The 72,089-nt window shown below is 22.8% G+C and overlaps 2 long non-coding RNA genes across 2 annotated transcripts; one reads left to right on the forward strand and one right to left on the reverse strand.

Annotated features, from left to right (window-relative positions):
* Window positions 1-13,233: 13,233 nt before the first annotated feature.
* On the reverse strand, window positions 13,234-15,209 carry LOC131176976 (uncharacterized). The gene is made up of 3 exons (XR_009146755.1): window positions 14,595-15,209; window positions 14,090-14,147; window positions 13,234-13,517 (listed from the first exon to the last, which is right to left on the reverse strand). It is a non-coding gene; the product is annotated as an uncharacterized LOC131176976 (long non-coding RNA).
* Window positions 15,210-27,156: 11,947 nt separating this feature from the next.
* LOC131176977 (uncharacterized) lies at window positions 27,157-29,410 on the forward strand. Its single transcript, XR_009146756.1, has 3 exons — window positions 27,157-27,729; window positions 28,475-28,531; window positions 29,089-29,410. It is a non-coding gene; the product is annotated as an uncharacterized LOC131176977 (long non-coding RNA).
* The last annotated feature ends 42,679 nt before the right edge of the window (window positions 29,411-72,089 follow it).

Here is a 72,089-nt window from a genome sequence, read left to right on the forward strand (position 1 = left end):
CAAAAAAAATTGTCGTCAATAAATTCAATTAAAATTATCACTTAGTATAAATGTGATAGATTTAAAATCATATCTTCTCTTGAATTTGTTTTACAAAAATCTAGACCACCTCTTTATCAAGAAGCAAAAATAGAATACATATAAAATTAGTATATGTGCTTATTGGATATAATTAACTCTTAGTTTTTTCCTTTCTCTAATGAAATTAAACTTTCCAAATAATAATAATAATTACTTATTATATTATTAAAGTGTAATAATTAAATAATTTGTAATTTATATATATATAATTAGGAAATTAATAACTTAATCATAATTTAATGAAATTATATAATTAACTAACAAAAAATAAAACTCGAAGTGGCAGCAGGTTTTTGTGTATATATATATAATTTAAAAATTTTCTAAAAAATAATAAAACAATATAACATGATTAATAATAAGCCAAGTAATAATATTAATTATTTAGTAATTACACTATAAAAAGTCAATAAAATAATGAAAATTGAATATTAATATAATTTCTTGTTTACCATAACTATGAAAATAAAATTCATTTATTTTTCCATAATTCATTATGTATATAGCATTTAATATATAATTAACAATATATCTTCATTAAATATGTATTAAAATAAGATAAATAAAAATAAAATAACATTAAAGTAAATTAAAATTTATTAAATATATAAAAATGAAGGGGAGGGTAAAGTATTTAACTTCATATAATTACTTTTATAGTATAATTTTAAATTATTTTATTAATTTTAAGATATATAATTCTTAAATTTTTATAATTAAATGAAATAATTAAAAATTTAAGAATCATTAAATGAGAAATTTATGAAATTATTGAAAAATATCTAATATTTTTAATTAGTTAGCCAGAAAATTATGGTAACAATGATAATAGTAAAGATATTTAAAAGGAAATTAAAAAGAAAATTAAATAAAAAATGAAATTAAATAATTAATATAAAATACAATAATTACTTACATAAATTACTATAATTATTAAATATAATAATTTTTATATGATAAGTATCACGTGGAAGCACTAAAGTTTAGAATGCCACATGATAATAGTAAGAGAAAATCTTTTTACTTTATAATAGCACATGGCAACATGAAAATTTAAAATACTACGTGGCAACAGCAAGAGAAATATTCTTACTTTATATATATATATATATAATTGAAAATATATCTTTATTAAATACGTATTAAAAGAAGATAAATAAAAATAAAATAACATTAAAGTAAATTAAAATTTATTAAATGTATAAAAGGAGGGAGATGACAAAGTATTTAACTCTATGTGACTATTTTTATAGTATAATTTTAAATTATTTTTTTAATTTTAAGACATATAATTCTTAAATTTTTATAATTAAATGAAATAATTAAACATTTAAGAATCATTAAATAGAAAATTTATAAAATTATTGAAATAATCTAATATTTTTTAATTAGTTAGTCATAAAAATTATGATAACAATAATAATTGTAAAGCTATTTAAAAGGAAATTAAAAAGAAAATTAAATAAAAAATGGAATTAAATACAAGTATAAAAGATAATAATTACTTACATTAATTACTATAATAATTAAATACGATAATTTTTATATAGTAAGTGCCACGTTACAGCACTAAAGTTTAAAATACAACGTGACAATAGTAAAAGAACCTTCCTACTTTATATATATATATATATATATATATATATATATATATATATATATATATATATATATATATATATGTAAAAGATTAGGTTTCATTGTGCATTTAACTTACAATTTGAACCTTTTTAAAATATATTTTTTTATTACTTAAAGGATAATTTATAGGATGTAGATTTTATAATTTATAGGCCCAATTTTTAATTTTTAAACAATTAATGATATCTAAAATTAGTGGAAAATATGAATTTATTTAGAAATTTAATTTTTAAAAAATGAGCTCATATTTTTTTATTGGATTAATATTAACATTTTAAAATTTTGTTAAAATTAGATTATTAGAATATATTTAATATAAAGCAACTTAAAAATAAAATTTTGTTTATAAAATATTTTAATCATGATCCATTAAACTATCTCACCTAATATCTAAATGTTAGTTAGATATGGCCCAATTATTTAGTAATTTAAAAAAAAAATAAATGAGTATTGTCTATTTGAAAATGTATTGCTCACTCACAACATTAGATATTAAATCAAAACATGGACTAAATAAAATACTATATGTACCATTATTAAATCAATAATTTGAAGCTTATTAAATTTAAATATTCTAATCAATTATTAGAATTAGTGACCAAGTAGCTATTGAATCTAGGGCCATGTTGCGAGATCATATTTTTATTTTATTACATTAATATGATTATTAAATAAAAATATTTATATTGAAAACATATCTAATTCTGTTTTATAACAATGTAAAATAAAATACTTACACATTATGAAAAATTATCATCTATATCAATATTTATTAAAATCATTTAATAAATTCAATTGAAATGAAATTTTAATCGTCCACTTTAGTTCTCTTTAAGACCAATTAATATTAATAATATATTTAATATTCAATATAATTTTATAATAAAAAAATATTTAATTGTAAAATCCAATTATAAAAGAAGAAAATAATAATTAATGCTAGTTAAAAAAATAAATTAATTAATCCATCTAAAAAACCTAACACTATATGCACATTTTTTAAAATATTTTTAGTTATTAAAAATAAATTAAATACATTGAAGTTATATAAAAATTTAAGAGTAAAATAAATTTAATTTTTTGTTACATATATATCATATTTACATATTTAGTAGACTAACAATTCTAATTATTTTTAAAATTTTGTAAATAAAATATATTAAATTTAATTTGCAATTAATTTAAATTAATATATTTAAAATTGCATATTTTTTCTCATTGTTTAAATAATAATGTCAAGTGAGAGATATTATTTAATATTTTTTCATTATGTTTTTATTCAATATTTGATGTATACTGAAAAACTGTCTCAACAGATCTTTCCCAAAGCAAAACAAAATTTTTACAGTTACACAGCACCACGTGGGCCCATCACTTTCCAAAGCCCATGCATGCATAAGGGTGTGTGGTTTCGGTTTGGTGACTACGTATCGAAATTAAACAGAAATTTTAGTACGATTTTAATTTGATTCTTCATTGCATCGATTTCAATTTGGTATAGTTCTCAATTCTTTGATTTTGATTCGATACGATATGATTCTGGTTCGGTTTTTAGTTCTTAAAATAATGTTATGTAACTATTTTCTTAAAATAGTCATATTTGAATTAACATTTAAGTTTTGAATTGAGTTATTAATAAATAATAATCATATAATATATCTTTTAGCTATTTCTAAATTATATAATCCTTAATTATAAAATACATATATAATTTAGAATTAAGTATATTATATAATATAATGAAATAAGTATATCATATAATATAAATTTTAACTATTTATTAATTATGTAATATTTAGCTATAAAATACTAATATGATTATGAATTAACATGTATATAATATAATAGTACATTTATAATTAAGAATTATAAGGTAATTTAATATATTTTTAACTAAAATTATTAAAAAAATATAGAGAAATGAAATATGATATTAAGTTGTATTTAGTTTATAATTAAATATATATATATATATATATATATTAAAAGTATATAATATATCTAAAAAAAAATACATGTATAAATTCGGTTTCAGTTCAGTTCTTAATGAAGAATCAGAATCGAACTAAAGTATTAAAATAACTTCTATTCTACATGGTTTCTGTCGACTCGATACGGTTTTTTGATTCGATACAATATTTTTATTGTTCCTTCATAGTAGTAAAAGTGTGTCTTATTTTAGTGTATAGTAATAATATACTAGGTATTAATTTGAAATATTCTAAATTATTAAATAGAGCCAATAAAATTACTCAACCTAATTGGGCCTTTATATTAAAAATTAGTGGCCCATTAATAATTTTTTAAAATTAGTGAATATTTTGGTAACTAATTCCATTTTGTTGGCTAGACGATTACAAAAAAATTATTAGCCAATGTAAGACTTAATTTTTAAATGGATATTAGCCCATATCCTATTGGTTTTATATTGAACTTAAACATATTTAATTTTAGTTACTTTAAGTTGTGGAAAAGAATTAAATGGTGAGCCCATATACTCACAATTTCCCATATTATCCGTTTGAAATTATAAATTATTACGTTTAACTTTTTTTAAGTAATTTAAATTTTTTTTAGTTTAATTAAAAAAATTTAATGAGTTTATATTTTAATTTTAAAATATTAATTTTTAAATTTAAAGTGATATTTGATTGGTCAATTTGCACCATATCATTAATGTGATATAATATTAAGACTAAAATATTTAAAAGCAACCTTAATTGTTAGATTGAATTTAAAACTTAATTGTGAATATTTTTAAACTATAATTTCAATTTATATTTTTTTATTTTAAAATACATCTCAAATTATATTTTTATTTGGGTTAGAATACTTATGGGCCAATATTTTAATAATTTAAAAGTTTTTTATTAATCAAATTAAACAAACTCTTTAAATGTGGCCCACAGCATATTCTAATAAGGTAAATAAAAATTAGGTGCTATTTTTTTATTTGTTAAGCTATTTTAATTAATATATTTTTACAGAAAATTAAACACCCAACAAAAAATATGTAAAAAATTCTTTTAATGAGCTAGGCCAAATATTAACTTGAAACTTTTAATATTCATAAGAGTGTGGGAATTCCTTTTACTAATAAAATTAGTGGGCCAATAATTAAATTTTTTTATTAGCTTAATTAAATAAAAAATTAATTTATATTTAACTAGAAAAATCGGTCGTAATTACAAATATAATAACTAGACCTAGGTGTTTTGTCACCTATTAAGTTTTTTACTTGATTAAAAAAACTAGACCAATAAAATTGTTTAACGTATTATTTGATCTAATTGAAAAAATTTTTTATTAGGTCAATAAAAACCTTAATTTAATAACTAGTTCTTATTCTTATTACTTAAAATATCAAACAAATTTTTATTAGTTAAAGGAAAATATTTAAAAACTAGTAGAGGGATGGGCCAAAATTTCAACCTAGTTTTATGTACTCACTCATTATTTTTTAAATTCTAGTAATATTTAATTAAATTTAAATGATACTTTAAGATTATTTTTATTAATTTATGGCCAATAAATGTCCACTAATTTTTTAATTTTGTTAGGTCAATAAAAATTAATTTTTAAAAATTAAAATATGGACCCATTATTTAAAAAATTAATGAGCCCATATTCTAATAATTTGAAATTTATTTATTTTTATTAATTGACTATTAAAATATGGTCCAATTAAATTGAAGCTTATTATTGGTTGCTGAACATCATAGTGTATCTAATTATACATAAATTTTTATTAGAAAATATGGACCCGTATTAGAAATATAGTCAATATTCTAGTAATTTAAAATATTTTTTACTAGCTCAATTACAAAAAAAAATTAAATTATCTAAGCGTTTAAATATATATAATAAAGATTTGGGCTAATAATTGATACTCCAGATTATATAATTGTCATATATTAAAATGAACTAATCCTTTAATTTAAAAGATTACCCATATTTCTAATTGTCATCGATTGATATTTTAATATGTTAATAAATCAATGACCATTTAATATCTAAATGTTAAGCTAATAAAAAAATTTTAAATTGCTAAAATATTGGCTATATATCAAAATGAGTGAGTGATAAAGTATGATCCAAATTTTTTACTTGAATTTTTTAATTGGATTAAATTCTAAATTGATGATATATTAAAAAATTTGGACCAATTAAAATATTTGAAATATGGCCATATTTTATGGGCCAGCTTTTTCTATTATTTAAAAATAAATTTAAAAAATATCAATGACCAATTAAAATTTTAAAATGTGAGCCAATAAAAAATTGAATTAAGTAAGCTTATTAGATTAAAAAATTAATTAGTGACAAGGATATTAAATTGTTATATCCATATAAAGTATAATTTCATTTCTAAATATTGAAAATCACAATTAAAATATTTGGCCAAATATTATAAATTCAAGTTCCATATCCAATTAAACCTAGTATATTTTAATAAAAAAATTAATTGACGATTGTTGGTCATATAACTAATCTAATGATAGATGTAGCGGAATTTGGGCCATATTGAAGTTGTGACTGTATTCTTTTTTTATGGGAATATCAATATTTTTATGTGTTCATTAAATTCTTTTTATGGAGTTAACTGTTAATTTTTTTTACTACCAATAAATATTGAGTTTTTATTAAATTTAATTTTAAAAAAGTTAGGTCATTGTTACATTTAAATAAGAAAATTAAGCTATTTTTTTTGTAAATTACTATAAATTTATTTTAATTAAAAGACAGTTGGCCCATCAAATTTTCAATTAACTATCGACTTAATTTAAATGAATTAATCATATACTATATAAGTGGGCCACATTAACTTTAAATTAATGAGTTCAATGTTTAAAATTTTCCATTTAACACCCAGGTCAATATTTTGGATCAATATTGACAGATATTTAAACAACATTTAAGTAGAAAAATATTGACCCAATATCTTCTTATTATATTAATAACTTTTTTAATTTTAATATTAATTAAAAATTAGGGCCATTAAATGTTCTTATATGACCATTTATTCAACTGTTAATCTTACTAGGTTAAATTAAAAATCAATGTTAAACAGCTACCCCACATTTAAAGTTATTTGAATGGATTTAATTTGTACAATTTGTACAATTGGTGCATTCTGATGTTCATTTTTGTTACTCACAATTTCTAACTCAATATGTAATAGAAAAATTACTAAAATATTTTTAAATTAGCCTAAAATTAACCTAAAAATTTGATTAGCTTAGTAATATATCAATTATAACATTTGATTTAAATAACGATGACCAATAAAATCACATTAATAGGTTGTGAATTTATTATATTAAGAATAATTTAGTTATAATGTAGAGTAGCAAATTAACACTAATACCATTTTTATTCAAATAAGAATTAGCTATTAACTAATTTAATATTATTAATAAATTTTAAGTAATAATCTATACAAAATATTCTAAATAATTGAATGTGGACTAATTGAAAAAATGTAGCTATAAAAATTATTGGGTATAAAAATGTAGCTATAAAAATTATTGGGTATTAACAACATTCAATCTGTCATTTAATGGACTAATTGTCATTTTATTATGTCATTTAAGGCTCGACTCAAGAATGGGAATGATTCCCTTTGTGGGTGTTTAGAAATTTTTTTTTATTTTTATTTCCATTCCCAAAGACTAGAGAATCTGATTCTTACAACTAAGGGAATCACCACTCCCTTTTTCAACTTGGAAGCAAAACATAGGAATGGGAATGATGAGCTTGTTAAAGGCTAAATGCTCAATCTTACCCATGCATTTATTAGAACTAGTTTCTTTTAAGCATGCATTGCACGTTTTATAATATTAATTATTATTATTATTATTATTATTATTATTATTATTATTATTATTATTATTATTATTATTATTATTATTTTTCATTTTTCATGATATTTATGTTGTATATATACTTATCATTTTTAAATTAAGTTAATGAAAATTAAAGTATATCAGTGAAAATAAAAAATTATATAGGTAAAATTATAATGAAAATTTTATTATTATAATATAATTTTATAGTTATAGGTGTTTTATAAATATATAACTTTAACTATTTGTTATTTGTTATTTGTTGGTTCATAAGTTTGAGTTTATCAAGACTAATTAGTTTTCACCATTTTATAATTTTTATAAAACATATATAATTAATGTGAAAAATTTAAACTTTTTTCAATCCTATTTAAAAGTAAAATAAATTCAATTTGGTATAATTTCATATAATGTTGATTTTTTTTTATTTCTAGTTATTTTAATTTATTTTTTAATTTTGTTTGACAAAATTAATTGTGTACATCCATATCCATAAGTATCAATATTATTAATTTTTATTTGATATATAATATTTTACATAATTTTATATTTTTTTATGATATGGAGAAAAATTTTAAAAATAAGATTAAAAAATATATTAATACTAATAAATTATTTATAAATAATAAATTAATAACTAAACTGTTCTTTTCGTATAAAAATAAAAAAAAATGCTAATAGAATAAAAAATATTAAGGTTAATATATTATTATTTTTAATTAAAATGATTACAGTAAAAAATATATATACAATTATTCGGTTACAGTAAAATATTTTGTTAAACTAACTTATAAAGTATTTTTAAATTAAATTTTTTGTAATTATTTTTCTAGAAGTTAACGTCAAATTTCAATGAAGAAGTTATTGAATCTATATAAATAAAAATTCTATTAAATAACGTAATGCTTGTATTCATATGAAAATTGTGATTTTTTATAATAAAATTATAAATTTGTGTTTATATTTAAATGTAAATTTATTAAATTAAAATAACAATTCTATATTCAAAATAGATTTCTAATTCTTTTTATATATATTTACTATTTACTAAGTTAGGATAATATCATAATATTAAATAATTAAAAAATATTTATATATATATATACAGATATTAATATTTTTAAACTTGTAATGATGTATCATTTAAAAAAAATGGTATTACAAATTATAATTATCCTATTAATTATATTAATTTGATAATTAAATTCAAACTTAACATATTCTGTAATTACTACTTTTTTAAATAATATATGTTTATCTATTTAAACCTTTTTTTCTCATATATATAATTTGTTTTTTTTCTGCTTTGTACGTAATTATATATATTCAACAACGGACAAAAAAATTCATATTCATTAATTTATAAAAAAATATTTAATTTTTATGTAATATATATTAAAATTATATGAATCTAAAAGTTTTAAATAATATATAATTACGTACAAAGGATAAAAAAACAAATTATATATACAAATATACACATTCAATTAGTAGTTTTTTTACATAAGATTTATAAATTCAATTATAACAAGAACTAATTTATATATTAATTTAATAATTAAGAATTTTAGAAATACATCTATAGTTAAGAAAATATAAATTTATTTTATATGAAATATTTTTTAATAAACTTATAAGAAATTAAATTTAATGAAAATTTCAAAAACATGAATAAAAAAGTTCATATGTTTTTTTTCTTGTATGTAAATTCAAATATAATTGTATTAAAATAATTTTACATAATAACAATATGTAATTATTTTATATACACTAATATTAATATTTTTAAACTTTTAATAATGCGTCATTTTAAAATAAAAAAATCAGTATTATAAATTATAATCATTCTCTTGATTATATTAATTTTATAATTAAATTCAAACTCAACATATTCTGTTAATTGCTAATTTTTTAAATAATATATGTTTATCTATACAAATGCTTTTTCTCATATATATAATTTGTTTTTTATGCTTTTTATATAATTATATATTATTTAAAACTTTTAGATTCAAAAGATTTATAAATTCAATTTTAATTAGAACTAATTTATATATTAATATAATAATGAAGAATTTTAGAAATATATCTATAATTAAGAAAAATATAAATTTATTTTATATGAAATATTTTTTAATAAACTTATAAGAAATTAAATTAAATAAAAATTTCAAAAAAACTAATAAAAGAATTCATATGTTTCTTTTCTTATTCTTCTTCGTAAATTCAAATATAATTGTATTAAAATAATTTTACATAAATAATTATAAGTTAGAGATAAAAATTTATTAGGATTCATTAAAACATTTATTTATATAAATAAAATACCTTCTTATTTTTTGTAAATAATATAAATCATGAAGGCATTTTTATATTTTCATAAAAATAATTAAAATTAAACATTATAATTATAATTAATTATACTAACTAGAATGAAACACAGTAAAAATATAATTTTTATATTTTCATATAGTTGATTTAACTAAAAATTTTTGGATATAATTAACTTATTTTATCTAAAGTAAAAGGATAAAATATATTATTTTTATTTTTACTTATAATTAAATAAAATTAAAAAATTACAATTATAATTATAATTATAATTAATTCAAACTAAAAAACATAAAAGAAAATATAATTTTATATTCTCTTGTAATAATTAAAATTAAGAAATAAAAAATAAAAATATAAAAAATAATTTTAAATTAATTTTCATTGTGTATAAAATAAGTTTGATTCGAATTTCGTAGTTTATATATGCAAATCAAATACCTTGAAAAGAAATCTGACTGGAGTTTCATAGTGAATCAAATATAACTGAAAATTTATCATTTCGTTTCTAATTCCGCTTGATTTCGATTCAAATACTGATTTTACTTTCAATATACAAACCAAACGAACCCTAAGTTACTTGGCCCAATAAAATATTTTTAATGTTAAATCTGTAATATCCCGAATTTTTTTAAAAAATAAATTTTATATTTTTATATGATATTTAAATATTATCCTAACATTATTTTGTTATTTTAATAAATAATATAAGATTATTATGAAGTTAGATTCAATCTTTTGGATTATTGAATTTAAATTATAGTTTTATGTTTTGATATTTTTAAATTTGGTATAATGACTACTATTATTATTATTAATGCTATTATGTTTAATTAAATTATTAAGTAAAAGTTATTCTAAATATTATTAATAATACTTAAATATTATTTTAAATTGAGGTTTAATAAAGTTTTTTTTTTAATAAAATATTATGTATTTTAAAAGTTAAGAATTATATATATATGTGTGTGTGCGTGTGTGTGTGAAGAGAGAGATGAAAAGTGATGGAAGTGACAACTTCAATATTGGGCAGTGTGTAGGCAGTGAAAAAAAAAAATAAATCCTAAAAGATGACAGAAACACTACCCCCCCCCCCTCCCCATTCTCCCTTCTATCTCCCCGTTTCTCTCTCCCTCACCATCTCTCTCTCTCGTCTTCTCTCCTAACCGGCCAGCAGCAGCGTCGGAGAGACTCTGGTGAGGTTCTCCCAACCAAAGTTGGCCCCACCAAGAATGGCACCTAGCGAAGGTGAGAGAGAGAGAGAGAGAGAGAGAGAGAGAGAGAGAGAGAGAGAGAGAGAGAGAAGGAAGAGAGAGAAAATGATGGCAGCCATTTTCTCGACGATTCGACCGTCGGATCGAAAATTTGAGACCACCGATGGACTTAGGACTGTGAAACCTTCGAGATAGGATCGGTCCTGCTTCGATCGGACATCGTTTGAAAAAGGCGATAATCGGACGGTCCAGATCGCTTGATGAGATATTCAAACTTTTTGATTCCCAAAATTTAAAAATAAATTTATGATAATTATTAACAAAATTTGAACTTAATTTAGGTGCAATCGAATCTAGGATAGCTCACCGGTGCCAGGACTGCATTTTCAACCCGATCTGGCTGCCCAATCCTAGCATTTTCAGATGTTCTGGATGTGTTTCAGGTGTCAGAATTGGCATAGGTAAAAACCCAAACTCCAAGTTTCTAAAAATTCATAAAATATTCGTGGCTAATTATAAAATTATAATTCTTTTTGCAATAGTCTTATAACCCTATTAAGGACCGCAGAGCAAAATTTTAGAATTTTTAGAGCTTGTTTGAGTGGATTTTTACAAAATGTCAATTATAGAGACTAAAACGTAATTTTTTAAGTTTATGACTATTGTCTTATTTGGAGGGCCCAGGAAAGGTCATATAATGTTGATGAGATGTGATTGTGGAAACTGAGATTTAGAAGTGTTATTTGAATCTTTTTGCAGGTTGGATAGGTCCTAGGTATAAAGGAAATTTTGTCAAATTTTCGACATAAATTAGGATGTGTTTGCCTCTTTAAATTTATTTTTATTGGAATTAGCACTAATAAATTTACAATAAAATTATGTAGGTGATCAGGGTCAACCATCTTCCTTCACCCAACCTCTACAGTAGTATCTGGTGTACTGTGGGTAAAATATTAATTTTAATTATAATTTCGATATTATTATTATATATTCAAGTATGCCCATGCATCACTTATAAATATGTATCTATGTAGTTAAATACTAGGCATGTTTTATATTGCATTCTTAATTGATGAATTGCCATGGATGTTATTTGTGGTAATTTGGAGCAGTGTGCGTGCATGTGGTATGGTATTGGATATGGACAGGACCGGTAGATATGGCTTGAGAGACACTCGCTGGAACTCGGTCCTTTATGGATAAGTCGGGGCAGACAATGCTTAAGAGACACTCGCTGGGACCCCGCATTTGGTTTATTAAGCGAAAGTCTGGCTTGAGAGATACTCGCTGGCAGAGGTTAGATTAAGAGAGTTGTATAGGGGATTAGCTCCCATATATGTACTATTTGAACAGTATTGAGTGTGTGAGTGCTCTAAATTGCCTTTGCACTGTTATGATGTGATTTGTATGAAATTTATGATGATGTTGCATTCCATTCCTTAGGATACATTAGCTTTAGATAGCTATAGAAATTGTGGTTAAAATTGGTATTTTACTCTCTAAGTCGAACGCTCACTCCTGTTCACCTTATTTTCCCAGGCTATAGGAGGAGACATTTTTCAGAATAACCTGCTTCTTTTCTCATAGGTTATCAATAATTACTTAATTGTATTATTATTCTCTAAATTTATAATTTAGAACTCCGCATGTGTTAGCAGTAGTATAGACCCTGTTTGAAAATTGTGTTAGTTTACCTTCTTGAGGTTAATAAATAAAGATTTGTATGATACTTAAACAATTTGTAAATGATGTAACTGGGTTGAGCTGGGCACCCCTAATATGAGTTTCTGATAATTATTGGGTTAAGTTGGCCCGAAATAAAATTATAATATTTTAATTTAAAATTATTTTATATACATGTTGGGCCTAAATTGTGGGCTTGGTCATGGGTTTGGGAACAGTAAGGCTTACTACGGGACTCGGGAGTTTTATGTCACGACCCAACCTATGGGCCGGACCGGCACTAGGACCTGGGCCAGCCTAAAGCCCCCGAGACCCGTAGTAAGCCTAACTGTTCATTTACCCAATTCTAAGGCCCATTGGGCCCAATTTCAAGAAAACAAACGGACAGAGTCCGACCATAAAATGGACTTTCCAACATGGAGTTTTTGACTCACCCGACCTGTAAACACAATATATAGTCATTTGGGGAGCTCAGCTCACCCTCCACATACTCATCAACATAAAAATAAATGGGAGCTCAGCTCCCTCATCCAATCCATCAAACATGCATAGCATATTAAGTTTACAGGTCCCAAAATAATAATTTAATTTACAGACCCAAATCAAATAAACATTTCTAACACATGCGGAAATTCTAAGATTTAACCAGTTTACACAAACATTAATAATTGACCTGCGAGGGAGAAAGCAGGTTAACCTCAAAGAAATATCCTCCTGTGGCCTGTAAAAATTTTTGAACAGGAGTGAGCGTTCGACTCAGAGAGTAAAATATCAATTTTAACCATAATCCCTATAACTATCTAAAACTAATGCACCCTGTAGAATGAAATGCAACATCAGCAATAAATTCACATCATAGCATCAAAAAGGTAATTTGGAGCACTCACACACCCTGTAGTATCAATCATAACATATGGGAGCTGATCCCCTATACAGCTCTCTTAAATCCAACCTGGTGCCAGCGAATTACTCAAGCTCGGACTTCCACTTAATAACCAAATCGAGGGTCCCAAATAATTACTCAAGCCGTGACTACCCTCAAGGATCGGTCCCAATTACTCAAGCCGTGACTACCCCGTCCTATCCATAGTCCACACCACATCACACGCACGCCAACGCACGCACACTGCTCCAAATTACCACAACAACATCCATGGCACATCAACAGTTATGAATGCAACATAAATCGTGCCTAGAGTTTAACTACATAAATATATGCATATAAGTGATGCATGGGCATGCTTGAACATATAATAATATCGAAATTACAATTAAAATTAATATTCTACTCACAGACTTGACGATGGTCACTGAGGCGGCTGGGTGGAGGAAGAAGGCTGTCCCGGCTCACCTGACAATTTTATTACAATCATTTAATAAATTTGACTCAATACAAACAAAGAAAAAGACCAATACGTCCTAAGTCGTGCCGAAAATCCGGCAGAGTCTCCCCTATACCTAGGACCTACCCAACCTGCAAAATGGCTCAAAACACACTTCAATATTCACAATCCATATATCCACAGTTCAATCATATCACACAGCCCCTCCTGGGCCCATCAAATCAGTCATCCATCACAATACGCAAAATTTCAATTTAGTCCTTATTATTGATCATTTTTGCAAAAACTGCCCAAATCAGCTCTAAAAATTCCAAAACTTTGCCCCGCGGTCCTTAGCAATATTACTAAGCTATTGCAAGAAGAATCATAATTTTCTAAGCTACCACGAATATTTTATGGATTTTTAATCCTATTTAAGCACTAGAAAATTATGAAAAAGCAAGGTTCGGGTTTACCTTTGCCGATTCCGACTTCGGGAACGCGCTCGGGACGTCTGACAATGGGGGGCTAGCCAAAACCTCGGTCCAATTCGGAGACTTTTCCGGTAACTGGTCTGTCTGGCCGGAAATTCACAGATCCGGACAACTGTCGAATTTCCGCGAATTGAGGATACCTACACGAAGCCCAATAATAATATATAAAAAATCAGGGGTGTTACATTCTTCCCCCCTTACAGAAAATTCGTCCTCGAATTTTACACAAGGCAGAATAAAGTACATGATTACACATTGAACAGATAAGGGTACTTGCTACGCATGTCCCGTTCTGACTCCCAGGTGCACTCTTCCACTGACTGGCTCCTCCACAAAACCTTAACCATAGGGATCTGTTTTGATCTTAGCTGTCTCACTTGGTAGTCCACTATGGCTACAGGTTGCTCCTCAAATGTCAAGTTCTCTTTTAGCTCTATTACATCTGGTTGTAGTACATGAGAAGGATCTGGAATGTATTTCCTGAGCATGGAGATGTGAAACACGGGATGAACGTGAGAAAGGTTGGGTGGTAGCTCCAATCGGTAGGCAACTGCTCCAACTCTATTAGTAACCTCAAAAGGTCCAATATACCGAGGTGCCAACTTGCCCTTTTTTCCAAATCTCATGATTCCCTTCATTGGAGAAATCTTCAGGAATACATAGTCGCCCACTGCAAACTCTACATCCCTCCGTCTGGGGTCTGCATAACTCTTCTGCCATCAAAGTCGTTCCTGATTAAAGGAACTATCTCTGAAGTGTACTGCACTAGGTCTACATCATGCACCTTCGCTTCCCCCATTTCCGTCCAACACAGAGAACACCTACACTTTCTTCCATATAGTGCCTCATAGGGTGCCATCCTTATGCTGGAATGGTAACTGTTGTTGTAGGCAAATTCCACCAAAGCTAGCTGCTCATCCCATTGACCTCCAAAATCCAAGACACTCATGCGAAGCATGTCTTCCAGTGTTTGGATTGTCCTTTCGATCATGTCATCTGCTTGAGGGTGGAAAGTTGTCTTAAGTTCAATCAGTGTGCCAAGTGCCTCCCGCAACTTTCTCCAAAACCGAGAAGTGAATCAGGCCCTCTCGCCGATATTATGGAAGCTGGAACTCCATGCAATCGACTATTTCTCGAATGTAGAGCCGCATCTTGTGCCACGTAGTATGTAGTCTTTACAGGTAAGAAGTGAGCTGATTTGGTCAAGCGGTCTACAATTACCCATATCGAATCATATCCTCGCGTGGTACGAGGCAACCCAGTCACAAAATCCATAGTGATCATTTCCCACTTCCATTCTGGGATAGGGAGCTCTTGCAGCTTCCCTGACGGTCTCTGGTGTTCAAACTTCACCTTCTGACAAGTCAAGCACTTGGACACAAAGTCTGTTATGTCTCTCTTCATGCCATTCCACCAATAGCTATCTTTCACATCATGGTACATCTTGGTGGAACTCAGGTGACACTGCATGCTGTGTAGTGTGCCTCTCGCATGATTTCATTCCTGAGGTTGTCCACATCGGGCACACATATCCTAGAACCTTGCACTAGGGCGCCATCATTGGCAAATCCAAACTCACCACCTTCACCTTGCTGTACTCTTTCTATAATCTTCATCAGTTGTTGGTCTCTGTGCTGGGAAACTCTAACTCTGTCCCTCAAGTCTGGCCTCACTGAAAAGTGAGCCAACAATACCCCCTCGTCTGAAAGATCTAGGATTAAACCTTGATCCATCAACTCATGTACTTCCTGAATCAACGGTCTCTTCTCTGCTGAAATGTGCGCCAAGCGCGTAAGATTTCCTGCTCAAAGCATCTGCCACAACATTGGCCTTCCCAGGGTGGTACTGGATGGTGCAATCATAGTCTTTCAGAAGCTCCATCCATCTCCTCTGTCTCAAGTTTAAATCCCTCTGCTGGAAGATGTACTTCAAACTCTTGTGGTCGGTGTATATCTCGCACACTTCACCATACAGGTAGTGTCTCCAGATCTTTAGTGCAAAGATTACAGCCGCCATTTCCAAATCATGGGTGGGGTAGTTCTGTTCATGCCTCTTCAGCTGCCTTGAAGCATAAGCCACTACCTTTCCATTCCGCATCAAAACACACCCTAGGCCAACTCTAGAGGCGTCACAGTACACGGTGTATCATTCACCGCTCATAGGTAGTGTTAACACAGGGGCAGTGGTTAGACACTCCTTATCCTCGTCATTATAACTGACTCTATCGAGCTCTCTTCCTGTCCTTTGCATCTTATCCACTTCCCTTTTCCTATTTTTGGTATTGTTGGTATCTTTTCAACCTGCTGTACTTATTCCTTAATTTTAGTCCTATCTCATCCTTACACCTTTTCCTTCAAAGATGTCTATCCCATCATCAACTTTAACTTTCTTTTTATTTCTTAGTCTTATCTTGATTACTAGTTCCATTACTTCGAAAATTCTAACCTTACGGCTTACTCCTACCAGCACATTCTTCACCTTTTGTAACACTTATAATTAACCATAGAAAATTCGTTTTTGTAACCCCTTTTCCAACTTAACTATCAGAACATTATCATTCCCTACCAGCCTTAGTAGGAAATTGCTCATCCTGGATGGATAGGAGCTCGAAACTATAAGTTCCACTGAACTAACACTACTGTGGGAAATGTGTGTCATGCCTTAATTCTAAATAAGATACTTCACGTGTTTATTCTCTTTAATATAATCACATATACTGCCCACAACTTTCCAAACTTCAACCTCAAATTACCCATTAGCAATAATTTCATCTATTGAAACTCATCCACAATTAGTATTTCCTCTAGCTCATAGTTTAAAAGCAGTTGCAAGCCTTAGTAGCTAACTCAATTTAACTCTGTCATTACTCGATCGTCCTTTCATACTTAACACTAGGTATGCACTTACCGTCATTCTCATATCAGAAATTGTATATGAATTGGTGCCTATCAAAATCTCAAATAACTAGGTCTCCTTGCCTCGCCTCTGCTCCTTATATAACGCTCTGAATAAAAACACGAGCTAAACTTGAAAAGAAAGAAAAATATCCTCTATATTCAACTACGCCCGATTGTCCATATAATAATGTTTAACCTATGTTTCTTAGTTTTTCTCTTCAAATTTCATCATCTCCTAGCACAATTGTGCTCTACCTATAAGGTATCATCTGCATGAACCCTTTACTATACCATCGTCCTTCCTGACATAATATTTTATAATTTATTAACTTTACTTATACTCGACCTATGATTCATATCTATCATCGTTTATATTGTGCCCTTAACCCTTGTTGAATCCTGAAAGATTTCTCTCGCTAATAGATTCTTCAAACACTAATTCCACCCTTATCTATGGTCATTAATTTGATCCTTAAACTTTCTAGTGATTTATTACCATCCATACTTGTCACTTTTTATTCTACCCTCATCGTTGCTCTGTCGTTATTGCGTCATCGCAAAGTGATTCATTGATCACACTAAAAATGTTTGCCTGACATTCATAACGAACCTCTAACTACCTTCTCACTATCTCAAAAGTCTAACCTAAAACCTATGTGTCATTATCTATCATTCTTTTCCTCTCATCATACCTATTTGATCCCTTAGACTGACTTTTATTCAACTTACTGCTTACTAACTTCTCTTTCTCTACCTATTTAGGTAGTCCGCAATACCATCGCACACCTTCTAACATTTACTCATTATTATTGTATTCCATACCTCCATCACTTTTCTCACTAATGTGGTCCCATTTTGGGTTTTCCATCCTTATCATTCTCCTTGCCAAGAATAACACTTAGCCTATCCTATATCTTAACTTTGTTCCTTTTATTATGCGCTCTTTAGGTTGTCCTTTCATTTATTTCCTTTGTCTTACCCAAAATAGAACTTGACTATTCTATCCCTGGTTCCATTCTTTTTCCTAACATAATAGCTGTACTTGCTAACTATATCTTTCAGAGTCTCTATCGCGTTATCATATGTCTGTGCTACTCAGATTTGGTCCTTTGACCACTCTAGCTAGTACTTCCACTAGCATTTAGATTATATTGCATCTGCAATCAATTGTCCAAACTTTCATTCTGCACTTTCTTTATCCATTGGCCTTCTGTGATTTATCTTCGCTAATTTATTACTCTTAACACTATTATAATTAGATTATACTATTGTTTTGAATAATTTGAAATTAGAAAGGAACTCAGCAAATTACAGTCATACTTTTATTGTATGATCTCTATTCTTATCCTTTAGCTTACATAATACCCTTACTACCTCGAGAACTAATTTTGCAGTAATTTTATTATTATTATTATTATTATTATTATTATTATTATTATTATTATTATTATTATTATTATTATTATTATTATTATTATTATTATTATTTTCCATGTTTACTCAACTAGCCAAAACTTAAGATTCCGGGCACCCAAACTTGTCATCCAATTCAAAGGATTTACATCCATCATGATCTGGTTATATATGATTCCTATAATGGAACTTGTATCCTCTCCAGGATACCCGAGCCAACTACTCTCTACCACACTCTACAGTCCCATCTGGGACACTATTCCATAAGTCATCATTATCAGTAATAACCTTCGATCCATTCTGAAAAGATAGGACTATATCCTAACTTGCTGCAACAAAGGTACTACATCTACCACCTTGCCAGAACCATGTCAAGTTAATGACTCTTTTATCATATCATAGCTCTATAAATCATCAATTCATAGTTTCGACCTTCTCTAGATAGTAGAGTTGTACTTTATTCCATACTGATACACACAAGGTATACTATTCTCACTCTATAAGTGTCACCTTTACTTTGCAACTAGTCCGAAACTTCTGGTCTGATGGCAACTCTTGATGTAACTCTAGCTCATGCTGGGGTAATTGAGTCACTGACTCTAGTTATCACCCAACTGTGACCTTTCAATATTCTAACTCTAGACTCTTAACTAAGAGTTCCCAACTCCTCTGCAAATACAGAACTCTGTTCTGGCATAACTGTACCAAAACAGAAGCCATCTCAAACACCCTCATTATGGAGCACCATGGGGATGCACGCAGCTCTACACAATAATCTCATGTCAGTACTATAATCTGCAGCTTACAGAGCAGACATCGAGAACATTGTATAGTTACTACGATACGTCCTGACAGACTAGGTCTCCTAATTTCTTATCTCTCCTGAATCTTCTATTATCACAAACTTATTCTGACTGGGTCATCTACTGATGACTGCCAGTAGTGGTATCCTCATCCTTATCTAGGGCAACTGTACTTTTAAGACTCACTTTTATGTACTCGTGCCTTACACGAAATGGGCACACCATTTAAACCCATACTGACAAAAATATAACATTTCTTGGAGTACGTATCCTCATGATAGATCTCACATGTCTACTAACTCGAAAATCAAGACACTAACTGAGGTAATCTTATATTTCCCGAGGTATAACGTAGAATTTAGAAACAAAGAATTACAGAAAAAGACGAAACAGAATCCTATACTCCGCATGTGACTCCTAGTAGACTCTTCCCAACACTTAGATAATTTTTCCCTATGAATCTGGAGCCTAAGCTCTGATACCACATTTGTCACGACCCAACCTATGGGCCGGACCGGCACTAGGACCTGGGCCAGCCTAAAGCCCCCGAGACCCGTAGTAAGCCTAACTGTTCATTTACCCAATTCTAAGGCCCATTGGGCCCAATTTCAAGAAAACAAACGGACAGAGTCCGACCATAAAATGGACTTTCCAACGGGGAGTTTTTGACTCACCCGACCTGTAAACACAATATATAGTCATTTGGGGAGCTCAGCTCACCCTCCACATACTCATCAACATAAAAATAAATGGGAGCTCAGCTCCCTCATCCAATCCATCAAACATGCATAGCATATTAAGTTTACAGGTCCCAAAATAATAATTTAATTTATAGACCCAAATCAAATAAACATTTCTAACACATGCGGAAATTCTAAGATTTAACCAGTTTACACAAACATTAATAATTGACCTGCGAGGGAGAAAGCAGGTTAACCTCAAAAAATATCCTCCTGTGGCCTGTAAAAATTTTTGAACAGGAGTGAGCGTTCGACTCAGAGAGTAAAATATCAATTTTAACCATAATCCCTATAACTATCTAAAACTAATGCACCCTGTAGAGTGAAATGCAACATCAGCAATAAATTCACATCATAGCATCAAAAAGGTAATTTGGAGCACTCACACACCCTGTAGTATCAATCATAACATATGGGAGCTGATCCCCTATACAGCTCTCTTAAATCCAACCTGGTGCCAGCGAATTACTCAAGCTCGGACTTCCACTTAATAACCAAATCGAGGGTCCCAGCGAATTACTCAAGCCGTGACTACCCCTCGAAGGATCGGGTCCCAGCGAATTACTCAAGCCGTGACTACCCCGTCCTATCCATAGTCCACACCACATCACACGCACGCAAATGCACGCACACTGCTCCAAATTACCACAACAACATCCATGGCACATCAACAGTTATGAATGCAACATAAATCGTGCCTAGAGTTTAACTACATAAATATATGCATATAAGTGATGCATGGGCATGCTTGAACATATAATAATATCGAAATTACAATTAAAATTAATATTCTACTCACAGACTTGACGATGGTCACTGAGGCGGCTGGGCGGAGGAAGAAGGCTGTCCCGGCTCACCTGACAATTTTATTACAATCATTTAATAAATTTGACTCAATACAAACAAAGAAAAAGACCAATACGTCCTAAGTCGTGCCGAAAATCCGGCAGAGTCTCCCCTATACCTAGGACCTACCCAACCTGCAAAATGGCTCAAAACACACTTCTATATTCACAATCCATATATCCACAGTTCAATCATATCACACAGCCCCTCCTGGGCCCATCAAATCAGTCATCCATCACAATACGCAAAATTTCAATTTAGTCCTTATTATTGATCATTTTTGCAAAAACTGCCCAAATCAGCTCTAAAAATTCCAAAACTTTGCCCCGCGGTCCTTAGCAATATTACTAAGCTATTGCAAGAAGAATCATAATTTTCTAAGCTACCACGAATATTTTATGGATTTTTAATCCTATTTAAGCACTAGAAAATTATGAAAAAGCAAGGTTCGGGTTTACCTTTGCCGATTCCGACTTCGGGAACGCGCTCGGGACGTCTGACAATGGGGGGCTAGCCAAAACCTCGGTCCAATTCGGAGACTTTTCCGGTAACTAGTCTGTCTGGCCGGAAATTCACAGATCCGGACAACTGTCGAATTTCCGCGAATTGAGGATACCTACACGAAGCCCAATAATAATATATAAAAAATCAGGGGTGTTACATTTTATACCGGCCCAGGTCCTAGTGCCGGTCCCGCACATAGGTTGGGTCATGACAAAATCAATATTTGTTAAAATTATAAATAATCCAAATAAATTAATACCTAATAATTTAATGGACTCATTGTTATTGAATATTGTTAAATAAATGTTAAATTAGTATCATTAGTTAACCCATTAAAATACATTTGTTTTAATTCATTAAAATATTTAAATTAAATAATTACAATTAATAGAATGATGATTATAATATTAAATTCTCTTCTAATAAGAATTAATCACTTCAAATTAATAAGTCAAATACTAGTAAATAATGGTTTTACATAAATGAATTTATAAAAAAAATATAAATAATTTTTAAATATTGTAGTCACAAAAGGTCTAATTTTTAAAAATTAAATTTTAAAGAAAATAATAATTTAAATCATAAATATTAGAGTAGTATTATAAATAATAATAATAATTAAAAGATAAATAAAAAAATTAAATAATAATCAGTATAAAATAAAGTTATTTATGAAAAGTGATACGTGGCAAGCTCTTTAAAGAAAGTGCCATGTAGTATTCTTTTAGAAATACCTTCCTGCCTTTTATATATATATTTAAAGGTATACAAAATTGGATGTATACTAACAAAGATAAAATATTTTGTTTACTTTTTTATAAGTAGGCCACATTTAAATAAAATTATTAGGCTATTTTTATTTTTAGCCAGCTCACATTTTATTTTGAATTTTTAAAATTTTTTATATTATTTATGAATAAATTTAAAGAATATTGACAACCAATTTAAAATTATGGAGGGTATGTCCAATATTCTTAAAAATATTGAACTCATTAAACTAAATTTAGTGGACAACTAGACCAAGGTGCTATGCTTATTAACATAGGTTTAATTTAGAGGAACATAAAACAGCAAAGTCTAGTTGTTATATCCATCATTAGCCTCATATATCTAAATATTATAATCGTCACTAAGTAATTTTTTTATTAGTAAATAAAGAAAAAAAATTTAATGGGGCAGTATTTTAGTAATTTTAAAATTTTTTTTATTAGTCCAATTAAATAAAAAATTAATCAGTCTATATTTTAATTTTTTAAAAAATTTATTTTTATGGACTTAATAAAATTAAAACATTAATGGCCTATATTTTTAAAATTTTTCATTAAGTAATAAAAAAAGTATTTTAAAAAATATTAGCTCAATAATTGGTCACTAATAAAAAAAATAAATTGTGAATGAGTATTATTATGGACCATATTCTATTGAGAATAATAGATAACTTATATTATCAAAAATTTCATTCGCCTAACTAAAAAATTCTTAAAATTTTTCAATTTATTTTAAATAATTTTTTCTTTTAATTTAGAGTACTCTAAATTAATCTTTAATTCATAATTTTCCTTTAAATAGTAAAAATTTTTAGCAGCCAATAAAATATTTATGTAAAGTCAATAAAAAAAATTAATTGTGAATAATACGTAAAGTTTTTAAACTTTTCAAAAATATTAAATTTAGATATTTGGAAAAAAATAAATTGGCCCATTAATTGAAAATATTTATGTATCTAGGTTAAAAGGCTGTGAGTTAATTAATGTGCTTATTAATAATTTGATTCTAATACTGTTATAATGTCAACTAAATTAATACTAAAAATGAACTTTTTTTAATTTTGTTAAGATATTTTTATTAGCTTTAACGTGGTCGCTCACCATTTAAGAATACATAAAAATTAATTTAAAATTTTTAATTTTTTTAATTGAAATTTTTTTTCTCTAAGTTATTTTAAATATGGGCTAATTAATAAAAAAATAATTTTGAGTATTTTAAATGTGAATATATTATAACTGTCTCTCACATTTTAATCAAGTTAGGTCAATAAAAAAATATGTTTTAAATTAGTAGATATAAACTCATTAAATTTTTTATTTAATTGGACTAATTGAAAAAAATGAACTTTTTAAAATTTTATTAAATTTTTTTAAAACTAAATGTGAGAAACAATTAATCATATACACATTATTAAAATGGGCTATAAATTTAATGAGTCGCAGTTAGTTTAACAACCTCAATCGGAAAATTTTTACTAGAATAATAAATATTAGGCCAACTAATTAGTAGAATATTATTGGCCCATAATAATTAATGACAATTATAATATATAGATAGATGACCCATTATAAATATAAATATTGGCCAATTAATTTTAAATAAAATATCAGCCCATAAAACTAATAATTTAAAATTATTAACATTCAAATATGAGTCCATATTTTAATTTAAAATTATTAACATTCAAATATGAGTCCATATTTTAATTTTATGTTTAATTGTTATATCTATAAATTTTAAATTACTATATCAAGCTCTATTTTAATTCCGGAGTTCGGTAAGCATTAGCCCAATTAAAAAGATAAGCATTAGCCCACTTAAAAAGATATATCTAAACGGTAATATCTAGAACATTGGCGACCAATTGATCTGTTTTGTGACCACTCATTTTTAATTTAATGTAGCTAGGTGTACTTTTATATCATTATTTTAGTTGCCATTTTTATTAAATGAAAAATTAAGTTAGTCCAAGTATTTTAAAACGATTCAATTTAATATATTTAATGATATAACTAGTATTTTAAAATGATTCAATTTAATATATTTAATGATTTATGTACCATAAATGATATTTATTTAAAATTGATATATTTTAATTCATTGATATTACTAGAATATGGGCTATATTTAATAATGTCGACAATTTTAGAATATGGAATATGGCATATTTAACTGCCATTCAATTTGATAAATGTGTCTTAAAAAAATTATTTAGTTGGGCTAAATAATAAAATTATTGTATTATAATATTAAAATTAGTCGTTTCGTCAGCGTGTTGCACGGATTACTTATTATTTTAATAATATAATTTAATATATATTACAAAATTTTAATAATATTATGATTTTAATTAATTATAATTTTATTTCAAATTTAATAAATAATAGGTTGATTAACAGATTTTTTTAATTAGTCTTTAAATTATTTGACATATATCAATAAAATGATAAATAAAATGAAAAAAAAAATGTTATGTTACCTGGCAATTTTGGAAATATTATTATTAAAATTCTTATATTTTAAATATAAGAATTTTCTAAAATATATATATTTAAATTTTCTAAATAATTTTTAGTATGTATATATATATATGTATGTATTTCAACCTTTTTTAATGTAATTAAAAATTTAATTAAAAAATAATTGATTTAAGGGATATGTAATATGAAGAACAAAGTTTTATAATCTTTGAAGTTGTAAATTTCAGAAAATTTTAAAACTTTAAAAAATATACAAAAAATAACTTTAGATTTTAATAGTTGAGATAAGATTTTCATAGTTGAAATTTAAATATATTTAAATAAATTAATATTTAATATGATAAGTTAATTTTTATAGATAAATTTAAAAATAAAGATAATAAAAGAGGTGTCATATGGCAGTTTTTAAATATACTTATTAGCCAATGTGATACATTATAATAAAATAGTTGCCACATACACGAACTATTTATTATTTTATTTTAACAACATAATTTAATATATATTTTACTATACTTTATAATTTCATAATTACGTTACAAAATTTTAACAATATTAAAATTTTAATTAATTATAATTTTATTTCAAATTTAATAAATAAATAAGTTGATTAGTAGATTTTTTAATTAGTCTTCAAATTATTTGATACATACCAATAAAAAGATAAATAAAATAGAAGGAAAATAAATATTGCAATTGACAATTTTGAAAATATCATTATTAAAATTCTTATATTTTTGAATATAAGAAATTTTTTGAAAATATAGATATATATAAATTTTCTAAATAATTTTTATGTATATATATAGAGAGAGAGGTAATTAATTTTTTTTAATGTAATTAAAAAATTGATTTTAGAGATATATAATATGATAAATATAATTTTATAATGTTTGAAGTTGTAAATTTAAGAAAATTTTAAAATTCTTAAAAATATATTAAAAATAATTTTAAATTTTCATATGATAAGTTATTTTTTGTAGATAAATTTTAAAATAAAGATAATAAAAGAGGTGCTACATTACAATTTTTAAGTAGTCTTATTAGCTTATGTGGCATACTCTATAAGAAAAGAGGTGTTATATGATAATTTTTTAAGCATGCTTCTAACTTACGTGGCACACTCTCATGAAACTAATTTTTCTAATTTATCACAATAATTAAAAAGTATTTTGGGACTTACAACAACACTAATTTTTCTAATTTATCACAATATTTAAAATTAAAAATATGGGCCACTAATTTTTAATTTGCAATTAAATTAAAATACCCACATTTAAAAATTTAACTTGACCACCATTAAAAGATTTAACTTAATAATAATCTAAATAATTTAGAAATATGGGACCAATATTTTTAAAATTTTTCTTAATATGGACTAATAATCTTTAGTTCAACAATTGGTAATTTTCAGAATAATTAATGGCCTAGGTTCTCAATTGAAAATGTTGTGATCCTTTATCATTTTCGGCATATTAGAATATATTTTTGGTCCACAATTTTTAAATTTAATTAAAATTATTTTGTTTAAGGACTTTAAACTAATTAAATTAAATTATTTTTTATAACTATTTCATGTAACTCACATTTATTAACTTATTAGATCAATATATTCAAATGTTAAAATCATCATTAATTAATACTTTTATTAGGCAAAAATTTAATACATGATCAATCTTTTTTGTTGGTCAATTTTATTGAAATTTAAATATTTTAATAAAAAATATTTTAAAAAATTTAAATTGTGAATTAAATATAGTAATTTTATTGAAAAAAGTTCAAATTGGTTCTACTTGAAATTTAGCCCATAAATGCTCATTAATGAGCGAGCCAGATTAATAAATGAGTTAATGCCATACTATTTAAATATTCTAATAAAAAATATTTTAAAAAATTTTAATTATGAATTAAATATATAATATATATTTAAGTCTAAATATTACATTCATCTAATACTGATGATGTAACAACCAAAAAAAAAAAAGGTGATTTGAGTTTGGCGTGTGACAGTGGATTTCCACTGTCACTGCCAAACATTTAAAAAAAAAAAATTGAAAATCGGGAGGAGGAAACCCCCCCCCCCCCCCCAATTTTCTCTTCTCTCCTCTCCTTCCCTCTCTTCTTCTTCTTTCTTTTTCCGGTGACCGGCCGGTGACCTCCCAAGCAGCTCCCCACCCGGCCGGCGACCCTCCGGCGACGGCAAGAGCCACCAGAAACGGCTACAAGAGAGGGAGAAGAGAGAGAAAATGCGCGCACAGTGGGCAGCGGCTTTCCGGTGCGATTTCGGCTTCATTCGACGTCCGATCGAGGCGATTTAGGTGGCGTTGGAAAGCTTGTTCCGAGAGCTTTCTTTTGATACCAATTTTGCAGCAAATGGAGGTCGGATGAGTGAGATATGGAGGAGAGAAGTTTCGAGTTTTTTAAGCTTTTTCGTCAGATCTAGGACGATCCGACCGTTGGATCGACGATCCGAGACCACCTATGGACTGAGGAAGAGGAGAGGAACATGGTGGTATGATCAGATCCGGCAAATGTCACCGGCGACCGGCAGCTGGCCACCTTGCGCGGTGGTTCCGGCGGTGGCTCCGATGGACTATGAAGATGATTCAACTTCCAGAGGCTTCCTTATAAATTTTTGGAATTTTTGAGATACAGATAAACTTCGGGTAAGACAATTTTTATTATTTCTCTGTCTGTGGAGCATAAATACAGTGTTTCTTAAACAGAAAAAATTGGAGAAAAAAATTCTAAGAAAAATATATGAGGAAAGTAAAATTATTTGGAGATATTCTTTGGTGTTTGTTGAATTTTTGAGTGATTGTAGAATATTTTTGAAAAATATAGATGGAATTTAGTTAGATTTTTAACATATGGGCATATAAGATTATTTGAAATTAAGATAATTAAATTTTATATAATTGGTTGAAGCTTACGAATGGAGGTTTAAATATGTGAATATTTAATTAGGTTGAATTAAGAATATGTTAGATGTTGGAAACTTGTGGAATCGAGTAAAATTCTTGAATAAAATATTCATGGGTGATTAGAAAATTATAATTCATTTTGCAATAGCCTTATAATATTATTAAGGACCGCGGGGCAAAATTTTAGAATTTTTAGAGCTTGTTTGAGTGGATTTTTGAAAAATATCAATTATAGGGACTAAAATGTAATTTTTAAGATTTTGAGTATTGTCTGATTTGGAGGGCCCAGGAGGGGCCATGTGATAATGATGAGATGTGGTTGTGGAAATTGAGAATTTAAAAGTGTTATTTGAGCCTTTTTGCAGGTTGGGTAGGTCCCAGGTATAGGAAAAACTCTGCCGGATTTCCAGCATGAATTAGGCTGTCTATTACCTCTTTAGAGTTTTATTCTAACTTAGTACTAATAAATTTATAATTTAATTATTAGGTGATCGAGATCAGCTATTTTTCTGCATCCAGCAACCACAATAGTCATCGGTGTACTGTGAGTAAAATATTAATTTTAATTGTAATTTCAATATTATTATATGTTTAAGCATGCCCATGACTTATATGTATGTATCTATGTAGTTAAACTCTAGGCACGTTTTATGTTGCATTCCTAAATGTTAAAGTGCCATGGATGTTGTTGTGGTAATTTGGAGCAGTGTGCGTGTGATATGGTGTGGACTATGGATAGGACGGGTACACACGGCTTAAGATCTTCGCTGGGACCCGGTCCTTCGGGATAGACACGGCTTGAGTTCTTCGCTGGGACCCCGATTTGGTTTATTAAGCGAAAGTCCGGCTTGAGTTCTTCGCTGGCACAGGTTGCATTTAAGAGAGCTGTATAGGGGATCAGCTCCCATATATTATGATTGCTATTATTGGGTGTGTGAGTGCTCCAAATTACCTTTTTGCTGTTATGATGTGAAATTATTATTGATGTTGCATTTCACTCTACAGGGTGCATTAGCTTTAGATAGTTATAGAGATTATGGTTAAAATTGATATTTTACTCTCTGAGTCGAACGCTCACTCCTGTTCAATATTTTTTTCCAGGCCACAGGAGGAGTTATTTTACAGAGTAACCTGTTTTCTTCCTCGCAGGTTTAACGTCGATTATTTAATTGTTTTACTATCTTTTCTAAATTTAAAATCTAGAACTCCGCATGCGTTAGTAATAGTGTGGGCCTTGTTAGAAATTGTGTTAATTTAAATTTTTGAGATTAATAAATGAAGATTTGTATGGTATTTAAACAGTTTATAAAAGAGGTAACAGGGTTGAGCTGGGCTCCCCTGATTTTAGTTTCTGAAAATTTCTAGGCTAAGTTGGCCCGAAATGAAATTATAACAGTTTGATTTAAATTATTTTATATGCATATTGGGCCTAAATTGTGGGCCTAGTTATGGATTTGAGGAATAGTTAGGTTTACTACGGGCCTCGGGGGCTTTAAGCTGGCCTAGGTCCTAGTGCCGGTCCGGCCCATAGGTTGGGTCGTGACAGATGAATACTGAACTAGAACCTAATTAGGTTAAGAATAATACCTCAATAAAATTGGATTCTTTAAAATATGATAATAATGTAATTCAACACAATATTTTAATTAAATATTTTAATATCAACATTATATACTAATTAAATTACGAGAATATTAGGTCAATAAATGTTAGACACTTTTTATAATTAGTACATTAAATTTTAATTTTTGGCCTAAAATAAGGAATAACACAAATCACATTTAGATAAAAATTTTATGTTTAGGTTAGGAATAATTGATCTAGTTGATTTAAAAGTTACTGAATTTGTTATAATATCTATTAACATTAGAATTCAAGATGGGCTAATAAAAACATTGAATTATATCTAAATTTAGTTGGACCAATTTAATTCAATATTGCATTCAATTATTTACGATTTTTTATGTAACTCCGTGAATATTATTAATATAACTTCATATGATATACTATTTAAAATGTTACACCAATTAAATTATTGATTTAGAGTACTAATTATAAATAATTTTCCAAATATAAGAAAAAATTAAATATTGGTCAATGATGGAAAATATTAGAGTACATATATCTGCTTTCCAAAATTGGACGTTAGAAAAATATTAGGGTGGCTCAATAAAGGAAAATATTTAACTTAAAGAATTAAAGTTAATCCAATAATGCACTCATTGTGTGGCTTATTGCTTATTTAATTGGGCTATTATATATATATATATATATAAAATAAAGAGATATTACTAAGAAAATGACACGTGATATTTTCTTTAAAAAAACTTATTAGGTATCACTTTATATAAATACTCTTCTTTATACATTATTTAATTTTTTTTATTTCCCTTTTAATTATCGTTATTATTTATAATGCTATATTAATATTTATGATTTAAGTTATTGTGTCTTTTAAAATTTAATTTTAAAAAATTAAAACCTTTTATAGTTAAATTTAATATTTAAAAATTATTTATATTATTTTATAAATACTAATTATTATTTAATTTTTTTAATTTCTCTTTTCCTTATCATTATTATTTATAATACTACCTTAACATTTTATTATTTAAATTATTATTATTTTTAATTTGATTTTAAAAAAAATTAAGGCATTTTATGATTAAATGCAATATTTAAAAATTATTTGTATTATTTTTTTTATATAAATTCATTTATATAAAAATATTATTTGCTACATGCTACCCTTCATAATAATGATAATAATAATAATTTAAAATAAAAAATAATTTAAAAGATAATAATAATAATAATAATAATAATAATAATAATAATAATAATAATAAGTCATTGTAGCCATTAGTTTAAAGAAAATTAACTATTAATTTATAATCTCCTAATCAATCATAAATACTCTCCTTTATACTAATTATTTTTTATTTTTTTATTTTTTTATTATCATTATTATTTATAATATTATTTTAACATTTATGAGTTAAATTATTACTTTCTCTAAAATTTAATTTTAAAAAATGAAAGATTTTGTAATTAAATTTAATATTTAAAAATTATTTATAAATACTAATTGTTATTTAATTTTTTTTATTTCTCTTTTAATTATCAGTATTATTTACAATATTACCATAAAATTTATGACTTAAATTATTATTTTATTTAAAATTTGATTTTGAAAAATTAAGACCTTTTATGATTAAATGCAATATTTACAAATTATTTATATTATTTTTTTATAAATTCATTTATACAAAAATATTATTTACCATATGTTACTCTCTATAATAATAATAATAATAATAATAATAATAATAATAAAAGGTCATTGATAGCCATTAGTTTAAAGAAAATTGATCATTAATTTATGATCTCATAATCAACTATCATATAATCTAATCAATCTTAAATTATTTCATATATTTAACAAATATTTTTATTATATTGTTATATTTTCTATTATTTTTATCACGAAATCTTTATTAAAAAATTTGAGAGACAAAAAGTGTAATCTACATAAAAAGTTATAAAAATAAAATACAGAGATTTGACTTATTCTTTTTACTTCACTTTCCTAAGATTAATTAATGGTTATTACTATTATCATCATGACCAACTTATGGCCATTTAATTGAAATGACTAAATAAATAAAAAATATTTTACTGTTCTAAAATTTGAATTTGAATGCTTTTATTACCATTTTCAATTAAATAAGATTTAATTATAAATTAATTTTTTATTTAATGATTTTTATTTGTTTGTCTATATATAATATATCATATGAGATAATTGATACATAAAAAATACTCTTCTCTCATCAAGTATTTTCATTTTACCTAAATGCTCTCAAATATTTTTGATTTGCACTATTTTTTTATCAGTTGCTTCAAAGTTATTAATTATCATTCTCAAAATTTATTTATTCAAATATATTTAATTAATATAAATTTAATTATTAATTTTTTTATAAATTTCTTACTTAATATTTTTTAAACTTTTCAATATTTTATTTCATTATAATTATATATTCAATACAATTATAACTAATATTTTAATTATCCATATTTTATTATCATTAATTTTTAACATAATTATTTTTAAATTTTAATTAAATATCTATATTTTTATACATAAGTTATCTCTTAACTATATTTTTATTTAGAAATATAATTCGAAAGATAAATTGCAAATACAATTGCATCAAAAATTTAGCTCCAAATAAAGATGATTAAAAAATTAAAGTTATACTATTAAAATTATAGAATCTATATTTTGAAAAATAGCATATATTTTTAATATTTATTATATTAATAAAAAATTGATGATATTTTAAAATTTTAATTTTTATGAAATATATTTATTTTATATCATAAATTTGTGTAAAGTGATAACCATTTTGGTCAAAGAATTATTTTATAAAAAAATTTACACTTAGCTATAGTATTTTTTAAAAAATAATATAATAGAATGTTATTTTTAATGAATAATATTATATATTTTCATTATTATTAAAATTAAATAATTCAATTCATTATTCGTAATTTAATATTTTTTATTTTATTAATAACAAAAAAATATTATATTTATATATTTTTAAAATAATATTGTTTTCTCACTAATCTAATGTATTTTTTTATAATTTATAAAAAATAAATATCAATTTACATAAATTATGGAATAAAATATAAAAATTTTATGAAATTTAAACTATTTTTTGAATAAAGTACTTTTATTACATTTTAAACGTAATAAAAATGGAAGTTATCATTAATTATGTATAAAAAAATTAAATAGGTATTTTAATTAATTACATCATAAATTAATTAAAAATTTATTATTATAATAGATAAAAAATTATTCAAATTAAAGTAAATAAGAGAAAAATTTTAATTTAAAATTAATTTAATAATAATAATTTATCTTATTTAAAATAAAATTAAAAAATAAAAATTATAAATTATAAATTACCCTATGCATAGCATGGGCATTATGCTAGTAAAAATGAGTATTACTCTAACAATCAATTGAGTTTAATGGGTATTTATTAGAAATTAATAATTAAAATAATAATTTATTAAATTTTGGGGTAATATATTGTGACCCCAAAATCCAATATCTATGTTAATGAGCCACAATAAGCTTGGACCAATATTTTAGTACTCATTAATAACAATTATCGAATTAAAAGTATATTGGCCAATTTAGATTACTAATTTAACCTTTTTCAAAAAAATTAATTAATATCATTAATTGATATTTTTTATTAGTCCAATAAAATTTTAAAATAGAAAAATCTAATGATTGAATATATTTAGTTAAGCATCAAATAGAAACCTTTTATTACTATAATACGGGGCTGATTTAATTCTTTTTAAGTGTTTTTTTATTACTTAAAAATAGCTTATATATTCATTATAAAAAAAAGACCAATATTGATTTATTAGTCAATATTATAAATATTAATTGATTAATTGGATCAATGAAAAAATAACTTATAAAAATATTAATAATTTTATTTTTTTATTCAAAGTTATTGGTATTTTGCAGTTTTTTTAAAAAATTTTCAAAAGTTTTTTAGAGTGGTTGTGGCTCTTAATTAATTTTAAAATTATTAGGACTGATGATGATATTTTTTTTATTAATGAGTATTAATAATGCGTAAATACAAAATTTTGGTTAATTAACATTTGCTTAATTAATAATTGAAAATATTGACAGTTTTTCCATAGTTAGTACTTCTAAATTTTCCTTAGTTGGCCATATTCTTAAAAGTTTGTTAATATTGGCCCATATTTTGCTTATTTTACCAATTTAACATTTTATTGGGTGATATTTTATTAGGACAATAAATATTAATAAAAAAATTTATATTATTAAAATATTAACTTATTAAATTTTTTAAAAAATTAATCAACGTTATATCTTTAAATGTGAATGTACCAAATTTTAATAAAAACTTTTAAATTATTAGAATATATTAATTTTTTTTAATTTTAATGAAATTTAAATAAAAATTAGTGACACATTAATATTTAAAATAAGAATAAGATTAGTTTAACTTAAAATGATCCAAGATCAAAACAATTTAATATATTATCATTCGCCGATTAAATTGATTGTTAATTTTAAATTTAGCTTAGGTCACTAATATTACTAAATATTGAGTATAGCCCATCATTGCCATACAATTTGTCTAGTAATTTGTTTATAACATATTTTTATAATGTTGAAATTAATTTTCTTATTGACCCAATTAAATAAAAAAAATATTTATTGGTTATATTATGAGTGAGATTTAAAAAATAGTAAGGTCAAATTGTTTTATTTTAATTTTAAAATATATTTAAAATTTTAAAAATAAACCACATTTAAAGTACTCTAAAAACTAATACATTAAATTTAAAATATCTTTTTGTATTTAAATGTTAAAATTGTTATAAAATTGATAGCCAATATTCTTTTTACTAGTAATGGCCTAATATTTTTTATTAATTTTTTATCTAAGCTAATAATTTTTTTTTAATTATTAGAATATTGACTTATATTTTTATTAATAAAAATTAATATCAAAATGTTAATAAATATCTAATATTTTCAATAATTTAAAATAGATGAAAAGTTTAAACATTTTTTATTTTCTTAATTAAACAAAGAATTAATGGAAAAATATTCTAATAAAAAGAATATTGATGACTAAATTTTTAATTAAGTTGGACTAATAAAAAAAATAAGTTTCAAATAAATTACTACAGCAACTTCACTAACTTTTAAAAATATGAACCCGTATTTTCAATAAATATGGCTAATAAATTATTTTAACCTAGTGATATGGCTCAATATTTTTTATTAGCCCGATTTTTAAACTACCACTAATTTTGTTAAAATCAATTTAATATTAATGACCTAAATTAATGTGGTTGATAAAAATTTTATTAGAATATGCTCATAAATTAATATTATTAAAATTTTTGAGCTACTAACATTTAGATATATTAAAGTTGGGCTCATATTGTGTCAATAAAAACTATTCTAGTAATTTAAAATCAATTAATTTTAAAAGGTTACTAGAATAATTATTATTACTCGCAATTTTAATAGAAAAACTTTAAATTAGTGTATAGTAATTTAAAAATTAATGATGGCTTATTAGTGGATAGTAATTTAAAAATTAATGATGGCTTAGGTCCATTAAATAACTAATTTATTTTTAAGCTAATTCTTGTAAGAGTTAAAATTTTAATATGGATATAATCATTAGCCCCATATATCTAATTAGATGGCTCCTATTAGGTTTAATTGAATCTTTTTTAAAAAAAATTAAATAAAGTAGTACTTTAAATATGGAAGAATCCATATTTCAAAATTTTTTATTTTATTTGGCCAATATACATAGGTGAATATCACTAGCTCTACAAATATATTGAGTAATGGGCTTAATTAAACAAAAAATTAATCGCACATATATTTTTTTTTATAAGAATATGTGGCCATATATTTACTTACAATTTGAAGCTTTTAATCAATTTTGTTAAAATATATTTTTTATTACCCTAATTTTTTATAATCGTCATTAATTAATAATTTTATATTTTCAATGAAGCAAAAAAATTAAGGGGAAAATATTTTAATAATTTAAAAGCTTTTATTAAATAAGCTTGGCCAATAACAGCTAGACAAATATCAATTAAATTAATTTATAACTGTTATATTTATTAAATTGTGAGTGAGTACATAAAATAGGCAGGTCTAGTTATTATATGTGGTATTTGGACTAGAATTATTAAAAAAAAAAAATTTACTTTAGAGCGACCATTAAGGTTAGTTTTGAAAGTCCTAGAACTATTGAATCAACTAGTGGATAAATTAAAATTTATGATGATTATTAAAATATGAGTTCATTAATTAATATTGGACTCATATATGGCCGTAAATTTTAACAGTTAACGTTTATTAAAATCTTAATGGTTGGTGTACATTGAATTGGTCTAATTGTGGGGAAATAATTAAAATAAGCTAGGTTGAATAAAATTATGGATAAAAAAAATTAATAAGTCAATATTCTAATAATTTTAAATTATTTTTAAGAATGTGAGTATGACGCCCCTTACCCGTCTATTGTATAGCTGAGCAAGAAGTGCCACATTCGGTGCCAGAGCACCCTATCTTGTCTTGTCATGTCTATTGTAAATTTTAATGTCCTTTAAATCAAGTAATTTAAGTGTATAATTTTTTTTTTTATATCTTATTTCTGTGGAGACCCGAACAGATCCTCCTCTGTTTTATTAGCAACTGGCGGGTTCCACTATCACCTGTTAACATATTCATAGTCATCTCACATATTTCCATATCATATTCTTTTTTATCATATCATTCACAACTATTTATGAGATCTCAAAATAAAGTGTCATCTATTGCATTCATATGAAAATTCATAGATAATAAATTATAAGTTTTCATTTCAAGTCTAAAATGAAATACATCATAAACTAGTAATTACATCATGACTAAACATAATGAACCAAAATACTAGTCTATACATGGGCCCTACCAAAATACAAAAGACCGGTGAGGTGACTATGGACAAAGGCAAATCTGATCAGAGCTCACAAGACACTCATCAGTGGTCTTCTGTCGCAGTGGACTGATCTCCGATTACGCGATGGAAAACCAACGCGCTAAGCATAACGCTTAGTGGTGCATAATTTATAATAACAATAAATTAATAATTTGAAATAATATATGCAACTCATAATTTCTTGATCTTTTATATTTTTATTGCTGTTTGGAAACAATTAACATTATCGGGATCTTTTATGATTACTTATTGTATTTTAAGTCTTAATTAATTTTTATCAGTGCCCAAGAAACCTATAACAATTTTATAAAGGCTGGATGCACGGGTGTATACTGGTTAGACAGTCATATATCTATCCAGAATAAATGCCCATCGGTGCACGAGGCCACCGGGCATGAGACCATTGTCGAGCTTGTAAAGCCAGAAATAAAGTAGGCACAATGGCCAGTAAGTAGGCATATAGCCTATAGAACAATCATACCAGACATATATTGTCAGTTCATGATTTTCTCGGTAGGCAGTACTGCTATCTGTAGTCCCTAATTGGTATACTAATTTATCCAAACTAAATCAATAAGTCTAGGCATACTATGGGCAATTAAATATTTTTAATTAATTTAGCACTATTCACTGTTACTATTTTCTAGTAATGTTCATTGGTACCATTAATTTCATATTAATAGGACATTAGTCCCAATTTACATATTCATATCATTTTTAATATTTAATTATCCTTATGAGTATTTTAATTATCATATATAGCATTTTTCCTATGAACATTTCTTTAGGTTCATGTTGATGTGTTATCTTTATCTAGGAATTTGACTAGGTTAGGATGTCTATTTAGTCACACTTCCTTCATAACAATTGCTCCTCTATGTTTAAACTTGAATTTCAGCTTTTGAATCACTGAATTTGGGGTTATAGAACTCAAGTTATGGTCAAAATACCAAAGGAATAGTATCTTGGGACAATTTCTGGGTTGGCAGTTTTAGTGACTAAACTTGTGCTAACAATTTGATTTGGTTAAAGGCAAAACTGGGTCAAGTGGTCCTCATGAAAAGTGTAGCCCTATGTCTAAACTTTTCATTGATGAAATTTTAGGTCATTTGGACCAGTATAGAGAGAGTTATGACCAAATGAACACGTACTGTTCATTTGGTCATTTTCTGGGTTGGCAGTTTCAATGACCTAACTTGTGCTAACAATTTGAATTGGTTAAAGGCAAAACTGGGTTAAGTGGTCTTCATGAAAAGTGTATTCCTATGTCTAAACTTTCCATTGGTAAAATTTTAGGTCATTTGGACCAGTATAGAGAGAGTTATGACCAAATGAACATGTAGTCATTTTTTGGGTTGGCAGTTTCAGTGACCCAATTTGTGCTTACCAATTTGAATTGGTTAAAGGCAAAACTGGGTTAAGTGGTCTTCATGAAAAGTGTAGCCCTATGTCTAAACTTTCCATGGGTGAAATTTTAGGTCATTTGGACCAGTATAGAGAGAGTTATGACCAAATGAACATGTACTGTTCATTTAGTCATTTTCTGGGTTAGCAGTTTCAGTGACCCAACTTGTGCTACCAATTTGAATTGGTTAAAGGCAAAACTGGGTTAAGTAGTCCTCATGAAAAGTGTAGCCCTATATCCAAACTTTCCATGAGTGAAAATTTAGGTCATTTGGACCAGTATAGAGAGAATTATGACCAAATGAACACGTACTGTTCATTTAGTCACTTTCAGTGTTTGGTGCAGGGAAATCCGAATTTGGGCAGTATTTAGGTCAAGTTTTGGACAGAATTTGGGCATAGTTTCTTCATGGAAAATGGGCTATTTTGGGTCTAGTTTCACCTCCAATTGGCCTCATACCAATTGGAGTCACACAATTTCATTTATGGCCTAAAATGTACACTGCCCTCAACAAACACAACCTGCAGAAAATAGCACTTCCAATAATTCATTTCTCCTCCAACTTCCTTGCTTCAATTTGACATTCAAGGCACTTCTAAATATCATCAACACATCTCAACAATCCCAATTGCATGGTATAATGCAAAAATATCAAAGTTAGGCCAAACCCTAACTCACAATTTCAACCTCATAAAATCTCAATGTAAATCAACTTCTAATACTTATAAATGCATCAACCAACATCATTAAATCACTTTATATACATCATAGTCATCAAAAACCATCACTCACCATGGGTACCAAAAATTCACTCCCCTCATAACTCACCTATTTCTTTTAGTTTCTTACAAATTTCACTTCATTTTAACCTTAACTCAAGGATTAATAAAGGAAGAAAGGAAGATTAGGCACTAACCTCTTGGGTAATTTGTTAAACTTCAACTTTTCTTCTTCTTTTCACTATCAATGGCTTCCTTATGGAGTGGCCTAACTTTTTAATGCAGGGGTCTATGGGTTTTGGTGAGTGAAAGCTTGGGAAATCAAGCTTTAAGCTTGATAACAATGGTGGGGAGGGAGAGACCAAGGGAGACGGCAAGGAGAGAGAGAGAAGAGGAAGAAGAAGATGGTTGGTGGGGTTTTGTCTCTTGTGGTTATTTATATATATACATTTATGTGTACTTTATTATTTTTAAATTTCATAAATCTATTTCCTTTCTTTTCTTTTCTTTCCTTTTCTTTTCTTTTCTTTTCTTCTTCTTTCTCTTCTCATTTTTCAAATTCAAATTCATAAAATTAATTTATGTTAATTATTCTATTTCCAAATTTTAAGTTGACATTTAAGTCAAAATTCACCTTTAGGGGTGAAATGACCAAAATGCCTTTCATGGTGCTCATCGGATTATTTTTATTTTTTATACCAATTAATAAATTCTCTAAATTTTATTTTATTTCTCAAAATTTTTTCTATATTTTTTTAATATTTATTTCATTAATTTATGCCTCTTCACTATAGTTTAAGTGTATTTTCAGACATCCTGACTATCCGAACAGACATTAGTCATCGGAACAGTAAAATGTACGGACTACTTATGGTGAGGGCGTTACAGTGAGTGATTAGTTTAATAAATATAAAATTGGCCCCATATTTTAATTAAATTTTTTGATCATTGGAAATATTGGTATTAGAATAAACCTCATGAGAATAAAAATATCAAATATTTTAGTAATTTAAAAGTTTTTTTAATTAACCCAACTAAATAATGATTAATGTTTAACATTGATCATATTAAAATTTATTACAATAGGAAAAAAATTAAAATATCAATAATTACATATAGTAATGGGACTATGGATATAGTATAATCTATTATAATTTTGGCCTTATTATTGATATTATAATATTTTAACATAAATTAGTGGGACCATATTATAATTTTGGTCATGGATATAACATAAATTAGTAGGATGATATTATAATATTTTATTTTTATGTTAATGTGATAAACTATTAGCCCATGTTAGATATTTTTTATTTAACTGAACTAACAAAAAAATAAAAAAAAAATATTGATTTATATTAATTAATTATGATTATAATATTTAGTTATATGGGCCAATTATATAAATATAACATTTAAATATTTTATTAATTTAAAATATCCACTAAGTTTGGCCAATTAAGTGTGGACCTAATTAATGGATATATTGAAAAAACTTTAATAAAATATCATTGGATAAGCTATTTAATTCTAAAATAAAAATTATTTGCTAACCGTTTAATTTTTAAATTCTTGTTTAAAAATATTTAAAAAATTTAAATATTGGACCATTCTAAGCTCACTAATTTAGGTCTAAAAATGTTATCAATATATATATATATATATATATATATATATATATATATATATATATATATATATATATATATATTGATATGAGCTAATTTTAATGGACTCATTAATAAAATGGGTATGTTCTAATTGGCTGATATTTTTAAAATTTATTTTTAAACAATAAAAAAATTGAACAAGATTTTTTATATTAGTCACAATTAAATTAAAAATTTAAATTACATAAAGCAATTAGGCTAATTTTAAATCAAAAGAAAAATTTTAATTAAATACACAGTCCCATATCTCAATAAACAGTAAATAATTTTCTTTTAGTTTTTATTGGCTCATATTTAATATTAGAATAAGCTTATTAGAATAAATGATAGATATTCATCATAAAACAAAAATACTCAATTAACCTAGCTGATACAACTAATAATAAGCACATCAAAATTTTGGATCATATTGGTATTTTTTTTATTAGAATATGACCTTATTAAATTTATTTAAATAATTAAAGTACTAGTGACGATATTACTTAAAATATGAGGCCAACAAAAAAGTTTTATTTAACATACCCAATTTTTAAATTTAAGTAAGTTAATATATTCAATGTAAATCTTTTAAATATTTGGAACCATTTAATGGTATGAATATTCAATCAGCCTTTAAAAGTTTTGAATCTTTTTAATTTAATAAAATTTAAAAATTCCAACCTTTTATGGGTATGTGAACATTTTATTATTACAACTATAATTTTGAGCTCATAAATTTATTTTATATTTTAGTCCATAAACTGATATGTAGGCCATAAACTGAGATTAAAATTTAGAATATTGAGATTTATTTAGAACATATTCTATAAATTAAATAATAAACTTGAAAATTCTTTTTTATTAGTTTAACTTTTCAAAATTTTGTAAAAATTAATTTGAAACTAAATGTGAGAAACGGTTAAAAACATATCTTACTTAAGTTTTTTTTTAATGAATAATTTAATTGTTATAAAAGTACCCAGCTGAAGCCATATTAAAAGTTGTGTTATAAAACTGTCCAGTTGGCCCAATTTTATCATGTTGATTAAAGCTAGTCGAACATTTTTAAATGAATGGGGCTGATAAAAATGTTTGAATAGCCCTATATTATATATTCATTTAGAATAAAATGCCAATTAATATTAATATTTTTATTCTAATCTTTTATTGATAATATTATTTAGCCCAGATAAAAAAAATTTTATCATCATTTAAAAGATTATATCCGTCAAAAAATATTTTGATTTTAAATTACAGTTGTTTTACTAATTTAATCACTAATTGATTTTACTAATATTATTTGATTTAGAAAATATCAACTAATCTTATGGGCCCACCAAATATTGTTCAACAAAAATAAATAATTAAATTGACCTAATTATAAAAATATTTTTATTACTAAATTACTAAATAAGCTTATTAAATAGCTTTTTCGTTAAGTAATAAAAAATTTAAAAAAGAATTAAATTACTAATCAATATGAACAAAATTATGACAATTTCTAATTACAATTTCGTTTACCCACATTTGAGTTCGGCGTTTTTTAAAGTAAGGAGCTTAGCAAATAATTTAACATTAATGTTGATTGGCCAATATTTTGGCCTATAATTTAAAATAGTCTTTTTTGTTAATATCATTTGCTTCATTAAATTGGCCATTATTTCTTTTTTTTTAAATTAATTTTTTAAAATTTTATTAAGATTTTTTTAAGTACATGATTAAATAATTCTAATATATTAATTAATTATTCATATATTAACTCATAACTTCATCATATATTTTTAGACGATTATAAAAATATTTTTTTATTATTTGATGGCCCAATTTAGATAATGATGAATGTTTTCTCCCAATTAATGTGCTTTATAACAATTAATAACTGATAAAATTATTGGCCCAATTTTGACACAAATTGAATATATTTTTTATTACCAATTTTTATTAGCCCAATCAAATTAAATTAATGAACTAGCTGTATTTAATAGAAATTGAAATATTGACAAAATTTTGGATAAAATAATAAAAAAAATATATGGGGCTAAAATATTGACCATTAAACATTTTAATAAATTAATGTTAAAATAATCGTTGAAAAACTAATGTTATATCCGTTTAGGTCAAATATGGTCATTAATTATTAGGCCTTGCGGTCATAACTTAACTCATAAAATTGACACAATTTGGATAAGTCCCATATTTTATTTTAATTAAATTTAATTAATATCTACAAATAAAAAATTTATTTGAACTCATATTTTATAGGCCCCATTAATTGTTATATTTAACGATTTTGGATTCACAAGTGTTGTTAAAAATTAGATCTTAATTTTAATGGCCAATATTAGTGGGATACAATTTCGCCTTTTTTTTTTATCAAAGACAATTTGGCCATTTAACCTCATTAATTTTTCACATCAGTAAATGTGGACCTAACTGAAATATTGGTCAACAATTAGCTTAAAAGAATATAACTAAGCTATTTGTTTAATATCTATTTAACTTCAAAATATTGGTTCATTTTGCTCACTTGCATATAAGTTAATACGTTAGACCCACTCCCAATTTAATTTTTTAAAAATTCTAAAATAAATTCAAAAAATATCTACAATCAATAAAAATATCTAAATGATGATTATAATATTTAAATATAAAGGACTCGTAATGAATTTTAAATTATTAAAATATTAATTGGATATATTAAATAATATTAGTAATTTTAATAATGGTCATATCATTTGGCCAATAAAAAAAATTTATTCTAGTCTACTAATATTTATTTCTTTTTAATTTTAAAAAACTAGTGGCGAATATTTTAGTAATAAAAATTAGTTAATGGCCTAGTTACTATACCTAATTAATGGGCCAATAATGGATATTTTCTTTGAAATCAAATTTATTAAATTTAAAATGGCCGAATGGTTTGATATTTAAAATCTCAATAAATGGTCAATTAAAATTAACATTTTATTAAATCTATTATTAAAATAATATTTAGGCATAGGTTTTATAGTAATAAGAACATATCATACCATTATGGTAGTTTTAAAAGATTGATTTTTTTTTTTATGTGGGTATGTTTTGTTAAAATTAAAATTATAATTTAGATAAGTTTAAAATAATTTTTTAAGTAATAAAAATAGCTTAAATTTTAATTTGTTCGGCCAATATGTAGATACATGGGGCTAATTTATGAACAATATAAAAAATTTAATTCTAGTCCATAAATTGTTATAATCATATTGACTATTAAATTAAAATATTATTAACCCAATTTTGTTTATTACAGGGAGTTGAAATTAGAATATAGTAAATTTGTTGGAATATTTGTTGAGCCCATTAAATAAAATTGACCTAAATGTTAATTGAATTTTAAATATGTTATTATTTAATTTAAAATATTATAAAATTGAATTAGTGGTTAAAAAACATAAAGCCATATAATTTTTTTAAAAAAAAATTAGAAATTTTATTCAGTAGCATCCTTAAGGAGGACATCTATTTATCTATGTAAAGTGACCAAATTTTCCTAAGGCATTGATATGTGACATAAACTATCACTACACTAAAATTATTATATTGATATTAAAAAATTTGACTTAAAAAGCTATTTATTTATTTTTACATATTTTTAGAGACAGATAATTATTTGATAAATATATATGTTTATATTAATAAATTATAGAGACAAAAAAAATTGTCTCCCTTTTCATTTTCATAAACTATATTATTTGTCCTAAATCTATTTTTAAAGACAAATTAAATTAACTTTAATTGTCTATACTAAAATTTCTAAATTTACTTTTAGAATCAAATAAATTTATTTCTAATAATATTATCTAAAAATAAATTATCTTGTCATTATATATTAATTTCTTCATATTATTAATTATTAATATAAAAGCATTTATTTGTCTTTAATAATTTAGTATTTATTTAATATAATATTTATTTACTACTACAATTTAAAGAAAATTTATTTAAATTACAAAAGGTAATAAATATTATTTAAAATAAATAAATATATTTTCAAAAAAGTAAACTATAACTAGAGGGCCCCATATTTGGACCTCACTTTTTACTCGAAATATCAAGGGAGAAGGATTGCTTTTTATAGGAAAATCATCATCCCTCAAGTCCTAAAAAAACAATATAAGACATCACTTTCTTTTTCTTTTTTTTCTAATTATTATTTTCTTAATTTATAATTCAAAATTTAAATTTTTAATTTATCATATAAATACTTTATTATAATAAAGAATTAATAATATATTATATTATATAATAAAATTTTATTATATTTGTTATAGTACTTATATATTTTGAAGTACAAATTTAATTAAAAATACACTTACAAAATAAATATATTAATATATGTATAATTAATAAATTCAAATCATCAAAATATTTGTAGTTAGTAAGTTTTGCCAAAAAAATTAATTATTAGAAACAAAAAATATAACATATAGAGATTAATAAGTTTTGCCTCAAAAAATTAATTATTAGAAATAAATAATTATATATTTAGAGACTAATAAGTTTTAGCCCCAAAAAATTAATTATTAAAAAAATAATATAATATTTAGAGGCTAATAAGTTTTTGTTTCAAACAATGAGTTATTAAAAATAAATAATATAATATTTAGACACTAATAAAATTTTGCCTCAAATAATAGTTATTAGTAATAAATATCTTATCTGTCTCAAGGTATATATCTCTAAAAGACAATATTATAGTATTATATGGTGTTGCCATGTGACATTCTTTATAAACGGTTTTTCTTGCTTTATAATTATTTTTTATACTAAATTTAATTCTCTTTTTATATTATTATTATTACTATTACTCTTTTAATTTTTATAATTATATTTCTCATTTTCTTTTAAGCATTGTTATTATTATTATTACTTTCTTTTTTTATGATTTAAATGATTATTTTCTATAATAATTTATTGTTACATTGCTTTTTTATGAAAAGATAAAAATAATAATATTTTTAATTTAATACCCCACATCCTATAATATGATTATGTTTACCAAAAAATAAATTAAAATTTTATTCACGTAATATAATTTATTATGAAGTTATGTAAAGTAGTAATTTATTTGTAAAATATAAATTATTAATTTCATTAATTTTTCTTTATTTTTATCAATTTGGTAGTTAGTTATTTTAAATTATAAATTCAATTATCCTCTTAATACTATAATAAGTAGTCATTATTATTCGATAAATTATAATATAATATATATATATATATATATATATATATATATTCCATATATTTATAATTTATATAGTGTATATATATATTTTTCTGTTTTTTTTAGAAGTATTTTCATAACATTAATATTATTTTTCAGAATATTGTTAATATAACTAAATAAAAATAATGTTTGAATATATTATATTTATTTAATATATTATGAGAACACCAAAAATTTGAAATTTTAAAGTGGTGAAAAGAACTAACCTAAAATTATTCTATATCTTTAATCAATTTTTTTTATTATATTGTTAGATTTTTATTATGAATCTTCATTAAAATTATTGAGAGATAAAAAGTTCACTCTATATAAAAAGTATTAAAAATAAAATATGGAATAATAAAAATTTTAAAACATTATTTTAGTTTTATATATTAAAATTAAAAAACATAAATTAAAATTATTTATATATTAAAATTATTATTAGCCACGTGCGTATAGACAATTTTCAAGTATATATATATATATATTCTCATGGTGCTATCACGTGACAATTTTTATGAAAATTGAGTATGATTTTCTCATTATACTGTCATATGGTACTGTCTATAAAGAATTAGTATTTTCTTTTATGTTCATTATCTAATTCTCTTTTCTTTTTTTTTTAAGTTTTATTATTATTGATATTGTTACCTTAATTTCATAACTTAAATTTTTATTTTTTAAAAAAATTTATTGTATTACTTTTTTTATAATTTAATTTATGCAAAAATATATATATACTTCATTTTTATATATTTTTTTTCTAATTAATGAAATATTTCTCATTTTTTATAAATAAATTAACTATTATTATTTATTTCATATTTGATTAAATAATAAATATGAATTTTGTATCATTGTTACCATTTTAAATGTGCTTTAACTTTTGGAAAGAATTTTACATCATTATTATAATATTATCTCCTTAAATATTTCCTATATTAAATCTGTTTACATGGTACAATATTATTTAAATCATCTCATATTACTGCACTTGGAAATATTATTTCATTGATTTCAATTTTTTTTAAAATGAAAGTATATTTTTCTATATTAGTTTGCTTTTTATTTACTTTTTTTATATAATTATTTGTGATATTAATCTATTTTAACATTTTTTATATTCCTAATTCATTTTATATATCCCTTTTAATAGGTTGTGTAATATTAAATTTATATTTTTTTATTATAATTGGTTAATATTAATTTTAAATATAAAATATTAAAATTAATAATTAAAAATGAAAAAATTCACGTGCTCTTACATAATTAATCGGATATAAATGTACAATTAATAATTTATTAGCCAATTTATTGCCAATTCTCTAGGCTATATATTCATCAACTATGGGGCAATATTTACTCACATTACCATTGTTTAATGGTCTAAATTAATTTTTTAAATTAAAGATATATAAATTATGCTATGTATCTAAAATCTTTGAAAAATATCTAGTTTTTTAGTCCAATTAAATTAAAAAATAAAATAAAATTGTGAGTGAGATACATAAAACAGTTAGATCTAGTTCTTATATCTATCATTGACCGTATATGATGTTATTGATATTTTTTAAATTCTTTGATAATACTTAATGTAAGTAATTATCTATATTATTTTTTTTATTAGCCCAACTTAATTGAAAAATTAATTATCAATAATTTTCAAATTTAACATTAAGAAGCTTAAATAATTGAAGTTGGGTCATAGAATACCTAGGTCATATTAATTGGGCTAACATCCAGGTACATTAAATTAAAATATTGGGCTATTATTTTTCAAATCTTGAATATGAGCTAGATAAAATATTAAATAAGTCCATAAAATTAATAATTAATAATATTTTAATAATTTAAAAGTTTTTTTATTGAGCTAATTAAACAAAAAATTAATGAGTTCATATTTTTAATTGGCCGAACATATGACATACCCATATGGGCTCAATATTAGCTTGTTTTGTGATATGGATATCATTTAATTTTTTTTATTAAATATAAGTTCAATATTTTATTTTGCGTACATGTCAAGATAAATCTCAATTTTTAAAGTAATATTTAATAGCAAAAATGTTATTATTCGATTTTAGGGTTCAGTGTTAGATGGACGTAACATTTAGACATAAGTATTTTATATATTTAACTTAGGGTGTTTAAATTATTTTAATTGTGAGTACTTATTTAATATCAATTGTTCCTAAGAATATTTTAGATTGCCCATATTAGCCAATAAAAACCAATTATTGTTTTAATCGTTACTAATTAGCTCACATACCAATTAAATATTAATATTGAGCCATATAAATTTGTAAATATATTATTAAATAAAAAATATATTCTAATATCAACTAAACCTATGTTATCACATAATTAAATTAATTTTGGCCCAATAAATGTTAATAATGTCAAACTTGGCTTATAGACAAATTAATTTATGTAATATTATGATGAAAAAGTATTGAAGAATTGTTGATCCGTCATACTGTTTACGAAAATAACTCATCATTTGAATGTGTTGTCAATTTGAATAGATTAGTATTACTATTTACTAACCTATAACTAGATCCATATTAATCTAATTTATTTATTAAATGTTAATATAATTCAGTATTGGGCAAAACTTAGTTGGGTCAATATTAGTGCGAGTGAGTACATATATTATTGACCTAGCCCATTATATCAATGGGGACATAAAAATTGGGCTAATAATTTGGACTAATAGAATAACATTTAAGAAATATTTTAATGGGTATATATCTAAAAATTGATTGACAGCCTATTTAAAAATACTTTAAACATTATTTTTATTAATATTGTCAATGGGGAGATAAACAGCTTATTCAAATTGGGCATAACATTTTTTTACTCTATTGGGCCATATTTTAAATAAATGAACTAAATTTTATGTAAAGTCAACATTTAATTAACGTTAAGATATAATTTTTTAATATTTAGGCTAATTTAGATCTAGGTGTTTTTATATATTTAACTTATCATTTGAATCTTTTGAAAATATTGTTTTATTACTTAAAAATAAATGTTATAATCGTACATAGTTAATTTAATTAAATTGAGTTAAATATTACTACCCATACCTAGATATTAAATTATTTAAATAATGATGATTTAAATTTTATTAACTTAATACTTTAATATTTATTATTGAGTCTAATTAAAAACTAGACCTAGCCCCATTTAACACCTAAATTTTTATATATTTTAATAAGTGAATATGTAACTATAAAAACTAATATTTAAAATTTAAAGTATGAAATAACATTTTTTTAAATGAAAATTTTGAATATTAACCAAAGTTAGTTGGACCAAATTATAATATTTAAAAGTGTTCATAACAATTAAACAATATTCATTTTAATGCACCAAAGAAAAATCTGTAACTAGTAATTTTTATAACATTTGCTAAGTTGATTATTAATGTGACTCCATTTAATGTTGTAAAACCTAGGTCACATAAACATAAGAGACAGCTAAAAATATATCCACAAAATTATTGAAACATATATTTTAGAATATAAATGTGCTAAACATTATTACTTAATTATTAAAAAATTATTCTATCTTATATCTAAATTAAATACATATACGGTGAGTGAGCTAATTCATTATGAGTGGATAATATTTTATTGGCACAATTAATTTTTGGGCTAATTAAAATATACTCATATGGTCATAAATTTATTATTATATCTCAATTAATATGTTTTTAAATTTTTAATGGCTTCCTGGGTAACACATTGATTGGACTCAAATATTTAATTAATATGTTATTAATATTGCTAATATTCTTTTAAAAAAATATTAATTCAACATAGTACTTATAATTTAAATGTTAAAATTAATAAGTCTTTTAAGTTTTAAAAACTAGTGATAACAATTTCCAAATATTTAAAAATTAATTTAATATCAATTAATGAGTACACCCATTAATGTTAAATTTAGGTGATGGATATATGGTAGTTTTGTCTAAATTAATGTTTATTAGAATATTGATGATTATGATAATTAGGCCTAGTTAATTATAACATTTAAATGACTAACATATTTACTTATTAAATTTTTTCTTTATTAAAATCATAATAATTAAAATAACCAATATCAAAAAATAGGGTTTTAGAATATTAACATTCATTATATGTTAAGAATATGTTTATTACATTATACAATTGGCCTCATTTTGATTAATCTAATTATTGTATTAAATTTTAATATAATATGTTGGTATTACTAATTTTCAATAAACTATGATTACTTTAGAATGTACCCATAATTAATTTGAGCTGAATGTTTCAATAATTACCGATAAAATTTATTATTATCCACATTTTTTATTATTGCTTACAAAATTTAAATTTGCTTTATTTTATATCAAATTCTTTAATTAAACGTCTAAAAACTAAATTCATGATGGATTGATTTTAAAATATTAAAGCCCATTAATGATAGATTAATTTTGTGAGACAGGATATTTAAATTATGACCCTTAATTTTTTTTTTTTATTTCAACTATCCTAGCTAGTTAAACTGTGTTAATATTATCAATTTTAGTTAAAAGATTAGTTTGACTAGGTATATAAAAATAAATTATTAATAAATCTGGACTAGCCACATTAATTTAATATCAATTAATGAATGTGGATTAGGCCATAAATTAACTATCAATTAATGAGTTAAAAATTGATATTTAGGTTATTTCACACATATTTTAAGTTGAATTGATCTATCAATTTAATTATTAAAAATTAAATTATATGAGGCTAATGATCAATGTAACATTAATGACTAATTTTAATTTTTTAAAGTCACTAATTTACCAAATAGTAAATTTTTATCATTTGCCATGTTCTAATGAAGTTGTGACGCTTAAAAATTGATAAAAACTAGCATAATATCCATGTTATGCATGGGTAATTTATAATTTTTATTTTTTAATTTAAATTTTAATTATATTTTAAATAAGATTAATTATTGTTAAATTAATTTTAAATTGAAATTTTCTTTTATTCAATTTTATTTGAATAAATTTTTACCTGTTATAATAATAATTTTTTAATTAATTTATGATATAATTAATTAAAATACATATTTAATTCTTTTATATATATATTAATAGTAGTTTCTATGATTATTTCATTTAAAATGTAATAAAATATTTTATTCAAAAAAAAATTTAAATTTTATGAATTTTTATATTTTATCTCAGAATTTATATAAATCAATAGTTATTTTTTTTACAAATTATAGAAAATATATTAAATTAATAAGAAAATAATATTATTTTAAAAATATATAAATATAATTTTTTTTGCTATTAACATAATAAAAAAACAAAAAAATTAAATTACTAATAATGAATTAGTTTATTTAATTTCAATAATAATGAAAATATATAACATTAGTATTGATTAAAAATAACATTCTATTATATTTTTTAAAATTACTATATCTAAGAGTAATTTTTTTTATTAGTCTGATATATTTTTTGTAAAATAATTCTTTGATAGAAATGGTTATCACTTTACATAAATTTATAATATAAAATAAATACATTTCATAAAAATTAAAATTTTAAAATATCATCAGTTTCTATTAATATAATAAATATTAAAAATACATACTATTTTTTAAAAGACAAATTCTATAATTTTAATACTGTAACTTTAATTATTTTAATCATTTTTATTTATAGCTAAATTTTCAATGCAATCATATTTGTAATTTATTTTTGAAATTCTACTTTTATATAAAAATATAGTTGAGAGATAATTTATGCATAAAAATATAAATATTTAATTAAAATTTAAAAATAATTCTATTGAAAATTAATGATAATAAAATATGGATAATCAAAATATTAGTTATAATTGCATTCGCCATATAATTATAATGAAATAAAATATTCAAAGTTTAAGAAATATTAAATAGAAAATTTACAAAAAAATTAATAATTAAATAAATATTATTTAAACATATTTAAATAAATAAATGTTGAGAATTATAACTAATAACTTTTGAAAGAAATAATAAACAGATAGTGCAAATGAAAAAAAGATTTGAGAGTATTTAGGTAAAATGAAAATACTTAGTGAGAGGAGAGTGCTTAATGTGCGTCAAATATCTCATATGTCATATTATATATAGATAAACAAATAGAAATCATTTAAATAAAAAATTAATTTATAACTAAATATTATTTAAGTGAAAAACGGTGACAAAAGTATTCAATTTCATATTTTGTAATAGTAAAATATTTTCTATTTATTTGGCTATTTCAATTAAATGACCATAAGTTAGTCATAATGATAATAATAATTAGCATTAATTAATCTTAGGAAAGTGAAATAAAATGAATATTAAATTATTAACATAAAACATAATACATACTAATTATAAATAAGCTAAATCTCTATCTTTTATTTTTATAATTTTTTATATAGACTACACTTTATCTCTCAAAATTTTTAATAAAGATTTCATAAAAAAAATAATAAAAAATATAACAATGCAATAAACATATTTATTAAAGATATGAAATAATTTAATATTGATTAAATTATTAAGCCACCACAGCCCATATCTAATATTGAGCTAATAAAAAGAATTAAATTTAATTGACCTAACTAAGATTAAAAATAAAAACAGAGTGACATTAGATATATGGCCCATATTACAAAGCTAAATGACTAAATATTATTAGAATAGACTCATAATGGCTAGCTGTTTAATATGGACTATGTAATGGGCCAATTATATTAAAAAATTGACCTAAATGAACCTAATATCCATTACTTTAATATTATTTAAAAAAAAATAAATTTATTTTAATTTAATAAGCTAATATTCTGATAATTTAAAATTTTAGCATAACAACATTAATATGCCAACATATTATCAGATTAATGAGTCTAATAATTACTAATCTTATGACTAGCCTCATATAATAAAAAATGTATGAATATATAAATTTTGATTATGGGGCCATTTAATATGATATTTTAAATTAGAAACTAATTGTCTCTTAGTTAATCTATTCTAATACTAATTTTTCAATTAAGTTGGATCAATAAAAACATAAGTTTCAAAATGTGTTTTTAAAATCTAATTAAATAAAAAAAATTTGTATTTAAAATTTAAAAATAATAGATTACTAACAATTTGTTGAAGCTTATTTTTCCAACCAATATCATTAAAAAATATTTTTGGCCATAACAATTTTTCTCATTGTCAAAATTAATTGATAAATTGTTTTAGCCTAACAATTTGAAATAAACATTATTTTATACCCTTATATCTTAATTTAATGGGCTAATATTAAAAATATTAATATTTTTTGCTATTTAATTAGTTCAATGTTAAATAGGTAATTGCTCACAATTTTTTTAATTATAACGTCCAACTCCAACCGTTAAAGGAATTGTCCGCTTTGGCCCATCCCATCCTGAGCCTCACAGTTTTGTCCCATGGGTGGAATGGAGAATTTCCCAGGAGGGCACCCATCTTAGGATTTCTCTCAAGTGAGCACGCTTAACCCCGAAGTTCTTCCAACTCTCCAGGTCATTCCACCAAAAGGTGCCTCTAGTGCTTAGTTTCCCCCATTTCAATGTATAATTCGATTCATTCCTGTCCCCTGCCCTGAATCTCAAGCAACACCCAACCCTTTTACCGCAACGTTCTCTACTTGACCACTGCCATCCCGAAGAGGGGGGTTGTAACAGGCCCACCTGGTTCATCCTCGAACCACACATCTACTAGAGGGGGTCCGACTCTGATACCATCTGTAATGCCTTGACTCCAACCACTAGAGAAATTGTCCGCTTTAGCCCACCCCATCCTGAGCCTCATTGTTTTGTCCCATAGGTGAAATGGAGAATTTCCCAGAAGGTCACCCATCCTAGAATTTCTCTCAAGCGAGCACATTTGACCCCGGAGTTCTTCCAACTCTCCGGGCCATTTCACCAAAAGGCATCTCTACTGATTAGTTTCCTCCATTTCAATGTATGATTCGATTCATTCCTACCCCTGCCCTGGACCTCAAGCAACGCCCAGTCCTTTACCGCAGCGTTCTCTACTTGGCCACTGCCATCCTAAAGAGGCGGGTTGTTACAGGCCTACTAGCTTCCGCCTGATTCATCCTTGAACCACACATCTACTAGAGGGGGGTCTGGCTCTGATACCATCATTCTAGTGATTAGTTTCCCCCATTTCAATGTATGATTCGATTCATTCCTGCCTCTTGCCCTGGATCTCAAGCAACGCCCAGCCCTTTTACCTTAGCGTTCTCTACGTGGCCACTACCATCCCGAAGAGGCGGATTGTTACATTAATAATATTGTATAATTAAAATATTAAATTGAAAACTTAATATGTTAATATATTAAAATATAAGTCCATCATTGAATTTTTACCAATACTTTAAATTACAAATAATTTTATTATCGATTGTAACATTTAGGTAATGACTTTATTGACCAACATATAACTAACTAAATTAGTGGGTATTTAATAAAGTTAATAATTAAAAGTTAATTATATTTAATGGATAAAACATCTATATACATTGGTCTAGCAACTAAAATACCCATTAATGTACCACCCATCTAAATTAGGCTAATTAATTGAATATTGGTCCAATATTTTAAAAATTTTTAAAATATGAACTATTCAATATTTTTAAGTAATAAAAATTTAATTTTTGATTATGTAAATTCCGCGAGTATATATCCCATTAATTTTGAGATAAAAAATTAAATTGAATATTTTCAACACATAATTAAGAATGTAGGCCAATATTTTTAATTTAAAATTATTAACACAGAGTAATTGTAATAATTAACTAATTTTAATTTAAAATTTTTGGCTTGTTACTAATTGAAAATAATGAGGGTGTCTAAAAGGCGATATATGGTCCAATTTGGCAAATCAACATTCAACCCATCATTAAAAAGAATATAAAATCTAATATTAAGGATCAATTAAATTGATTTTCAAAATCATGTGCAGTTTAATTAATGGTATTGGCCTTTTAAAACTTTAATTTTTCAACATTAAATTGATATTGATTTAAAATATTAAAAATTTTAAATTTAATTAATCTTTTTATAATAAAAGATTAGTTTTAATTCCTAACGGTTTCTCACCTAGGTACATAAAAAAATTTAAAATAAGGAAAATTTTAGGTTCAAATGATTTTGTTTAATTGGGTCTAGTTGTTATATTCATTATTTGTCAATGTTATATGGGCCAATGATAGATGTAATAACTAAATCTAGTTATTTTATACATTTACTCACAATTGATTAAAATTTTTATTAGTCCATATGTTTTTAACTGTCTTTCATGATCATAATATTTAGAATATAGGCTAATAAAGACTTTTCATGAAACCATATTATAGTAATTTAAAAGTTTTTTATTTTAATATTATATTAATTTATTGGCCTATATTCTACTTATAAAAAAAATACATAAAACAATTAGATCTAATTGTTATATCCATCATCGGTCTCATATATTTAAATATTATAATTATCATTAATTTATTAATTTTATTGACTAAAATAGAGCCACATTTGAATCAACCTTCAATAAGTGTTAGCTTACTAGGGTCAACAAAAATTTAACTTAACTTTAATAAGTTAAGTTGACCTAGGTGTTTACTAAATTTAATTAAAAGACTAGTTATAATTAAATCAATATGATTCAATATATTGAAACTTATTTTTTAAATTAAAAAAAATAAAATAATGATTATAACATTTTTATTATATTGTCACTGATTAAACTAATGAGACCAAATTTGTGTCGGGTAAAAATTGTATATGGTCATATCCATATTTAATTTGGCTAATAAAGAAAAATCAATTAAGCTATTTTGATTTAAAAAGTTTTGTTAGCCCCATGTTTAACTGTTAGCCATATTAAAAATATAATCATTTAAAAAAAAATTTAAAAATATAATCATTTAAAAGTAATTTTTAAAAAATCAACCTTCTAAAATTTTAATGAGGCCACATTTAATGAACTATTAGAGTTGCGATTAATATTAGCCCAAATTTGAAATTTTAACTAATGAAGTATATAAAACACGGTTAAAATTTTAACTTTTAGATATATGGCTCTATATTATATTGGTCATTAGCCCAAATTTGAAGTTAATATTGGCCACTAAAATTATAACATTTTATGATCCAATATTTTACATAAAAAATATTTAAAATATAATCATCATTAATATTTTATTTAATTAGACTTATAAAAAAAACTTTAAATTAATAGAATATTGGGCCAATATTTAGTAATTAAGTTAAAGTTATTAAATTTATTTTGAAACTTTATTGAGCCAATAAAAAAAATCAATTAATAACGATTATATCATTAAAATTAAAAATTACAAACTACGTTAGAATATTTTCTTATTAAATTTTTAATAAAATATTCTTTTAGGTATTATCTTTAAAAAAGGTTGATTAATTTAATTAATCAGTTTTTTTAATTGATTTTTTTATTCTAATAATTTGTGACCTCAAAGTAGCACATTTTTATTAACCAAATAAAATTAAAAAATTAATAGCCTACATTTTTAAAATTTTCCTTTAAATAATAACAAAATATTTTAAATAAATTCAAATTATGAGTTAAATACAAGAAGTACCTATATTTAAATGTTACTTCTGTCTAATACCAAACTTGAGGGTTAAACATTTAAATAAAATCAACCTTAGGCCATATTAATGGCCCCATACTTAATTTAAAAAAAAATTAATTAGTGGTCCCAATTAAATAAAAAAAAATTAATGAGTCCACATTTTAATAATTTGAAATAGAGTCACAACTCCTCCATTAATTTTAATTTAGAATATTTTAAATGTGGGTATATTCTTAACCGTTGACTATATTAAGCTTATCCATCATTGACCCCTCCAAAAATTGTTATTAACATTTAGATATATAGGTTAAAATTTTATCAAGTACTGTACCCTAATTAAACAAAGAACATACCATTTAGGTGCATTGGGCCAATAAAAAAATAAAATTTAAATTATTAGAATATGCCTCTTTAAATTTTTTATTTATCTAGACTAGTAAAAAAATTAATTTTTAAAATTTTATTAAATTTTTTTTGAGGCTAAATGATATTGGCCCATAATAAATAGATTACTTTAATTTAAATTACTAAAATATTAGCCCACTAATATCTTAGGATTTTATTATATAAATAAGCTTAAATTTTATGCATTCAATTAATGACGAATTTAATTTTAAGTTGTTATTTAAAAGCCATTGAATATTCTAATAATGAGGGGCTAACACTAAGTTGGTTTCTAATAATAAAAAAAATTATTAGAGTATGTTTATTAGTAAATTTGCACGCTAATAAACCTAGGTTTAAAAATCTTCACCCATTAAACTAATCACCCATGTATTATAGTATTTAAATTATTAAATTTAAAATATGACCTAAATTCTTTTTAAAATTGTGCTTATTTTAAAATTGTGATTTTTATAAAGCTTTTAAAAATGGGCCATAATTTATTAAATTGATCGTGGATATTTTTAAATTAAAATATATTCTGGTAAAATAGGTATGTTGCATTCTAATTAATTTTTAATTATAGGTCTAAATGTGAATTTATTGGCCAATAAAATAAGCACACTTTTAAAAAGAATTTAGGCCATATTATAAATTAAATAATTTTAATGCACCATTATTTGGACTAAAAACTATGGAAAATATTCCAATAATTAATTTTTAAAAATTTTTAAATGATTAGAAATTAGCTCATTAAAATTTTTAAAGTGAACTTTAAATTTATTTTCAATTTTTAAAATCAACCTTTAAATTCTAACATAGATGATGTTTGAATTCTAATAAATATGTTCAAAGAATTACTTAGATATGTGTATTTTAGGATTTTAAAAATTATTTTTTTCATATATAATTTAGCCCAATTAAAAATAAACTTGACCAATAACAATAGTCCAATTAATTTAATTGATTAACCCCTAGTAATTAACTAATTAATTACTAATCTCAAATAGCTTATTATGGGCTATCGAGGCTTTAAAATTTAAATTTATAAGCTGAAATGTTGCTTTTATTGGGTCAATGTTGGATAATTAATTAATGTTAATTTATGGTCTAGGTCTAGCTGATTTAACACTCTTGAATATTAAATTTAGAAAGATTTAATGGACCCATAAATTTAGAATATTGGCCTCATGTATGTAAATGTTAGAATGTTATTTTTAGTATATTTAATTGAGCGACCAAATAATATGAAAAAAAAAATTAATAATTAAATTTTAAAAGATAATATGAGTAATTTTACTAATATTGGCCAATATAAGCTAAAGATTGTTTTATTCCATTTATTAAATTATTGAAAATATGGGTACAATTTTATATTGGCCCCATATTCACAATTTTTATTTTGTTAAACTACATATTTTATTGGCCCATTAAATTTTTTATGGGCTCCACATTTAAAAAATAAAACTTCAATTTATCAATTTATATTATTTTACATACTCACTCACAATTTAATTAAAATGAGCTAAAATTATTTAATTATATTGACTTATGGGCCTCACAATTTATGGGCCAATAAAAAAAAGTTTCAAATTAGTTTAAAAAATTTTGACCTAGTTACTTAAAAAATTTTGCATTTATATTTCTTTGTTAGATTGATTAATTTAACAGTGATTAGAATATTTTACCCACAATAGAATGTTTTAAAGCTAGGTCAATATTAAATGTTACTAAACATATATGGCTCATTAAATTTTTTTACTTTATTGGGCCAATAAAAATATTAATTAATAACAATTATAATATTTAAATATATGGGTCAATAATGATATAATAATTATTTTACGTACTCACTCATAATTTAGTTCGTTTTAAATTAATAGAAATTTAACTTGTATTTTGTTAGCCAATCCCAAAGCTATATTAGCCCAATATTACGAGTAATTGCTAGATAAAAAAATTGGCCCTATATATCTTCTTAATTGAATGACTTTAAAAATTGATATTTTTATACAAAATTTATAATATTAATTTATATTTTTAAAATTAAAATATAGACTCATTAATTTTTTGTTTAATTAGGTTAATAAAAAAAATTTTTAAATTACCATAATATTGGCCTATTAAATTTTTTGTTTTGTTAAACGTGACAGATAATTAAGAACATATCCATATTTAATCTTTTAATTAAAATTAGTAATGACATATATTGATTAATATATATTAACCTATTTAAATTAATAAATTTGAATAATATTCTAGTAATAAAATTTTCTTATAATTCTTTGTTAATGGCCTCTATTTTAAAGTACTAAACATTTTATTTAAGTTAGGTCAATTATTCAATAACTTAAAATATGCGTAAAATATAGATATTCATATAGTCATATAATGGGTCAATAAAACCTACCTACATTTAAATTTTATGACAATTATTGATTTTTTGGCCATATTTACTAGGTCTAGCTATGGGCCTATTTAATTGTTAAGTAAATTATAGCTATTGACTATAGCTATTCTGTTTTAGCGCATATTATTAATTTTACAATAATAAAATTTTTAAATAGCAATATGTTTTATGTACCTAAGGTGGTGTAGCTATTTTGCTTTATTGGACAAAAATAATATAAATATTCCACACTAATACCAATTTGAATATTTTAAATGGAGAATTTAAGATATGACCATTAATATTGCGATGCTTAAAACACATTAATACCAACCATTTAATAATGTAATATCTACAATTTACTCATTTAAAGTACTCCATATCTTTAAATAATATATTAATTTCTTTTAGGTAATAAAAAAAATTAAATTGTAAATGAGATGCATAAAACAACATGATCGTCTGTTAAAATGGGCTAATATTCTAAGTATATATTTGTTAATAAGTTCATCATTATTGAAATATGTACTCATTAATAAAAATTAATAAAAAAATTTATCAATATACCCATACTTTTTAAAAGTTTTCATTTATAGCTCATATTAAACTGTTCTTGGCCCACTAATAATGTTAAAAATTAATAGAACTAGTTGCATATCATTAATGTTAGTTACTAAATATATCTGATAGGTTAAATATTTATGTACTCAATTTTTATTTTAGTTTTTATCTTAAAAAAATCTTAAATGACCAATTGCCCAATATTTGATACATTAGTACACATATTAAGATTACTAATTGTTTAATTGAGCCATTAATGAAAAAAATTTAATTACTTATATTAATAGAATATCAAATATGGGGGCTAATCTTTGTGAAAAATAAACTAAATGCTTTAGTTGCTTTATGTATTAAAGTTTTTTTATTAGCTCAATTAAATAAAAAATTAATAAATTCATATTTTAATTTTAAAAAGATTAATTTTAATAAGTTGACAAAATTTGGCCAATTAGACATAATATTATTACTTAATTTTTAATTAGCATAAATTGTTTTATTTGTCATTGGTGCGTATTTGAAAAGTTTTTTTATTGGCCTAATATGAACTCATTAATTAAAATAATATTTTTAGCAATTGTAAGGCGGGACTCGTATGAGAACAACTTGATATGGAGCTTATTTTTAATATTAAAAATTTTATAAATGACCTAATCCGAATTCAAATGATACAACATAATATTAACGGGCTTTTTCACATCTAAATATAAATACACAAAACACCTAGGGCAAGTTGTTAAAAATTTTGTGTAGTAAATAAGATATATATTGGGCGATTAAAATGACATTAATTTGAAATTTTTAATTTTGAACTAATAAACTTTGTGTTTTATAATTTAAATTTGACCATTGTTAACAAATTAATGGATCAATATTTTAATTGGTCATATTCTATTTAAACTTAATGATCGTTATAAGCCTTTTAAAATTTTGTTAACATTTTTTATTAGCATATATCAATCGATTGACCCATTGATTTTTTTGCTTTATTGGACCAATAAAAAAACCCACTAAAATATAAAAAATCTATTAGTTGAAACTATTACGAGGTATAACAAAACTAATGGCCCATATTTTAATTTAGAATATTGACCATTAATTAATGAATATTAGCTAATTTGAATTTAATAAGTAAATTGTAATACTAATTTTAAAAATCAATTAATTGGGCTGAATTTAAAAATATCATCATTAACAAAAAAAATTAATAAGTCTAATATTAGTCAAATAAATTGGTTGTTGATTTTTTTTAAATATATTTTTAAGTAATAAAAAATAAAATTTAATTGCAGATTGATATATTTTCATAATGTTTTAGTAGACAATTTACATTTATGTAAATTAAGATTTTTTTTACATATTTAAAATTTATTAGCCCAATTAAATAAAAAAATTATGAGCCATATTTTAATTTTTAAAAATTAATTTTTATTAACCTAATAAAATTGAAAAAAAAAATAATGAGCCCATATTCTAATTTTAAAGATTAGCTTTAGTTGACTTAATAAAATTGAAAAAAAAAATTACTAATACTTTCATAAATTGTACTAATAATTTGAAGCATATATGAAATTTAACAAATTCTTAATTGAACTTGGGAGTTAAAATATGTCCACTTATTGGAACATTGAGCTAATAAAAAAAAATCAACCTTTTAAAATTTTATTAAAATTGTTTTTTTATATGCCCATATTTTAGGATAATGAATTAAATTTGAGTCCAAGTAATTAAATATCAAAAACTAATTTAATTTCACTCATTTTTTTCATATCCATTAAATTATTGCCCAAATTAATAATTTTTAATTTTTATATCCACCATCCCCAATTTGCTATTTGAATTTTAGTATTTTTTATTAGACTCAAAAAAAGTTTGAAATTATTAATATTTTTTTATTGACCAATTTAATGAGCCATATCTCACCACGTTTGAAAAATTAACAATAATCGAGAATTGGCCAAAAACATTATCATAAAAATCTTTTTTTATTATTAATGGATATCACCAAAAAAATGTTACTGGCCCAATTAAATATGCCCCATATATCAATAGTATATAAATGATTTATCCTATATGATATATTAGTTTTATTTAATTTTAAAATATAATATTTTATCAAGTGCTATTTTATGTACTCACTCACATTCGATTTTTTTTATTGACACAATTAAATAAAAAATTAATAAGTCCATATTTTAATTTTAAAGTAATATTTTTAATTGAAAAGTTTATTGGCCAATAAATTAATGAGTTGGTATATTCCAACATTTTTAAATACACCTAAATGTTTTGTATATTTAATATATAATTTGAATATATTTATGTAATAATTTGAAACTTATTTTTTTATTGGTCCAACTTAGTTGAAAATATATTTTATTGACTAACATTTTTAAAATTTTCCTTTATATAATAAAAAAAATATTTTATAACATTAATTTAATATTTTTAAATTGATAAAATGTTGACCAAATATAGTCCACAAAGTAAAAAAAAAAATCGCCATTAACTTTTATTAGCCCAATATAATTCATTGATTTATATTTTTTATTGGGTAATATTTTATACACTTCACATTTAAAATATTCTAAATTAAAAAAAAATTGTTAATATGGGTAGGTCATTGTTAGGTCAATTTTAATGAAAATTTAAACTTATTAGAGAATAATTACTAGGTAGGCTCTTAAGCCGGCCACTAATGAGGCCATATTTTAATAATTTGAAACTTTTTTTTATTGGCTTAACTTAATTAAAATTTGGTTGCTGATAATTAATTGTTTATATGGACCAATTGATATGAGAAGAGAGTGCTTGATGTATATTAAACTAGCATAATACCCATGCTATATATGGGTAATTTATAATTTTTATTTTTTAATTATATTTTAAATAAAATAAATTATTTATATTAAATTAATTTTAAATTAAAAATTCTCTCTTATTTAATTTAATTTGAATAAAATTTTACCTAACATAATAATAAATTTTTAATTAAATTATGTTATAATTAATTAAAATACCTATTTAATTCTTTTTATACATTTATCAAGAGTAATTTTCATGATTATTTTGTTTAAAATGTAATTAAAGTACTTTATTTAAAAAATAATTTAAATTTCATAAAATTTTTATATTTTATCTCATAATTTATGTAAATCGATATTTATTTTTTTATAAATTATAGAAAATACATTAAATTAATGAGAAAATAATATTATTTTAAAAATGTATAAATATAATATTTTTGTTATTAATATAATAAAAAATTATCAAATTGCTAATGATGAATTGAATTATTTAATTTTAGTAATAATGAAAATATATAATATTATTATTAATTAAAAATAACATTCTATTATATTATTTTTAAAATTACTACATCTAAATGTAAATTTTTTTTTATTAATCTTAATTTTTTATAAAATAATTATTTGACAAAAGTAGTTATCACTTTACATAAATTTGTAATATAAAATAAATACATTTCATAAAAGTTATAATTTTAAAATGTCATAATTTTCTATTATTAAAATAAATACTATAAATACATATTATTTTTTAAAAGACAGATTTCATGATTATAATATTGTAATTTTAATTGTTCTTAATCATCTTTATTTATAGCTAAATTTTCAATGTTATTATATTTGCAATTTATCTTTAAAATTTTACTTCTATATAAAAATATAGTTAAGAGATAATTTAAGTAAAATTTAAAAATAATTTTGATGAAAATTAATTATAATAAAATATAAATAATCAAAATATTAATTATAATTTTATTTGATATATAATTATAATGAAATAAGATATTCAAAGTTTAAGAAATATTAAATAAGAAAATTTAAAAAATTAATAATTAAATAAATATTAATTAGATATATTTAAATAAATAAATTTTGAAAATAATAACTAATAACTTTGAAAGAAATAATAAAATATAAAAAATATTTGAGCACATTTAGGTTAAATAAAAATACTTGGTGAAAGAAGAGTACTTGATATGTATCAAAAATCTCATATATTTATTGACAAACAAATGAAAATCATTTAAATAAAAAATAATTTATAACTAAATATTATTGAATTGAAAAATGATAATAAAAACATTTAAATTCAATTTTTTAAAAGTAAAATGTTTCTTATTTACATGGTCATTTCAATTAAATGGCCATAAGTTGGCCATAATAATAATAATAATAATAATAATAATAATAATAATAATAATAATAATAAGCATTAATTAATTTTAGAAAAGCAAAATAAAAAGAATATTAAATTATTAACATAAAAAATAATATATACTAATTATAAATAAGTCAAATCTCTATATTTTATTTTTATAACTTTTTATATAGACTACACTTTTTGTCTCTCAAATTTTTTAATAAAGATTTTATAATAAAAAATATAACAATACAATAAAAATATTTGTCAAAGATATGAAATAATTTAAAGATTGAATTATATGATAGTTGATTATTAGATCACAAATTAATAATTAATTTTTTTTAAACTAATGACCATCAATGATTTATTATTATTGTTATTATGGAGGGTAACATTTGGTAAATAATATCTTTGTAAAAATGAATTTATAAAAAATTAATATAAATAATTTTTAAATATTATATTTAATCATAAAATCTCTTAATTTTTAAAAATTAAAATAAAAAAATAATTTAAATCATAAATATTAAAGTAATATTGTAAATAATAATAATAATTATTATAAGAGAAATAAAAAAATAATAATTAGTATTTATAAAATAATATAATAAGTTGTAAATATTACATTTAATTACTAAATGTTTTAATTTTAAAAAAAATAGTAATTTGAATATAAATGCTAAGGTAATATTATAAATAATAATGATAATTAAAAGAGAAATAAAAAATAAATAATAATTAATATAAAAGAGAGTATTTATGATTAATTATAAAATCATAAATTAATAGTCAATATTCCTTAAATTAATTGTCACCGATTACCTTTTATTATTATTATTATTATTACCACTAAACGTAACATGTCATAAATAATATTTTATATAAATGAATTTATAAAAAAATAATATAAATACTTTTTAAGTATTATATTTAATTATAAAAGGTCTTAATTTTTTAAAAATCAGATTTTAAAGAAAATAATATTTTAACTAATAAATGTTAAAGTAGTATTATAAATAATAATAATAATAATAATTAAAAAAGAATTAAAAATTAAATAATAATTAGTATTTACAGAATAATATAAATAATTTATAAATATTATATTTAATTATAAAATGTCTTAATTTTCAAAAAATAAATTTAAAAAAAATAATAATTTAAATCATAAATTTTAATGTAGCATTTTAAATAAAAATGATAATTAAAAGATAAATAAAAAATTAAATAGTAATTAGTATAAAAGATAATATTTATAGAAAGTGACATGTGATAAATTTTTTAAGGAAAGTATTACTTTCTATATTGTATTTAGAAAATTAAATTATATAATAATTGTATATTACTACTTTCAGGAAATATAGAAAAATAGTCATCAATAAATTTAATTAAAAATTATCAATTTTTATAAATATGATAGATTTAAAATCTTACCTCCTCTTAAATTTGTTTTATAAAAATATGGACCATTTCTTTATCAAAAAGTGAAAATACAATATATATAAAATTAGTATATATTTTTATTAGGTAAAATTAATAAATTAGTTCAATTAATTCTTAATTTTTCCTTTCTCTAATTAAATTGAACCTTTCAGGTAATAATAATAATAATAATAATAATAATAATAATAATAATAATAATAATAATAATAATAATAATAATAACTATTTATTATAGTATTAAAGTGTAATAATTAAATAATTTATAACTTATATATGTATAATTAGAAAATTAATAACTTAATTATAATTTAAAAAAATTATATAATTAATTAATAAAAAATAAAACTTCAAGAGGGCAGGTATATATATATATAATTTTTCTAAATAAGAATAAAACAATATAATATGATTAATACTAATATTAGTTATTTATTAATTATACTATAAAGAATATAAAAAAATAACGAAAATTGAATATTAACATAAATTTCATATTTTTCATTACTGTGAAAATAAAATTTTATTTCATTTTCTCATAATTTATTTATATATATAACATTCAATATATAATTAAAAATATATTTTCATTAAATATGTGTTAAAGTAAAATAAAATCAAGGTAAATTAAAATTTATTAAAAATATAAAAAAGAGAGAGAGGGCAAATTATTTAACTTTATGCGATAAAAAAATTAAATATTTAACTTCATGTGATAATTTTTATAGTATAATTCTAAATTATTTTATTAATTCTAAGATGTATAATTCTTCAATTTTTGTAATTAAATGAAATAATAAAAAATTTTAGAATCTTTACATGAGAAATTTATAAATTTTTGAAATATATCTGCTATTTTTAATTAGTTAACTATAAAAATTATGATAATAATGATAATAGTAAAGATATTTAAAAGGAAAGTTACATGTCATTTATCTGTAAATACATTCCCACTTTATATATATATATATATATATATATATATATATATAAAAGATTATTATATTTAGAAAATTAAATTATATAATAATTGTATATTACAACTTTCAGGAAATATAGTGAAATAGTTATCAATAAATTTAATTAAAATTTATCAATTGGTATAAATATGATGGATTTAAAATCTTACTCCTCTTGAACTTGTTTTATAAAAATATGGATCAATTCTTTATCAGAAAGTAAAAATACAACACATATAAAATTAGTATATGTTTTTATTAGGAAAAATTAATAAATTAGTTTAATTGATTCTTAATTTTTCCTTTCTCTAATTAAATTGAAATTTTTAGGTATTTATAATAATAATAATAATAATAATAATAATAATAACAAAAATAATAATAGCTATTTATTATAGTATTAAAGTATAATAATTAAATAATTTATAACTTATATATGCGTAATTTGAAAATTAATAACTTAATCATAATTTAAAAAAATTATACAATTGATTAATAAAAAACAAAACTTCAAGTGGGGGCAGGTGTATATATATATATATATATATATATATATATATACTAAATAATAATAAAATAATATAATATGATTAATACTAATATTAATTATTTATTAATTATACTATAAAGAATATCAAAAAAATAATGAAAATTGAATGTTAACATAAATTTCTTATTTTTTATTACTATGAAAATAAAATTTTATTTCATTTTTTCTTAATTTATTTTATATGTATAACATTCAATATGTAATTAAAAATATGTTTTTATTAAATACGTGTTAAAATAAAATAAAATCAAGGTAAATTAAAATTTATTAAATATATAAAAAAGAGAAAGAGGACAAATTATTTAACTCTATGTGATAAGAGGACAAAATATTTAACTCCATGTGATAATTTTTATAATATAATTCTAAATTATTTTATTAATTTTAAAATGTATAATTCTTAAATTTTTATAATTAAATGAAATAATAAAAAACTTAAGAATCCTTAAATGAGAAATTTATAAAATTTTGAAATATATCTGCTATTTTTAATTAGTTAGCCATAAAAACTATGGTAATAATAAAGATATTTAAAAGAAAATTAAAATTAAATAAAAATGGAATTAAATACTTAATATAAAAAGCAATAATTACTTACATTAATTATTATAATTATTAAATATAATAATTTTTATATAGTAAGTGTCGCATGGCAACACTAAAATTTAGAGTGCCATGTTGCAACAGTAAGGAAAAATCTCTCTTCTTTATATATATATATATATATATATATATAGTAATATAATTAGTATATGTGGTAAGGTAATAAATTTAATTTAATATTACCATGTGATAAGAGGACAAAATATTTAACTCAATGTGATAATTTTTATAGTATAATTCTAAATTATTTTATTAATTTTAAAATGTATAATTCTTAAATTTTTATAATTAAATGAAATAATAAAAAACTTAAGAATCCTTAAATGAGAAATTTATAAATTTTTGAAATATATCTGCTATTTTTAATTAGTTAGCCATAAAAATTATGGTAATAATAAAGATATTTAAAAGAAAATTAAAATTAAATAAAAATGGAATTAAATACTTAATATAAAAGGCAATAATTACTTACATTAATTATTATAATTATTAAATATAATAATTTTTATATAGTAAGTGTCGTGTGCCAGCACTAAAATTTAGAGTGCCACGTTGCAACAGTAAGGGAAAATCTCTTTTATATATATATATATATATAATTAGTATATGTGATAAGATAATAAATTTAATTTAATATTGCCATGTGATAAGATGATAAAATATTTAACTCCATGTGATAATTTTTATAGTATAATTTTAAATTATTTTATTAATTTTAAAATATATAATTCTTAAATTTTTATAATTAAATGAAATAATTAAAAACTTAAGAATCCTTAAATGATAAATTTATAAATTTTTGAAATATATCTGCTATTTTTAATTAGTTAGCCATAAAAATTATGGTAATAATAAAGATATTTAAAAGAAAATTAAATTAAATAAAAATGAAATTAAATACTTAATATAAAAGGTAATAATTACTTACATTAATTATTATAATTATTAAATATAATAATTTTTATATAGTAAATATCACTTGGCAGCACTAAAATTTAGAGTGCCACGTTGCAACAGTAAGGGAAAATCTCTCTTCTTTATATATATATATATGTTTATATATATATATATATATATATATATATATATATATATATATATATATATATATATATATATAGTAATGTAATTAGTATATGTAGTAAGGCAATAAATTTAATTTAATATTGCCATTTAGTATATTATAACTTTCAGAAAATATAAAAAAATAGTCATCAATTAATGTAATTAAAAATTATTAATTGGCATAAATATGATAGATTTAAAATCTTGCCTCCTCTTGAGTTTATTTTATAAAAACGTGGACCACTTTTTTATCAGAAAGTAAAAATGCAATATGTATAAAGTGAATATATATTTTTATTAGATAAAATTAATAAATTAATTCTTAATTTTTCATTTCTCTAATTAAATAGGGCACATGTGTGTGTGTATATATATATGTAATTTTTTAAATAATAATAAAAAAATATAATATAATTAATTCTAATATTAGTTATTTATTAATTATACTATAAAGAATATAAAAAAAAATAATTAAAATTGAATATTAACACAAATTTCTTATTTTTTATTACTATGAAAATAAAATTTTATTATATATATATATATATACATAACATTCAATATATAATTAAAAATATGTTTTTGTTAAATGTGTGTTAAAATAAAATAAAATCAAAGTAAATTAAAATTTATTAAATATATAAAAAGAGAGAGAGGATAAAATATTTAACTCCATATGATAATTTTATAGTATAATTTTAAATTATTTTATTAATTTTAAGATATATAATTCTTAAATTTTTATAATTACATGAAATAATAAAAAATTTAAGAATCCTTAAATGAAAATTTTATAAATTTTTAAAATATATCTGTTATTTTTAATTAGTTAGCCATAAAAATTGTGGTAATAATGATAATAGTAAAGATATTTAAAAGAAAATTAGAATTAAATAAAAAATGAAATTAAATACTTAACATAAAAAATAATAATTACTTACATTAATTATTATAATTGTAAAATATAATAATTTTTATATAGTACATGTCACGTGACAGCACTAAAATTTAGAGTGTCACGTGGCAATAGTAAGAGAAAACCTTCTTGCTTTATATATGGAGAGATATAAATATATAGTAATATAATTGGTATATGTGGTAATGTAATAAATTCAACTTAATATTGCCATTTGGTATAAATATATTGGTTTTAGAATCTTATGTGACAACTCAGAAGAAAACTTGACTGTTTTAAATATTGTCACGTGACATAAATATGAAGGTTTTGAAATTCTATATGGCAGTACTAGAGGAAAATCTGTCTGCTTTATATATATATATATATGACATATTATATATAAACAAACAAATAAAAACTATTTAAAGAAAAAAAATAATTTATAATTAAATATTATTTAATTGAAAAAGGTAGAAAATATTCAAATTCAATTTTTATAACAGTAAAATATTTCCTATTTACTTGGCCGTTTCAATTCAATTGTCATAAGTTGGCCATAATGATAATAATAATAAGCATTAATTAATCTTAGAAAAGTGAAATAAAAAAAATATTAAATTATTAATATAAAAAATAATACATACTAATTATAAATAAGTCAAATCTCTATATTTTATTTTTATAACTTTTTATATAAACTATACTTTGTCTCTCAAATTTTTTAATAAAAATTTTATAATAAAAATATTTATTAAAGATGTGAAACAATTTAATGTTGATTAAATTATATGATCGTTTATGAGATTATAAATTAATAGTCAATTTTTTTTAAACTAATGGCCATCAATGACTTCTTCTTCTTCTTCTTATTATTATTATTATTATGGATAACATGTAGCAAATAATATTTTTACATAAATAAATTTATAAAAAAATATAAATAATTTTTAAATATTATATTTAATTACAAAATGTCTTAATTTTTAAAAATTAAATTTTAAAGAAAATAATAATTTAAATAATAAATGATAAGGTAGTATTGTAAATAATAATAATAATTAAAACAGAAATAAAAATTAAATAATAATGAGTATAAATAAGAATATTTGATTGATCATGAGATGATAAATTAATGATCAATTTTCTTTAAACTAATGGCCATCAATGACTTATTATTATTATTATTATTATTATTATTATTATTATTATTATTATTATTATTATTATTATTATTATTATTATTATTATTATTATTATTATTATTATCTTTTAAATTATTTATTATTATTATTATGAAGGGTAACATGTGACAAATAATATTTTTGTATAAATAAATTTTAAAAAAATAATATAAATAAATTTTAAATATTACATTTAATAATAAGAGGTCTCAATTTTTTAAAATCAAATTTTAATGACAATAATAATTTAAATTATAAATGTTAAGACTATTATAAACAATAATGATAATTAAAAGAGAAATAAAAAAATTAACTAATAATTAGTATTTATAAAATGATTAAATAATTTTTAGATATTGCATTTAATTACAAAAGGTCTTAATTTTTATAAATTAAATTTAAAAAAAAATAATAATTTAAATCATAAATATTAAGGTAGTATTGTAAATAATAATGATAATTAAAAAATAAATAAAAAAACTAAATAATAATTAGTATAAAAGAGAGTATTTATGAAAGGTGACACGTTGTAAACTTTTTAAAGAAAGTACCGCGTGTCATCTTCTTGGAAATACTTCTTTGCTTAGAAAAATCAACACTGTGTTTTTTTTAAAGGACAATCAAAACTGTGTTTTTTTTAAAGGACAATCAAAACTGTCTAATGGTATATTTTTAAACACATTTACTGCAATTAAATTTAGTATTTAATTGCTAATTATTTGCCAACCTAAAATATTTAATTTTATAATTCAACGAATATTATCATAACTCTCTAGTTATTGCCATAACTAAAAATTTAATTTCTTCCAAAATATTTGCTCCAAATTAGAACAAACTATCAGGGGATATTTAAATTTTTATGAGAAATTAATAATTGAATTTTTTTTAAAACACGCCTAATTATTAAATGTAATATATCTATTAATTTTTATTTTTTTTAAAAAAGGGAAATGTCAACATTTTTTTTTCTGTATTTCCTAAACAATTGTTAGTATTTACCCAAAAAGTTTAATATTTCATTAAATCATAAAAAATTAAGAATTATGTATTATTATTATTATTATTATTAACAAAAAAATAATTTATGGCCATAAAAAAAATTTATGGCTATTAAGGTCACTGATTTGAGAGCAACTGCCAACTTATTTGACTAGCGTTTTAGAGTTTTAATATTTTAAATAGCCACATTAAAATCTTTCAATTAAAGAATAACATTTTTTTTAATTAAAAATGATTTAATGGCTTAATTAAATCAGATATGAATTTTCTCTTTCTCTTTGTCTATAAATAGTTGATACTTCTTATCATTTGACACACACTAAACTTTTTTCTTCTCACCAAACATTTTATCTTCATCTAATTACTCTTAAATCCTTTTTTAATTTGCTCTATTATTTATTATTACTTCTTTCAAGAGTTATAAGTCTCGATTCATAAATCTTATTATTTTTAATTTTTTTTATTTTTCTCACTATATTAAACACAGTACAATTAAAATAATTTTTTTTGTAAAAAAAATAGTTGAATTGACATAAATTATAAACTCACCCAAATACACATTTACACTCTTTTTTATAGTTAAAGTTGCAAGTCTTCACTATAAGGGGTTAGCAATCATTTTTTTTTTCATTTCCTT

The sequence above is a fragment of the Hevea brasiliensis genome, unplaced genomic scaffold, assembly GCF_030052815.1.
Source record: "Hevea brasiliensis isolate MT/VB/25A 57/8 unplaced genomic scaffold, ASM3005281v1 Scaf3, whole genome shotgun sequence".
In the NCBI taxonomy this organism is placed as follows: Eukaryota; Viridiplantae; Streptophyta; class Magnoliopsida; order Malpighiales; family Euphorbiaceae; genus Hevea; species Hevea brasiliensis.